This window comes from Procambarus clarkii, chromosome 11, assembly GCF_040958095.1.
Source record: "Procambarus clarkii isolate CNS0578487 chromosome 11, FALCON_Pclarkii_2.0, whole genome shotgun sequence".
In the NCBI taxonomy this organism is placed as follows: domain Eukaryota; kingdom Metazoa; phylum Arthropoda; class Malacostraca; order Decapoda; family Cambaridae; genus Procambarus; species Procambarus clarkii.
In genome coordinates, this window is record NC_091160.1 from 43,669,914 (window position 1) to 43,742,002 (window position 72,089).

Here is a 72,089-nt window from a genome sequence, read left to right on the forward strand (position 1 = left end):
GGTTATAGCTGGGTCAGAGAGCATGATAGCGGTTATAGCTGGGTCAGAGAGAATGATAGCGGTTATAGCTGGGTCAGAGAGCATGATAGCGGTTATAGCTGGGTCAGAGAGCATGATAGCGGTTATAGCTGGGTCAGAGAGCATGATAGCGGTTATAGCTGGGTCAGAGAGCATGATAGCGGTTATAGCTGGGTCAGAGAGCATGATAGCGGTTATAGCTGGGTCAGAGAGAATGATAGCGGTTATAGCTGGGTCAGAGAGCATGATAGCGGTTATAGCTGGGTCAGAGAGAATGATAGCGGTTATAGCTGGGTCAGAGAGAATGATAGCGGTTATAGCTGGGTCAGAGAGCATGATAGCGGTTATAGCTGGGTCAGAGAGAATGATAGCGGTTATAGCTGGGTCAGAGAGCATGATAGCGGTTATAGCTGTGATCTTAAGCAAAGGGATAGGGAAGGGGGGGGGGGACATTTGACAAGCCGTCGGCTTCCTGTCCCTGTCGAGGCGAGTGCTGGTGTGTTAGTGAACAACGGGGAAATTCAGATAACAGAATCGTATATTGGTGGTCATAATATTATTGATGATTTTAACAGTATCCAAAAAGATAATTTTATTGTATACTGTATATATATATAAAAAATAATTTGCTTTATTTTTGTTAGATTAGGCTAGGTTTATTTAAAGAGTATTTTATTTATTATATATATATATATATATATATATATATATATATACTGTATGTATATTTCGGTCTATGTTCTAATATGCTAAAGACTATGAGCTGTATTGGGTTTAGTTAAGTAAGTTTATTTATTTATTTATTTATTTATTTATGTACAAGAAGGTACATTGGGGGTTAAGAGAGTGCATTGTAATTCATTTATTATGCACCCCATACCCATCTTGTGGGCGGTAGTGGTAATGATGAGGATTTTGACATTGTTGTAAAGCCACTAGAACGCATAGCATTTCGGGCAAGTTTAAAATTGATTGTGGTACAGACCCGGGCAAGTGGCCACTCCTCGTGTGCCATCAGCCTCGGTCTTTGCCAGTCTTGTTCTGTGGCCGAATAGACTGGTAACGTCGTGTTATAATTTAATGTTATCCTGGAGGGGTGTTGTATACGCCTTAGCTGAGCGTGGTCGTGGGGGCTTTGTGATGACAGTACGTGTGTAACCCCTGTACCTACGACTGCCCTTTCATTTATTTATTTATTTATATATATACAAGAAGGTACATTGGGATTGTGAGGATACATAGCATAGTAATTACATTCTTGTAAAGCCACTAGTACGCGCAGCGTTTCGGGCAGGTCCTTAATCTAAGAAACTTATAAGTAGGTAAATACTTGCAAAATTTATAAAAAATGATAACAGTTACATAGCATGAAAAAAATAAAAGATGAGAGAAAAATTGTAGGTATATTAAAGCACATAGGTAGTTCAGACTGATTGCAATGACAGCTTGAATGGTAGTTTAACAAAACTTAGCAGGCACAATACAGCATATGGCTAGCACATAAAAGAAGACAGCAATGAACACAATGATAAAGTTATCATCATTAAGTTCATCTTATATTCAATGTCTCTTTATCTTGTATGCCTGAAATGCTGTGTATTAGTGGCTTTAGGCAGAGTATGTACATGCTCTTCCTACACATCCAACATTATTTTTGTTTCTCATTTTGTATGTGTGTACTTTTTCCTAAGTAAACATTATTATTATTAATCTAATACACAGGAGCCGTGATGAGGGTTCGAACTTATGCGTTAGGTGTTCTGTGCTCTAGTAGTCGACTAGAGCGTGCCTGGGAACACCCGGCGCATACGTTCGAACCCTTAACACGGTCCCTGTAGATTTGTTCATCGATATACTGTATCACGATTCTGTGATTTCTCTGTGTATTATTATTTAAATTTTTTTTGTGTGTACATTATGAATTAAATTATTATTACATATTATTATTTTGGATAAAACCCATGCTTATGTATTTGTGTATTTTATGTAAGGATTTACACCAAGTCCTTCGTAGTCTTCTGAGTGTTTTATCAAGGTCTGGGCATGTGGTTAGGACGAGATGTACATCTCAACTCAACGACTAACACAGTTGCTACCCAGGATCCAGCCCTCTTATCCTTCTTGACCTCCTGACCATGTCACCTCTAGAGGTGATATGGTCAGGAGGTGGTCATGGTCAGGACTTTGTCAAGATCTAAGCCTGTGAGAAGACATTACCATTATTATTATTATTATTATTATTATTATTATTAATAGACTTGGATGCAGGCTTTGGGTGTTTTGCATATGACTCATTTTCCAATTGCTAACATTGCCTATATCATTAGGTTGGATTAGTTTAGATAGATTTTAAAATCTGATTGGACAAGTTCCTGAAAAAAGTAGTGGATCAGCTGTATTGTAATGGCTATATGGGCCTGCATGTTTCTACAGGCAACAGCCTTACGAATCATTCAGCCATCACCAAACAAACCTGGTCCCCGATGGCTATTTTGGAGAGTACGGTATAATAACTCGTGAAGCCAACTACGGGTACAGAGTATAAGATAACTTGCCCAGATATTACACCTTGCCCAGAAATTGAACTCAGATGTAGTGTTACAGTATTTACTGCAACTTAATAAAATATAGAAAGTAAATAAAAAAATGCAGATGTAAATATATCCAATATGTATACCGCACATAAATACATAGCAGCCTTTTCATCCAAACATTGATATTTGTAGAAATTAACTGGTTCCTTTCCAATAACTTTTAGCACGTCATATCACAGTTCTGAAGATCAAAGCTATTGAGCATACCCAAATTTTATGGTTAATTTTAATTTTGAGATGCTGCAGTTTTCATTCACTAATATGTTTTTTTTTTCCTTTGAAAATGAGATTTCAAGGCTAGGATGTGGGAAGTATGCTAGAACGATTCTTCGCGGCAGGGGATCGTATTCCAGGGACCATAGGTTAGGACTTGCCCGAAACGCTACGCGTACTAGTGGCTGTACAAGAATGTAACAACTCTTGTATATATCTCAAAAAAAAAAAAAAAAAAAAAAAAGATGTTGCTGAGTGTCTTTACAGGCAGGTAATCTTTATAGTTGTCTTTCATATGACAGGTTGAAATTAAAATCTCACTAAGTGAAATCAGGCCATAGTGTGTGAGTAAAATTGGGGTATGAATGGTAGCATTATTAATATGGCTTCAATCATGTTTTTTTATTTTTATAGATGGACTCAACATTACAAGAAATAGTTGGAGCCTTGGGAAAACTATTGAGGATATTTAAAACCAAATTTTATTTTAATTTTGGGTTAGCAAGATTTTCTTTCACTTAGGTATGGCTCTTCTACCATTGGAAAATAAGTTTTGAGGTCGGGGATGTGAGAAATGTGCTAGATGTGGTTACATTTTTTAGCAGACATGTTTATTTGGTAATTGTCTATTATGTTTTGGGTTGAAATGAAAGTTTTGCTGAGTTAACACATGGGATGTGGGAAATGCATCCTAGAGGCATCTCCGGTTGTAATGAATGTCTCGCCGCAACGAATTGGGGTTGGTTCCATATAGTAGTTCGTTGAATCGAGATTGTACTGTAATGCTGCAATAATATTACATTAATAGAGAGATTTTCTCAATAATAATAATAATATTATTATTATTATTTTTATTATTATTTTATTCATATAATAGTATATTAGACAAGTTAAAAGTAATTACATAATGAGTAAAGTAATTACATATTATATAAAGCCACTAGTTACAGTATTCACAGCATTTTTGACATACTGTAAATACAGTACAGAACTGTGTTGACCTGTGCATGTATTCATGTGATCATTATATACTTATGACAATGTTTATTCTTTCTTTTATTCTAGGCTACAGAGGTTTGAAAAGACTAACGAGATGCTCAGCAACTGCAATTCTCTGTCAGCTGCAAGATTTGCTCTTGCACAGAAGGAGTTCAAGAAGCACACCGCTCTCCTGATTGATATGAAGAAGGATCTCGATAATGTCTTCAAGCGTATTAGAACAATCAAAACAAAATTGTCTAACCAATATCCAGCTGCATTTACTGGTATGAAGTTGTCTAGGGAGAATTTCTAGCATTTTAATTCATTTCAGTTATTTATGGAGTGTGAGTACTATCCTATAGAGTTCATATTAAAGGATATACAGTAGCTTTTTTGTTTATTTATATATATACAAGAAGATACAGTGGGTTGTGCGAGTTCAAATTTTCATGATTAAAGGGTGTATATATACGTTTCACTACATTTATTTTATGTTTGAGATTACCTACTGCATATCTCCCTGTAATGTAACATTTACTGCAAACTGTGTGTTAGCATTAAAACTTGCCCAAAACACTTTTCATGTTACGATGTTAATGTCTTTGCAAGAATGCATCATTTAATCACCAAATGTGTGTACTTTCACAACCTTTTATAACTTCATGTATATACATATACAGTATATATAAATAAAAATGAATAAAAAGGGACTAACATGCATAGCATTTTAGCTCGTGGCTCACATTTTGGGTATGATCTGATGCCTGTCGTTTTATCAATGCTTTTTATTTTTACAGAAATATTATTGTTAGATTAAATAATAATGCATTTTGTTTGGGACAGGAAGTATTTATATATGTATTATATATATATATATTATATACTGTATATATATATATATATATATGTCGTACCTAGTAGCCAGAACGCACTTCTCAGCCTACTATGCAAGGCTCGATTTGCCTAATAAGCCAAGTTTTCCTGAATTAATATATTTTCCCTAATTTTTTTCTAATGAAATGATAAAGCTACCCATTTCATTATGTATCAGGTAATTTTTTTTTATTGCAGTTAAAATTAACGTAGATATATGACCGAACCTAACCAACCCTACCTAACCTAACCTAACCTATCTTTATAGGTTAGGTTAGGTTAGGTAGCCGAAAAAGTTAGGTTAGGTTAGGTTAGGTAGGTTAGGTTGCCGAAAAACAATTAATTCATGAAAACTTGGCTTATTAGGCAAATCGGGCCTTGCATAGTAGGCTGAGAAGTGCGTTCTGGCTACTAGGTACGACATATATATATATATATATATATATATATATATATATATATATATATATATATATATATATATATATATATATATATATATATATATATATAAATATATATATAAATATACATATATATATATATAAAATAAATACACACATCGGCACTTGCTCTGGATCATCAGGCTCTCCCTGGCTCTCTGGACTGATACATCAGATCTTTGGAAGAGTGCCTGAGGTCATCAGGATGGGTACTGTCGATCAGTGCGTATGTTAATGGCCCATATAGAGGTTGAGGGCCTGTGCACAATTAACCCTGCAAAAAAATATATATACTGTACAGTATATTTCTCGGATTTCCCAGGAATATGTTTCCAGATCGTCGAGTACGTACCATGAGTACCATGAGCAAGGAGTATTATCTGGATTTCACATCTTGAGAGAATATGTGTTCACCTAGTTCACCTAGTTGTGTTTGCGGGGGTTGAGCTTTGCTCTTTCGGCCCGCCTCTCAACTGTCAATCAACTGTTTACTATCTACTATTTTTTTTTTTCCACACCACACACACACACACACCCCAGCAAGCAGCCCGTGACAGCTGACTAACTCCCAGGTACCTATTTACTGCTAGGTAACAGGGGCATTCAGGGTGAGAGAAATTTTGCCCATTTGTTTCTGCCTGGTGCGGGAATCGAACCCGCGCCACAGAATTACGAGTCCTGCGCGCTATCCACCAGGCTACCAGGCCCCCAACTTGCCCCCAGCATGTGAATCGGCTGGGTTGTTAGGACAACTAGTAGAAAGTTTAAACTAGAATACTTAAACTATTAGAAAAGTTACACAACAGTTAGTGCATTCGGATCTCAAGCTATTGATTTTGTGTCCTATGCCTGGAGAATGAGACTGCCTCTGTTTACCTAGCAATAAATAGGTACCCGAGAGTCAACAGTGGTAGGTCACATACTGGGAAGGTCAGTTGTTGGCTAAGGAGACCTCGATAAACAATGGAAACCAATAATCACACTGCCAACCATTATAGGTGCCAAGACATTTCATGTTACCATTATCCACTTTTTGTTTCATAATAATAATATTTTAGTCATAATATGCAGGCAAAATACATAAGAAGAGGTATAATTGTAGGTACAGGGGCTGCACATAAAAAGAAGCAAATACTATGCAAAGCAATACAGGAAAATCTATTTTATGAACTTTATAACCTGAGTATCAGCAGCAGAGTCCATTTACACCTAATAATTTATTTTAATTCCCATTGTCTGGGACAGGAGGCCCAAGTTTCTCTAGGCCTCAGACCTTCACTTGGATGCAACCCACAGCAGTTTAACTCTTGGGTACCTATTTTACTGCTAGGTCAACAGGCGCATCAAGTGTAATGAAGCACGCTCAACTACTGGTCCTGAATGCAGAACTAAATCTGGAGCCCTCGACTGTGAGCTAAGGACATAGACCATTGTGGTACAGAACCCATTTATGAACAAAAATATGGAGAAATATGCTTTAAATTTGTGGGAATTGTTTCACTATTTGGGAATTAAGTAAAAGGGAATAATGTTAGTGTTAATGGTTTTTAAATTGTTTATTATTACTATTGGGATTCTAGCTGCCCAGGAAGAAGTTTTCAAGGAAGAGGAGGAGGAAAGGGAATTAAGCAATAAGAATCAAGTGCCAGATACATCGGAGAGCAATGACAAGCGACCATCAGTCTCAGGTGAGAGTGGTCAAAGTGGACATTCCAGCAAATCTGAGCGTGTTGAGGAGATGGAGCAGTCGAGCGACGGAAGTCGTGCAGATAATGAGAGAAGGATGAAAAAAACCGCAAGTAGTTCTTCAGACAGTAGCAGCAGTCCAAAGTTATCAAGTTCATCATCATTTGATAATTGAACTCAGAGCAATATAATTTATTTATCAAAATACTTATATTAAACTAAATAGTTTTATAAGGCTATTTTGTACCTGATCTAGAGTAATAGTATATTACTGTATCAGTAATGTCTGTAACCTTAAGTTAAGTTGTGCATATAATAAAAATTTTCCTCGACATCTGATTTTTTTTTTTCCGTGTAGCACTATTTCTACTGCTAAACTGTGACCATCACACTCGACTCTCTCCATCACCTCTCCTCTCTCTGGCCCACACACATATACAAGACCAATAAATGCTGGAGAGCTGTCTCTTTAAATTATTGGCCTTGGACTAGAACTATTAGAATATCTCTCATCTCTCCTGCCTCCTCTTCTATTCCTGAGAGGTCTGCTTTCCCAGCCTGTTTCTTCTCGATTTGCCACTCCGTAAAAAATACAATGTTTATGCTTAACCAGAAACATCTGAACCCAGGCAACCAACTTAGCCTATCGAAGCCGATGATCAGAAAGTGTCAATATTTTGCTTTTATTGTGTTTACTAGTTTACTAGTTGTGTTTTTGCGGGGTTGAGCTTTGCTCTTTCGGCCCGCCTCTCAACTGTCAATCAACTGTTTACTAACTACTGTTGTTAGTACTGTATGTCACATTTTTAACGGATTGGTGGATTCCATAAAAATTGCAGCATACAGTATTAGGCGAGAGGACGGGTTAAAAGCTCTCCTTGGTCTCCTCGGCATGTACTGGGAATGCTGCAGCTACATCACCCGATCTCTGCCCCCAGCATTCTGCAACTAACTGTAGTCCTCTCATTTCTGTTCAGACAAAATTAATTGTTATTAGTGTTTTTTACTCTTTTTTTTTTTTTTTTTTTTTTTTTTTAAGCTGTCAATTGTGACCATTAATCAGTAATGTCAGTTTCATATAGTTAAACATTTACTAGTTGAATTTTATCCAAATTCATGATCTGGTCCACAATTTGCATCTCTCTCCATTGAGACATTTAATATATAGAGTACAGGGAAGCCATGGTGACAAGGGGAGTGACAGGGAAGCCATGGTGACAAGGAGAGTGACAGTGAAGCCATGGTGACAAGGGGAGGACAGTGAAGCCATGGTGACAAGGAGAGTGACAGTGAAGCCATGGTGACAAGGGGAGGACAGTGAAGCCATGGTGACAAGGAGAGTGACAGTGAAGCCACGGTGACAAGGAGAGTGACAGTGAAGCCATGGTGACAAGGAGAGTGACAGTGAAGCCACGGTGACAAGGAGAGTGACAGTGAAGCCACGGTGACAAGGAGAGTGACAGTGAAGCCATGGTGACAAGGGGAGTGACAGGATGAATCTACCCTTGTTTTGACTGAATTCTCTGTCTTTTTCTGTTACATGCCAAAATTAATGCTAAAAAATAATGTGGACTGAAACATCTCATTAAACTACCACAAATTCATTGCCAATTATAGCTTGACAGCTATTTACTAATTACTAATAGTACAGCTATATACTAATTATAGCTGTACTGGATCAACACATAACACAGATCACCCATCTCAAACAATTGTTTTGATTACAGAAGTAACCATCTATGTTTAATTTCTTTGTACATCAGTATACATATTAGATCTTAGTGATATACATAACTACTTTAAATTAAAGTGCATGTGTGTGGAATAACCAGTGCATAGTTTCAACACTAGGTGTTATGCTTGAATTTCTGAAACATATACTGTATATGCAGACGATGAGTCACAATAACGTGGCTGAAGTATGTTGACCAGACAACACACTAGAAGGTGAAGGGACGACGACGTTTCAATCTGTCCTGGACCATTCTCAAGTCGATCGACGAAACGTTGTCATCCCTTCACCTTCTAGTGTGTGGTCTGGTCAATATACTGTACTGTATATATATATATGGCTGAGACACTTGCTGGATAAACAGAATATGATGCTGAATTATTTCACTTCAATTATTATGAATGAATTCATTTGTTTAAATGAAGTACATGACATGTGAGATAAAAGAGAAAATTGTGCAATTGAAGCCGAGAGGGAGAATAAGTAGGGAAGGAAAGGGACTAGTGGAATAAAGGCTCTAGTTAGAAAAAAATAGACATGTATATACATTGCCAGAGGACTACATAAATGCCTGCTTGCCAACCCCCTACGTTTGAATGTGATGCAAGGGTGTGCTGTGAATTACCATAAATTTTCTGAGGGCCACCACTGCCCATGGGATGGGTATGGGTTCACCACTCCCCATGGAATGGGTATGGGGGTGCTTAAATGAACTGAAATAAACTACAGGAGGAAAGAAATTATATTGTTGACTATTGCAGGTAATCTGAGATGTGAAAGATGATTTTAATGAAAATAATAATTCATTTTGTTGGGGACAGGCAGCCTGTGTATATACAGGTACTGTATATACTGATCCTTCCCAAGATGCAACTCCATAACAGTTGCCTAATTTCTGGATACCTACTGTATTTACTGCTAGGTAAACAGAGGCATTAGGTGAAAGGAAATTTAACATGAATAAAAGCCTTTCAAACCACTTTGCAAGACAAAGGACGAGATGGCCTAATGAAATCATTAAGTTACAATCTTGACTACTAAACAGTTATCTATAACCGTAATAAGACAATCACAAGTTGGATTTCATACGTATAAAATGAGTCAGTCAGAACACACATGGAAGGTGCTGTACAGTTCTAGCCTAATTACGAAACTACTGTATCATTGAAACTACAAACTATAACTATCCGTGTTCGTGTAATCATACTTCCTGTCCTCGTTAGGGCCATTAGTGAGATAGTGGCCCCTCAGGTAAATTAAATCGCAGACAGCTTTGAGCCCCTTATATAATTACCCAAATACACCCAAAACTAATTAGAATTTTGTAACTATGGAAGAAATATAACATATTTGTTTGCTATAATATTGATGCTAAATGTACAGCATTAAAGAAAATTATTTTTATATTTAATAAACAAATTTTTATAATGAAATCGTATGAAAAATACGAGTTTCAAGGGAAGCATTTTGAGATGTCTTTGTGGGTTCTTACAGTTACCCAAAACCATACAAATTAACCACTCAAAATTAGTTGGAATTATGTAAATAAATAAATAAAAATGTTCGTATTTGGGTCCCGGTAGTACAGTCGGGTTTGTTCTCCATGCACAATTGAGAATTTCGGGATAGAATTTCGGGTGGGACAGAAATAATTGGGCTCATTTCCTTTCACCTAATGCAACTGTTCATCTAGCAGTAAATAGGTACCAGGAGTTAGTCAGCTTGTTGTGAGGCTGCATCCTGAGTGGGGTCAGTAATTTGACCTTTGAGTCATATATATATATTATATATATATATATATATATATATATATATATATATATATATATATATATATATATATATATATATATATATATATGACCGAAAAAGTAAGATTAATAATTCTAACACGAATTTTCTCAATCTTTCGTACATTTCTTTTCACTGCTGGTGGTAATTCAAAAATCAATTCTCCAAAATTCATTTTTATTTTAGACTAGAAATAAAAATGAATTTTGGAGAATTGATTTTTGAATTACCACCAGCAGTGAAAAGAAATGTATGAAAGATTGAGAAAATTCGTGGTATAATTATTAATCTTACTTTTTCGGTCATATTTAATAATATATGTCTACAGGAAAGACTGCTACCAAAATATACTTATATATATATATATATATATATATATATATATAAACTGAAAACTCACACCCCAGAAGTGACTCGAATCCATATTGCCAGGAGCACTCTTCTACTGGTGTACAGGACACCTTAACCACCCGACCATCATGACTGGACAAAAGATGATGGTAGCCGAGGCTAATACCCCATCATCCCGCCGGCACTATGATGGTAATCTTGAGCATAGTATTTCATCAAATCACCTCATTCTTTGGGGCATACACGTGAGGAACACAAATGCGAAATTTTGTCCGGTCATGATGGTCGAGTGGTTAAGGTGTACTGTACACCAGTTGCAGAGTGCTCCTAGCAGTATGGGTTTGAGTCACTTCTGGGGTGTGAGTTTTCAGTTGCATATATGCCTGGGGACCATTCAGGCTTGTTCGCATATATATATATATATATATAATATATATATATATATATATATATATATATATATATATATATATATATATATATATATATATATATATATATATATATATATATATATATATATATGTCGTACCTAGTAGCCAGAACGCACTTCTCAGCCTACTATGCAAGGCCCGATTTGCCTAATAAGCCAAGTTTTCCTGAATAAATATATTTTCTCTAATTTTTTTCTTATGAAATGATAAAGCTACCCATTTCATTATGTATGAGGTCAATTTTATTATTATTGTAGTTAAAATTAACGTAGATATATAACCGAACCTAACCAACCCTACCTAACCTAACCTAACCTATCTTTATAGGTTAGGTTGGGTTAGGTAACCGAAAAAGTTAGGTTAGGTTAGGTAGTCAAAAAACAATTAATTCATGAAAACTTGGCTTATTAGGCAAATTTGGCCTTGCATAGTAGGCTGAGAAGTGCGTTCTGACTACTAGGTACGACATATATATATATATATATATATATATATATATATATATATATATATATATATATATATATATATATATATATATATATATATATATATATATTGACAGTTGAGAGGTGGGACCAAAGAGCTTGGGATCAACCCCCGCAAGCACAACTAGGTGAGTACAGGCTGCCTGTCCCCCCCGACACTAAAAAAAAAAAAAATATTGATAATGAATGTTATAACAAGAGAATGTATATTTTTTCTTCACATAATTTTACATCTTGGGAAATTTACGGACTGCTCAAAATTTGTTGAAATGTGGAATTACTTGTTTTTGTTATCGACTTGATAATTTTCTGGCAATAATGGCTTGTGGTAATATTCTCTCAGCAATGAAAGATTCGGTGACGTCACGAGGGCGCGTAGAATTAGTATCCAAAAAGATCCCCAGAAAAAAACCGATGACGTCACGAAGTAAGCATAAAATACAAAAATATACTTTCGTTCCGTTAAGTTAGAATAGTTTAGGCTTGTTTAGGATAAGTTAAATAACACTAGGATAGGTTAAGCTAGTATATGTTAAATTAAGTGGCGTTTAAAAGAGCAGCGATGACGTAGAACGGCCTACTTTATGGCCGGTTTTGAATCGTGTCTAGTCTGGCCCACAGGAACATAAGCGACCATCAGCCCAGCTGATCACTGTCAACACGGGGCGTTGTTGTGGGCTCCAGCGGTCGGCTGGCGAACTCTTCTTCCAAACTGCACCTATTATTAAAAAAGAAGATTTACCAGAATTAACCTGACGGCCACTAGCATTCTGGTGGCCTCATCGAGGACAGGAAGCCGGCGGCTTGTCAAAGGCCCTTTTTATTTGCTTTGAAGATGATTGAACAAACCGTAGAAAAGAGAATGGACGTCTCTAGGCAGTTAGAAAAAGTACGCAGCAGTGGCGGTGAAGCTCAACTTTGATTAATAACTTAATTATTGATAATTGTTCTAAAAGAGCCCCAAGTCTAGGCGGTAATATAAAAAACTAATCCCAGGATATAACCTCATTTTGTCAGTGATGTTACACATATATGCTGTATATATAAACAAATTTGCTTGTTATTTTCGTTAGGTTAAATTTATTTAACTATTATGAGTCACTTCCTCTGTGCTGTGACAAACTGATTGATGATGAAGATTAAGCCACCCAAGAGGTGGCACGGGCATGAATAGCCCGTAAGTGGTGGCCCTTTTGAGCCATTACCAGTATCAAAAGATGATAGGCAATAGGCAAAAGACAGTCTCTGTGGTGCAGTGGTAAGACACTCGCCTGGCGTTCCGCGGGCGCTTTGTCATGGGTTCGTATCCTGGCCGGGGAGGATTTACTGGGCGCAAATCCTTAACTGTAGCCTCTGTTTAACTCAACAGTAAAATGTGTACTTGGATGTAACAACGATTCTTCGCGGCAGGGGATCGTATTCCAGGGACCATAGGATTAAGGACTTGCCCGAAACGCTACGCGTACTAGTGGCTGTACAAGAATGTAACAACTCTTGTATATATCTCAAAAAAAAAAAAAAAAAAAAAAAAAAAAAAAAAAAAAAAAATACTGGAGATCTGTGGAGGTGCGACTGCACCCTGCGTGACGGGAGATGTCTCCCGGACCAAATGGTGACCAAATGGTGGTGACAAACTGATTTATGAGCAAAATATATATATGCACATATTACATTGTAGGCCTATATTTACAGTAATACTATATATTTTTTTTTTTGAGGTATATACAAGAGTTGTTACATTCTTGTACCACTGTTTTAGTGAATTTTTTGTAATTAAATTGAGTTATTCCATACATTGTGTAAATTATAGTGAAACAGCTCAGCATCCATTTGGTCTGTCTTCTTTGTATAATAGGTTAGGTAATGGTTCATTAGGCTTTCATATACACTGAATTACATACTGCTCTAACATATTCCTTATGTTGATATTAAATGCATGTACCCAGTTGTTATGCGTACATATTTCATATCATTTCATCACTGATGTGGCATCATAAGTCAGCTGTTTTGAGGCATAGATGCTTCAGTAATTTGTTTATGTTGGTAAAGTTCCAACTTGGTCCTAACTCAAAATAACAATAAACCTAATATTATTTAACCTAACCAAACTTCTCCAGAAAAGAGTAGTTAGATGGTAGAAATAAGTTGGAAGTAAGGCCGACCCGGGAGCCGGTTCACTGAGCGGACAGCACGCTGGACTTGTGATCCTGTGGTCCTGGGTTCGATCCCAGGCGCCGGCGAGAAACAATGGGCAGAGTTTCTTTCACCCTGATGCCCCTGTTACCTAGCAGTAAAATAAGTACCTGGGTGTTAGTCAGCTGTCACGGGCTGCTTCCTGGGGGTGGAGGCCTGGTCGAGGACCGGGCCGCGGGGACATTAAAGTCCCGAAATCATCTCAAGATAACTTCAAGATAAGGCGACTCCTAAATTATCTACAAAGTGACGAAATGGGTTTTGCCAGCACCAGATTTGGGAATTAGTTGGTTTATGAGGATTACATATCTCTAGAAGTACTGGCATGTACCAATGTCAGTTTTTCTTTTCTTGTATATTATAGTCTTTGTTATGTTTGTATTAAAATACTTAGGACAAATCATTTTTTTAATGGCTACACCAAATTTAATTTGTCAGACATTGTCAATTTGACTAGGTCTTTATTCTTCATACAGGAAATGAGTCAGTTGGGAAATCTTCGGGAAGTCCTATCACGATCAAGTCAAGTGGCAACCAATGTGGGTAGCATCTTGGATTCCTTTGAACATCGACTGGCCCGCCTAGAGACGACTATCCTTCCTCTGTATCAACAGACCGGCAACTTACAACGAAGACAATTAAGTAAGACAGCATTATTGTGTAATGACTGGTGGTTTAATTCTATTAATTGTAGATCCACAAAGCTCAACACATAGCCCTATATTGGTCTAAAAGAAATTCATAAATGTTTATAGAAAGTCCAAATGTTTGATTATCAATTATTATTTTTATTAAATATAATCAGTCTTAACATATTATCTTTGTTTTATAACAGATACAGAGAAGACTTTGCAGGAATTAGACTATGTTATTAGTTTCTACAATGTCGCGGGTCAAGTGGAAGCAGTAATCAAAGAACGACCAAGTAGCATTGGAGTCCCACAGTATTTAGAAGCTATGAACCGTTTAGCAGAGACCTGCAAGTATTTTGAGCAGAATAACCCTCAGAGCGTTGAAATTGAGAATGTGGTAATGTATTTTTCTTCTGTTGCTGTAACAATATAATATAATAATAATGATGATAATAATAAGAATAAGAATAAGAATAAGAATTATAATAATAATAATAATAATAATAATAATAATGGTTATTCCATAGAATGTGTGTCCAAAGAACATAAAAGTAATTTACAATTGTTGGGAGAGGAGTTACACATACTGATGGAGTCACTATTATGCAAAGCATTTCAGGCAAGAATACAGAATACTTTTTCTGTAATATTTCACTGTTTGTAAAGTTGACAGAAATAAGGGCAAAACTGCACTTTACCAAACTGGTGATCTAAGAGGAAGTGGGATTCTAATTACTGGATATAGGGAGGGGATGGAAATTATAAAAATTAAAATTGGTTTACACACATTATTACCATGCTGTTGCTTCCGTTAAATATTTATTTTTGGTTTGGTCCTGAGGTAAGAATGGATTAAGAAAGTTAGAAATCAAATGTAGTCTAAATGCAATAGATGGAGAGCAAAGGAATTATTATGTTTGCTACAAAACAAATAATAATAATACAGTATAGGATAAAAACCCACACATGTGTATTTGTGAAATTTATGTAAAGAATTTACACAGTCTTTCACACTCGCCTGAGTGCTTTGTCAAGATCTGAGTGTGTGATTAGGATGAGACTTGCATCTCAACGTCTAATGAAGCTCCTACCCTGGAGTCCAATCCTCTTTTCCTTCTTGCTCTCCTGACCATGTCACCTCTATTTCCAACTGCCGATGTATGTGTATTTACCTTAATATCTTCTACGGAATTATGGTCATGTGTCCTTTCTGTAACCCTCCTATTGTAATCTGAGAACTGGAGTTATTAATAGAGGTGTTCATCTGGATGCTATCTCTCTTATTTTTTCTCATATCATTCTAATTCATTTAAGCAAAGTGTACTCAATGGTCTTTATCTAAGAGCACATAGGATTTGTGACCCATCTTGCCTAGAAGCCAAACTTAAATGCTGTATAAGAGTTTCTTGGATTTAGGTTATCCCTTATAGTTCATTGAAAAAGCACACAGTAAAGCTAAAGGCATCCTTTACAATGTAATTGAAAGACGCCCCTTGGAATCTTGATATGAAAATAGTTTTGAAATTGCCATATAACCCTCTTTTTAAATAAGCTGACCCATAATGTAGCGGATACAAGACATAAAATTATTTTCAGAAGTAGTTGAACATGTTTACTTTCAACTGATGCCTCTGTTCACCTAGCAGTTAATTAGTATCTGGGATTTAGGTAACTGTTTTGGATTACATCCTGGTAAAGGCCACCAGTAGTAGGCCTAGGGCGGATCTTAACCACTTAACTGCGCAGGGCGCCTTAAGGCACTTCGAGGGCAGGGCATTTTTTTTTAATTAGGCCTTACTGTATTTTAATGTTTTTTAATGTTTCATCACTCATTGTGATTTGAAATGAAAATGGTTGAGTTTGGGAACAATTTGCCATTAACATTAGCTGAATATTTATAAAAACAAAAAAAAATGTCCTTAGCTACATCATGAAATTTTTGCCAGAAACAGGTGTGCGGTGCAGGGGTTAACGAGCCTAAGTATAAGCTTCCTGTCTCCAACAATGGGGAATTAATATTTCTAAAGGATAGTTATTGAATATTTGTAATAAGCCAATTGATTTATCGTATTCTCATTCCATGTTTCAGACTTCCCTTTTTGAAGTTGGGACGGATCAACTTAGTAAGGAGTTTCGAGATGAACTTAAAAAGTACCAGAAACCAGTACTTCCAATGGCAACTTTGGAACTGCTTGAAGAGGAAGGTACAGTAAGCTCTGCATGCTGTACTACTATTATAATGCATGGCAATGTAGTTAGTAATAGTTTTTTGTACTGTAGTACAGGTACTTCAGTTTGCCCGAGGGCACGTTCTTATAGAACCAGACTCCCAGACATGTATCTGAGAAAATATTGAGGCCATACAATGGGATTGAACCTGCATCCCTGGGCTCCCCAGGTACCTTGTCTATATGTGTGTGTAAACTTTATACTCTGTAAATTAATTAAATTTGTGTATTAAATTATGATTTAAATATTTATTCTTTTACCACACTACATTTAGAATAACATTGATGTTGTAAAATAAAATCTCTAGAGCTCGTTGTACAGTTGTCTTAATTCTTGACTCAGAAACCAGGATCCCAGGTTCGATTCCTAAACGGTACAGAAATGGATGCGCATATTTCTTTTCATCTAATGCCTATGTTCACCTAGTAGTAAATAGGTACCCTGAAGTTAAGTAACTGTTGTAGGGTTGCATCCCAGGGAGAGTTAGTGCTGTAGTTTAACCTTAGGGGACTTGAATACAGACTTAAAGTATATATGCACAAACTTCCTGTCCCCAATAAAATATATTAATATATATTTTTTTATCATTACATATACCTAGAAGTAAGTGAAGATACCATCAGTGGAGTAGAATTGGTGCCTCCTGGCGTGAGAGAAGATTTGCGTGCTATTGCAACATGGCTCGACAAACACAACAACACTGACCGACTCACAGTCTATGCAAAACTGCGCTCTGATGCACTTTCACAGAGTTTAAAGGTAGGCTTGCAGACACTATGTAGTATGATCTTAATAAATTTAAATTATATAATTGCTGTAAATGAAGACCTTTATTTCATATACTGTATAATAAAAACATAATTTCTTTTAAGGGTGTTAAAGGTAATTTCTATATTTTCCGGTATACAAGATTTCCCTGTTTTACCAGACTTTCCTCACAAGCGTTGCCAATGTCACTTAAAAGATATACTAAATTACACGATCCTAACATTACCATAGACCCACACATAGGAAATGGGACATCATGTCCCATTTCCACTTGCCACTTTGTGAGCCACTTTGGTTTTTAGTAGACCTTACTTTGACATTGGGGATGTCAACATACGATGTGTTATATAAGAGGACAGGCTGATTTTACAAGTGTATTTTGTGGGAGGGGGAGCAAGTGTGTTTCATCATACATTTATTGAAAGTGATTTTAACTTAGTTTTACAGGGAAAATATATGATTTTGTGCATTTAAATTCAATATATATATATACAATTGATGGTGGATAAAAAAGTGCATCTCATCTATCGACAAATGCGGTATACATGATGGGTTCTCATGTTTGGTCTGGCCAACAACTGGATAGGTGGGTGACTGCAGACAACTCTACCCCTTGGCTAGGTGATATTGATAAGTCCAACAGTCTTTGTGTCCTCAGCAATAGACTACTAGTAACCATAGCAGTATTCCAGAATTTTCCCTAATTTCAGTGAGTATTGTAACCAAATCTTAAATTACTGTATTCTCATTTAGGCTTTGCGAGATTTCCAACGGAGTAGCAGTATTGAACGAGTTGGAGCTACAAGTTCGTTAAATTCTCCAGGGCCCCTTCGTGCTAGGATGGCAAAAATGGATAACACCTCCAAAAGCCGAACACAGAAGATATCTAACAGGTATAAGTCAGTCAGAGGTACAGTATTGGTTTAAATAATTTGTACATACAGTATTAGTATTATTCCACAGAATGAGCTGTCTTTGGAATACAGTACTGTACAATAATTTTTTATGGAGTATTTTGAGGGTGCTGTAGCACAGTGATATATATCTTTGGCTCACATTAGAGGGACCCGGATTCAATCCCTAGGCAGGGCAGAAATGGTTGGGCAAGTTTACTTTCACCTGATGCCTCTGTTCACCTAGCAGTAAATAGGTAGCCGGGAGTTAGGCAGCTGTTGTGGGGCTGCATCCTGGGGAAGGTCAGCAGTTGGCCTAGGAGCTTGATAAGCTAGCAGGATTCCTGTCTCTGACAACGGGAAAGAACAAAGTGAACTATAAAAGTAAGTGTTGTTGGGTATAAATAGGAACCGAATTGTATTGTCATCCTTATGAGAAGTATGGTGTATGGGGTGAGGTGTATGTCAGAGCTGCCTTCTTTGCATGCTGTGCATACAGCAGCAGCCATGCTGCAGACTGAACCTGATACTTATCACTGCTAAAAGTTGTAATTCCCTTCTTTTGAGAATGTTCCACGAGTGTCTCTCTTTGAAGATATAGTCAAGGTTGTTGCTTTGAACCGAGAGTTAAATGTTTGAGATCAGAAAGCTGTATTGTGCTTTGCTTTGCACAGCCACCGGGAAAGTTCCCAGTTGCTGTGCAACCAGTCTCATGCAGGCATTGATTGGTGGGAACACGGAGGCTGGGTGTGTTGCTTCACCTTAGTCCCATGGGATTTATTTGGAGTAACCAAACTTTGGCTACAGTGTTCTGCTTCTCCCTCTTCCAGGCTTGGGAAGCTACATTGTGTGATCCAGGGGCTTTTTGAGATGTTTGTAAGTTTGATGCAGATTTGTCTTCTTGAGAGAGCAGCCAGTGCTGCTGCATTGTTATGTTAGGAGATGAACACTTCTTTGAAGCTAGAGCATGCAGGGGAAGTTGTGACACGCAAACTGCTAGCATGGACAAAAAATTTCCTAATAAATGCAAATACGAGAACAGTGATAAGAGGCAGTTAATTAAACCGCAAAACTTGATACTAGCAGTAATGTACATTGTATATAAATAATCTTCTTCAAGGGATAGTGTGTTATATGAACATGGTTGTGGATGATGACAAGTTACTGGGAAAAATATTACAAAAATTACTTAGGCAAAATTTCCTAGACAAAAGTGAATTTAGCAATAAGTAGCAAATAAATTCCATATAATGGTGTGCAGAATAAGTAAAAGCAGGACAAAGACAGCCATCAAACTAGAATATTCAGCAGATGTATGGTGCCTGTACTGTACCTCCAGTCCTGTAAATTAGGAAAGGTTATGAAGGCATACTATTAAATGGTGCCTGGATGTAAAAATGCAAGAGCTATGATGAAAGGCTGGAAGCATAAAGTATACCATTAACTAGTTAACAGAAATCTACAAATTGGTAAGTAGGAATTTTTGGAATCCACGACACTGAGAACAAAAGGCTGCAGACTGAAGCTAAGAAAACAAAGGTGCCAAAAACACACATACAAATTCTTCTTCACATGCACAGAGCAATTTGGCCTGGTTTTAAGTTCTGGCCAGGGAGGATTGAGTGGGTACCAATCCTTAACTGTTCACCTTCGCTCATCCAGCAATAAATGAGTACCTCCTTGTTAATTGATTGGCGGGTCAATTACTAGGTCAATACCCAGGGCGGTCAATCACCGAGCATCAAACGCCAACAGAGGTAAACCCCAAGGCGACTTGTGGAAGATAACCCCAAGCCCCAAGGACGGTATTTACAGGGCACTCAGGGAAGGGAACCCTAAGCACATGCAGCCCGAGTACCTGTGAATATCACTCCCAGCTCGTACGCCAACATAAGAGCAGTACTGGACTCAAGGTACAGTACAACAAGAAAAAATATGGAGCTGGAGCCACACGACCGAGCCACAATCATATCAGCCAAGAACTGACAGGTGAATAGCCGGCGCGGTGGGTCTGGGGCTCCCCCTTTTCCCTCCTGAGGAGGGGGAAGCTGCGCAGCACATGTGACATCATGCTCATTTGCTCGTTTTCAGTTGAGGAGTTCTGTCCACTCATTAGTCTATTTTCGTCGTTTTAACCAGAATGGGGGTTTGTTTTGAGGCTCTTACCTTTCTGGGTGCCTAGCCTGGTCGATGGCAGATAGAATGCTTCACATCCCATGTGCATTTCTATAGGACATTGCTCCTCATGCCTCTCTGAGGGGGCCAGGTTTTGGCTCGTGGTCCCTGGTAGGCCTAGAACTCCATTCACACTGATGCCAAAGTCTAATGATATCCATATCAGCTCGGATAGCTCTAGGAAGCCTCTGGGTCTCGCCCAGAAAATGGCGTTTCATTACATTCAATGCTAGTTTTTTACATAATTTTCTATAGGGAGCCCCTCTGGCTCCCTGGAGCTATCGGGCTAATATGCGATACATTAGACCAGGGCATGAGTCAATGGAGTTCAGTGATTAATTCCAGATACTCAGGTACAGTAAAAATGGGAACCTTAAACATGATACAGGGTACAAAACAAAATCAAATCTGCCCACAGTAGGAAAGCAACAAGTTAAGGATTTGGGAATAATGATGTCTGATGACCTAATGTTTGGGGAGCATAACCAAGCAAATACTATGTCAGCCAGAAAAATGATGAGATGGATTACGAGAACTTTCAAATCCAGGGATCCCATCACAATGGTTGTACTCTTCAAGTCACTTGTGCTGTCCTGCCTTGAGTGCTGTTCAGTACTCACTTCCACCCCCCCCCCCCTCCCTCTTCAGTGCAGGAGAGATTGCTGAAATAGAGGGAGTACAAAACATATATGGCATACATAGATGCGACAAAGCACCTAAATTATTGGGATCGTCTCAAAGCTCTCCAAATGTACTCACTAGAAAGGAGACAATAGAGATATCAAATAATATACACATGGAAAATACTGGAAGACCAGGTACCAAATCTACACAGTAACATACAACATACTGGAGTGAACGATGTGGAAGAAAATGCGGAATAGAACCTGTGAAGAGCAGGGGTGCCATGGGCACAATCGGAGAACACTGTATAAACATTAGAGGTCCACAGTTGTTCAACATCCTCCCAGCGAGCATAACAAATATTGCCAGAACAACCGTGGAAATTTTCAAGAGAAAACTAAATTGTTTTCTAAAAGAAGTGCCAGACCAACCAGGCTGTGGTGGGTATGTGGGTTTGCGGGCTGCTCCAAGCCACAGCCTGGTGGACCAAGCTCTCGAGGCCAGGCTTGAGGAGTAGAAGAACTCCCAGAACCCTATCAAGCAGGTATATACCAGGGACCATGAGCCAGAACCCGGCCCCCTCAGAGAGGCACAGGGAGCAATGGCCCCTGGAAAACTTCCCCCCTGTGGTTGGGGGTTTTCCTTTTCTGCCAGGCTCCCAGAAAGGTAGGCATAACTAAACAGACCCCACATGGTAAGAAAATTTCAACCGAAAACTGAAAAGAACTCCCTCAAATCCCAAGGAAACAAGCAAACGTCACACCTCACTATCGTGTCACTTGTCCGCGCAGCCCTCCCCTCCCCAGGAGCCCTGCGCAGGCTACCCAGCAACTGCAGTTCGTTGGCTAATGTGGTCGAGGATGGTTGTCAACTCTGGCCTCTGTTTTTTAGCAGTGTTTTGCCTTAGTGGTGTCCTCTGCTGTTCGTGGTGTAGTGGCCAGGTGTACAGTACTTAAATGTACCGGGGCCGCATGCGCTTAGGGCAGCTTTTCCTAGGTGTCGTGTAAGTACTACCCCTGGGTGTCAGGGTTCTCTTCCCTGGTGCTTTCGGGACGCCATTTTTGTAAGGGTTTTAGCGGCTCGGCATTTACCCCGCCCTTGGGGCCAGCTGGGGTTTCATGGCTCTTGTTTGGCCTTGGGTAGGGAGTGGTATTGTTGCTGGTTAGTTTTAGGTAGATAATGCGTCAAGGTGTTGCGCATCCAGCTTACCGATGCAGTGGCTGGTTCCTGTTTCCTCTGGGGACATTGTACTTTTGCAGGGTTTTTCTTTTGATTTTTGTTCTGTTTGCCTGTTGGGTGTCTATTTGGTGTGGCTATAGGATCATTTATAATATATTGGTGGCCCTCTACTAGGCCCCCCGTGATTGTACATGTTGCAGGGTTTTCAGTGTTTTGATCTCCCCGTTGTTAGCTTTGGGTTTAACCGGTTAGCAACACCTTGCCTGGGCTCCCCATAGCAGTCAGCCTATGGGCCCTGGAAAAGCCCGTCGGGGCTCAGTGGACCTATGGATGCATCTTCCGAGTACCATTTCGCCTTGTGCGAGTTTAAAGGTTGCTGTGTGCCCTTGTCTCTGTCACCGCTTTTACTTTCGTTATGCTGCCGGACGGGTCACCAACACCTTTGACCCGGAGTCTTGCGAGATGTGCTCTTTGCTTGTTCTCCAATTTACCCATTCTTATGACATTGATATTTGGGTACAGGCGGCATCCGTGTTGCATGCCGGGTGTAGGTTGCTGCAACGTAACAATATAGGAGTATATTATTGTATGAGTATGGGGCATAACTGGCAAACCCCTCACAGTGTTCAAGAGAGAACTGGATAAGCACCTCCAAAGGATACCTGATCAACCAGGCTGTGACTCATACGTCAGGCTGCGAGCAGCCGCGTCTAACAGCCTGGTTGACCAGTCCGGCAACCAGGAGGCCTGGTCGACGACCGGGCCGCGGGGACACTAAGTCCCGGAAGCACCTCAAGGTAGCCTCAAGGTAAGGTATGTCAATAATATAGGAGTAGTAAAGCCCATCCAAGGAACATTACTTTTTAAACAAGAAATACAACAAAAAATTAGGGAAGCGAGAGGAACTAATGAGAATAGGTTTATCCAGGAGGTAAATCATATACCAAATGATTTATCTACTTCCAGTTCAATGGGGCCCCAGTGTTACGGAACCCTGGTTCAGCGGAAGTGTTTTGTTTTTGTTCGGATCTCCGGAACAGTAGAACACATTCCAGTCAAGTGGGGTCATGTTCAGGCGAGCAGAGTCGCTCCTGGAAGCTTGTGCCGAGAAACGTAAAAAAAATGACAATAAGTTTTCACAAATTTGCACAAAAATTATTGTCATTTGCACTAATTGTGTTGGTAATTACTTAAGTGTAATTACGTAAGTGTAGTTACAGGATGAGAGCTACGCACGTGGTGTCCCATCTTGACTGCACTCTGTCATTCTTTGCCATTAGTTTCAAAGCATATAATGCTTTGAAATTACTCTACTGATGGTTTTGGCCTCCACCACCTACTCATTTAACTTGTCCCAACCATCTACCACTCTGTTATCAAAAATGAAGTGTGCGCGCATGTGTATGTGTACTCACCTAGTTATAATCACCTAGTTATACTCACCTAGTTGTGCTAGCAGGGGAGTTGAGCTTTGGCTCTTTGGTCCCGCCTCTCAACTGTCAATCTACTGGTGTACAGATTCCCGAGCGTCTCGATCCCTCTCATATCTACATTTGAAACTGTGTATGGAGTCAGCCTCCACCACATCACTTCCTAGTGCATTCCATTTACTAACTACTCTGACCCTGAAAAAGTTCTTTCTAATGTCTCTGTGGCTCATTTGGGTACTCAGCTTCCACCTGTGTCCCCTTGTGGGTGTACCACCCGTGTTAAATAACCCATCTTTGTCTACCCTGTCAATTCCTCCTGAGAATTTTGTATATGGTGATCATGTCTTCCTGAGGTCTCCTGTCTTCCAGCGACGTGAGGTGTAGTCCACGCAGCCTTTCCTCATATCTCATGCCTCTTAGTTCTGGGACCAGTCTAGTGGTATACCTCTGAACGTTTTATGAACATGTGCGTGAGCATGTTAGGGTGCGTGCATGTGGGGTACGTGCATGTGCATGTGGGGGTACGTGCATGTGTGTGCATGTGCATGTGGGGGTACGTGCATGTGTGTGCATGTGCATGTGGGGGTGCATGTGTGTGCATGTGCATGTGGGGGTGCATGTGTGTGCATGTGCATGTGGGGGTGCATGTGTGTGCATGTGCATGTGGGGGTGCATGTGTGTGCATGTGGGGGTGCGTGCATGTCCATGTGGGGGTGCATGCGTGTGCATGTGGGGGTGCATGCATGTGCATGTGGGGGGGGGGTGCACGTGCATGTAGGCATGCATGCATGGTAGGTGGTGTATGCTTCTAATGCCTTTTATCACATGCTATTCTCACTGAATACTTTATTGTACTGTATTTCTGTATATCCCTGACTCGTTTGTGTCTGCAAGTTTCCACTTGTTTACTCACATTCTATTGTTACCTCATTCTAAAAAATGCTATCTGTACTGTATAGTGTATTATTTATACAGAATGAAGATCATATCTCCTCTGGTTTAAAATTTTATTTTGTTTTAAATTTAGTTCTTTCAATCTGACTTCATAACTCATTTTTGGTTCCATTCTAGGGGCATATTTCTTAAGTTTCTATTTATGATTCAAGAAGTGCGAGCGCCAAGCATGAGCTACGTATTAATGATCAGATCGTACAAAAGTTGTATACGGTGCCTCCTCAGTTGCATATGTTGTGGGTTTTGTCATGCCCTCTTCAGAATCCTAAATAATTTTGTATACTGTACAGTAATTCCAAATCTCAGATGGGTAATTGTTGAGCAATGCTGTGGCCAGCAGTAAAACTTGTGAAGCTTTTATAATAATGAAGGTTGATATTTCAGGTCTCACCTGCTTTTACTTTAAGATACTGTATAGAGAATTGAGATATTTGCTCATTCTCTGAAGCCAATCCCAACCCTACGGGTCAGGATTGGCTGAAAGTTTTGAACCGCTTCCTTTACATCCAGGTGGAATCACAAGCTACCTGTGTATATATAGCACTATTTCTCGATCGGGATGGCTCTGTGTTGGATGCACTTCATCTCAACTGGAATCATTAGCAGAGGATTGATTTGTTTGCTCAAATCCAGGTGATGTTGCCCATGCTGGTAAAGTTGGAGAGTTTTGTGGCCCAGGATGTTTGGTGCTCCGGGGCATTGGGTCTTCTCTTTCCCTCTGGCTCTTTCACAGCTACTCATGTTTAACATATATACTCTCTTTTCTGGCTGTTTTGAAGCAGGTAATAGTGGAAAAAATAGCAAAATTATATACCTTGAATTTAGCAAAGTCTTTGATATTTCATCATCCACAGCACAGGTAAGTTCCTCGTATATTTTATTAGTTTTTCTTAATTTTAACCATGGTGATTTTTGCCTAAGGAAGTCACCAAGGGGTATTAGTTCAGGAATAAGGCTTTTAGTGAAGATGACAAACAACTTCATCTGCAAGCAATTGCTCACTCCCGTGCCCTCCTGTTTGTCTCGATACACTTAGCGCCTTTCCATATGTGTGTTAGGATGAGAGTGAGGTGGATGCACCAGGTGCCTTATGTTTACACAGCCAGTGCTGTCATCTCGTATGTGGGTTAGGGTGGAGTGACGAGGCTGTCAACAAGTGGTCTGCAGATAGTAGTAGCAGTGCAGCACTTTTTGGTCTTCTTGGATCAAAGTATTGTTTGGAGGAAGTACTTGCTTATCAGTGACTATGAGGGCACAAGGTCTAGCTCATTATTACCTTTCTACTGGCCTTGTTATAACTGTTTTATAATTATATTTCATCATTATAACATTATAATTCAACTTTCCTGATGTTAGAATTGTGTTTTGGTTATAGAGGAATATACCTTCTGATGGCTGTTGCGAGCAGCCACCTCAGTCGGACGTAACCCTCACCTCTCCCACTGGCAAGCTGAGTGTCATACACAGCTGCCGGCAAACCATACTACACTCTAGGTTCTCCTGACAATCCGAGCCTTTGTGGCGTTACCAGAGAACACAATGATTTACAAGACGAGACTGAAAGTGTGATTCCTCGGAGTCTTCAAGCAGACTGCCCTCAAAATCGCAGCTTCCATTGACAGGGCAAGAACATTTGGACCTGTTGAATTCCATGTACCTGTACATGGAAACGAGGCCATTGTGATTGTGGCGATGAAAGTAGACCTTCAGAAGATCCTGGATGTGAAACACCGGGTCCCACTACTAGAGGCAAACCTCTCACCAATTCCTCCCAGACAAATCACGACTGAGAGAATGATTTTCGTCAACAGGCTGAACTGCTGGATTACGAGTGAGGACCCCCCTGACAACATTGTGTGACAAGTCAACTCCGAACATCTTACCCTGAAAGTGATGACAGCTCTACTTATGAAGACCACCGACAACACTCGACATATGATGATGACCCAGACGGCTGAACAGGTCCAAGAAGCAGCAAAGAATGGATTAAAATGCTTTGGAATAACCTCCTCACCGAACCAGATTGCCATGGAGAAGATCTACAATGTGAGACAGTGCTTCAAGTGCTTCAACTATGAGTACTTATCAAACAAGTGCCAAGAACAAATGGTTATGTGCATCTCGTGCTCTAGCACTCATAACTACAAGGACTGCACCACTACCACCAAGAAATGCATGAACTATGGAGAACAGTATGCTGCTGCCACCTATCTGCACAAAAAGGAAGGTGGAACTCAAGAAGCTTAAGGAGAAGGCCACCACGCCACCGACCACCCAAAGGCAAGTTGCTGCGACCATGGTTCTAGGACCTGACCAGTTTCTGAACCTCCCTACAAGAAGCCAACTGCAAACAATGTCCACATGATCTGGATGACCACACAAGCCTCAGCAGCAGGACCCACCAAAACCAGGGATGCCAACAGTCATCCAGAACATCCACATCTAGGTCATCATTGCATGTGCAGACAGAGTTGCAAAACAAGATAAAACAAATCCACAAGGGCCGTGACGAGGATTCGAACCTGCGTCCGGGAGCATCCCAGACACTGCCTTAATCGACTGAAACATGTTCCTCAGAACAGTGAACGGGCTTCTGAAAGCAAATGGCATTGTGCCTGTCCTGTTACCAGTGATAGAACATGGAAATGCAGGCACCCAAAAAGACAAAAAGATGCTCAATAGATGATGACAACTGAGGACACCCTGATGACACTGTCAGTGGTTCACTCCACAGAAAACACAGGAATACTGGCGACACAGGAAGAAAAATACTACGCATCTTCAGACGAACCTATGGACATTGAGCCTCTCTCCGACGAGGTTGAGAATGCCTCTGAGGAAGCATCCTCAATTCACACCACGAGCAGAAACACCACAGAGACTACAACTGCCCATGTTTCCGGGTCATGATGCACCAAGTATTTTGGACCTAACCACATGTCAATGCCTTCATGCCTAACCTTCAAAAATGGCCAGGCAATCATCATCAACGTACCGCGGGATATTGTTGATGAACAGATCCCACCAGACCAATTCCTACATTATCCTGCACCATTGCCTATGGACACCCATATACAGACATGAAGTCAAAACAAGAAACCGAAGAACAAGAAAAAATAGCACCCCGAAGCCCCAAAACAGTAATGCAGTAGTATAATATTAATAAGAACTTCTGATAGCTGCTTGGCTCTCTCTTGGCCCTCCTTGGTGTTTTGTGCGGTTTGAAGGATTCTGCTGCAGCACACCTTTCCTAAAATCCTCGCCCAGTTGTTGGGTTAAGCCCTGGCTCTACTCTCTACAACTATGACACTTCCTCTCCAAACTATACTTCTGTCTGTCCCACTTCCTGCTCGCACTTTATATGTACAATTGATTGATTGGTTGGCTATTCAGGGCTGGTTTGAATAATCTCCAGTGTCTCCTTCCTCCTATAAAGACCCAGAAGAACCACATTGTGTCGAGGCTGTTGTCGTCTTGTTGACCTTTGTTGAGGTCACTGCATCCTTGGATTAGTTGACTTGCTTAGAAAGGAGATTTTCATCTACAGTACCTGTACATTCAAAGCTTTATTTTCTCCATTTGATTTTTGGTATCAAAGTTTGCATAAATATCCAGTATTTTTTAAAATTTATGCTATTACAATAAAGTTAATATTTTTATTATCTGCTAAATATAGCACAGTATTAGTACGTATTAGCAAGAAAACAAATCGTCCCCATGTAATAGAGAACTTGATGCAACAGACGAGATCCGATCTGAATCAGTCGGTTAGAGGGAGCCTTCACTGCTATTATTGTAAACTGTTGAATCTATAAGTTACATTTGAGAGTTTTTGGTGGGTTTCATTGGCCCTTCGTCTTATCCACAAAAAGTAAAACAAATTGATTATATAATTCACATTAACTTTTTCAGAGCAAACCGGATGCTCCAGAAGGCCATCACGGGACACGTGTCATCACGCAGACAAGGTTCTCCTGGAAATACTTCGTACTCCCTGCATGGCACCCTCACCCCTCCGCATGGTAGAGTGCAGTAGACTCCTCATTTGCTATGTATTGCCTGGGTTTACTGGTATATTGCAGTTGGTTTGTGAATGAAGTGGGATGGACATCTGAGTGATGCTTATTTTTACTGTAGGATCATTTTACTCTTATTTGAGATGGTACTGGTTTCTATGTTTGTAATTAATAAGTAGATATACCTGCATATAAAAGGTTTAGTTCCTAGCATTAACAAATCAAAATGCTCTTTGCTTAACCGTTTCACTGCTCCAATTGTAATATGCCATTTTATCCTGTGCTGCATTTGTAATATGCCACTTTCCCCTGTGCAATATGCAATTTTCTCCTGTGCTACATTTGCAATATGCAGTTTTCTCCTGTGCTACATTTGCAATATGCAATTTTCTCCTGTGCTACATTTGCAATATGCAATTTTCTCCTGTGCTACATTTGCAATATGCCACTTTCTCCTGTGCTACATTTGCAATATGCCACTTTCTCCTGTGCTACATTTGCAATATGCAATTTTCTCCTGTGCTACATTTGCAATATGCAATTTTCTCCTGTGCTACATTTGCAATATGCCACTTTCTCCTGTGCTACATTTGCAATATGCCACTTTCTCCTGTGCTACATTTGCAATATGCAATTTTCTCCTGTGCTACATTTGCAATATGCAATTTTCTCCTGTGCTACATTTGCAATATTCTCCTGTGCTGCTGTTGCAAACAGGCATTTCCTCCTGTGCTCAAATTGCAATATACAGTTTTCTCTCATTTGTTAGCTATTTTTAGTCATGCACGCCTTAATGCGGTACTTTTAAGCAGCTGCACAGATTAGAGAGTTAATGCATGGCTGATTCATTGGCTAGTAGTTTGGACAATAACCATCCCAAATTTTCTTGAGCAGTAATGTGCTCAAAAGCTCCCACAAGTAAAGTTTTCTTCGTGCTTCGCTTTTAGATAGCTATACAATACAGTACTGTATTTTTCTTTTAATTTTTTTGGGGTTTGTGTATTTCTTGATGTGTCTGAAGCACTGTGTGTATTAGTGACTTTGTAGTAATGTATCACTTAGTCACTGTTATCTGTAAACAAAAATTCCCCTTGTACAATAAAGCAATTGTGAAAGACGAGATCTTTCTGCTTTAATGCCATGTTGACCTGCATTGTATAGCTTGTTCTCTTCCATAAAACTGGGAAGTTGGATTCTTAGAACACACTCAAAAACCTTAATGATATGTATGGTCACAACTTGTTAAGGATGCAGGATGGACTGAAACATCATAACATCATTCTTTTCATATGTTTGGATTCAGTTATTTGTCGCATTCTTGTTATTGTGACATTCTTTGTTGATGTTATTGTCACTGGTCTATGTTTTTATATCTTGTGAAACAGAGCAATGTCATATCACACACGACTTGATAATGGTCCGGGACGGACCGAAACGTCGTCGTTTCTCCATCTTCTGATATGTGGTTTGACCATCATATCTTCAGCCATGTTATTGTGACTCCTCGTCTGCAGAGCAATGTCCACAGTTTTTAATTTATGTGAGGTGTCACCTATTTCCAGTCTCTTTATCCATATTATGCCAAGTTCCTGTGCTAATGGTATTTTGCACTTCTTTATAAATAATTGAAATCCAGTGATCTGGCCTGAGAGCTGAGTACATGAGTATGTTGTTTATTTCATTTTAGAAAGGTGTGTGGTTTATTCTCATGTGTGACGTATGACTTTGTGTGGGTCGGGTTGATAAAAAAAAAAAAAATGGCTTTTGGGATCTTTGACAGAACAATACATTCATGGTATCCAACACATAGCTAAACAGGGATTCATATTGTTCTTTTAGAATTTTGCCTACGTCTTTATCATTGGTGTCCTTAAGACTCTGTTTTTTATTCTGCTTTGTTCATTAATCTGTACTTGGTTTGGAAGCAGCAATTGTGCAGGGAACCAAAAGTAGAGGCCAGCAATAGGCTTAGATTAAAAAAAAAAACATTAATGCTGGGGTGGTTAACCATGTCGTATATGATATATGTATAGAGGTGGGCATTGGTATGTTTGTATGAGAGTCATTGGTTTATCATTATTGTTTCACTCTATGGAGGATTGAGATAGTGAAGTGGATGCTAGAATGATGGCTTTGCTTCTTGCAGGTCAGCATTCAATTCCTGGTTGTCCAAGTGGTTGGGCACCATTCCTTCTCTTTGACCTATCCCGACTCCTCATCCTTGTATCCCTTCCAAGTGTTATATACATAGCCGTGATGGCTTAATTCCTTCTCGTGATAATTACCTTTACCCTCTCTAATGTAGCATGTCATAGGGTCTAGGATCACCATGGTGGTAGCTTTATGCATGAACCCTTTGTTGGGAATATTACAGTTTGCTTGCATAAAAATTAGATAGCTTCTCTGTATTAGTGGTATTGAAGATCTTTGCAAACCTCTTTATGTACACAGATATGCAAATGTCTTTGCATCAAATCATGAGCTTTAAAAGTGGTAGACATGGTAGAAGATTATCACTTAAGTAAATAATTTATAATCTTAGTGGTTTAATATCTATGTGAATTAGTGAAATTAATTTACAAATAGAGCTGCATCTACAAACCATGCCATAATGTTCACATCATGTGTGATGAGCATTTCAGTTTGTATTTTATTCATAGCGGAATCTATGTTTCAACTCCTATGGCTTGAGGAGGATGTGGAGGCATTGAGTGCCGGGCCTTCGTCTGGTTTGCTTGCCTCGGTGGATAGGGCATTCGCTGCGTTGTTTAAGCTGTTTGCACCGATTCTTGGGGAGGCTGTGTCTCTGTTCTTTGCTTCTCGCCTTGCGTGCTGTTAGGCCGTGCTCGCTCTCTTTGGAATCCGCTTGGGCCCTGGCTCTTAAGTTTTCGTCGCCTTTTTGTCCGTTGCTGTTTGCAGAAGCTACTGTCACGCAGTTTCTGCAGGTGGCCTCATCTAACTGTCGTCCTATGTCAGACGTGTTGGTTTTCTGTGGGGGCCGCTCTCGGGATTCTCGGAAGAGTCTTGTCAGGGCTCATGGTTCTTCCAGTCGGGATGGGCCATTGGTGCCAGTTTCTGAGCTGGCATCGTCTGGTCGGCACAATGCTCGCTCTGCTCGTCAGCCGGCATCTTGCAAGGGGCGTTGGCCCTTTCGCGGGTCGCTCCATTGATGGGGCAATGGGGGAGAGGCTTGCGCTGTTTACTCACCCCTAGTCCCACGATTCGTGGGCATTTCAGGTCGTATCCTCCGGCCTGTAGTGGTGTTGGGTGGGAGGTTCGGGACTGGTGGGGCAGCCTTCCTTCCCTGTACTCCATTGGGTCATCTTGGACTGGGTGCGCTTGGGCATGGTCGAAACGACCCCATTCCTCAGGTGGGTATCCCACCTGTTTCCAGTGCCGAAACGGGACTGTGCAGATCTGCATTTCATACTAGACTTGTCCCGTCTGAACCCCTGGATTCCTTGTCTCTCTTTTTGGATGACCACTCTGTTCCATGTCTGGCTCCTCGCTCCAGGTATAGGTCCAAGGACTGATCCCTGTGGGACTCCACTGGTGACGCCCCGCCACTCTGAGGCCTCACCCCTCATGGTTACTCGCTGTGTCCTGTTGCTTAGGTACTCCCTTATCCAGTGGAGTACCTTCCCTTTCACTCCTGCCTGCATCTCCAGTTTGTGTGTTTGTGTGTGTTTGTGTGTGTGTGTGTGTGTGTGTGTGTGTGTGTGTGTGTGTGTGTGTGTGTGTGTGTGTGTGTGTGTGTGTGTGTGTGTGTGTGTGTGTTTTTGTTTACTTGTGTTTGTGGAGATGGCTCTCCAGCTCTCAGGCATCCCCATCCTCAGTTCCCACTTTGATGGAGCACTAAGGCATTACCTCACAAGAAATTAAAGGTCTAATGGAGAAATAAATCAAGATATCTTCCCCACTATGTCCCACATCATCACTCAACAGCATTATACCATTGATAACACACCTACAGCACTATAATATTAGCAGTATATCCACAACACTATAACACACAATACATCTACAACACCATAATTTTAAAATTGATTGCTTGTATACTGTATTTCACTATTTGATAGCTGCTACATTTTCCTATACAGTGACAACTCCCGGAATAGTGGGTGAAGAAGTCCTCGAAGATAGTGACGTTGAACTTTATTTAAACCAGGTAAATATGTGTATGTGTTTATAATGAATAGATTAATTGTTTAATTAAGGTTTTTGATCAAAAACTGAAGGATGTCTAAGAAAATAATTCCATGTTAGTAGAGAATGTCACAATAACATGACAATAACACCACCGACACATAAGAAATGAAATGAAAGTTACAGTGTTTTGGTCCATCCCAGACCCTTACAGACCCATACTGGACCCAAATCAAGGGCCCATCCCTAGACCCTTGATAAGGGCCAAGGACCCCATATCCAAGAACCAAAACATCATCACTTTCATTTCGCAGACGAGGAGTCACAATAACATAGCTGAAGTATGTTGACCAAACCACACACTAGACAGTGAAAGGACGACGACGTTTCGGTCCGTCCTGGACCATTCTCAAGTTGACAAAACGTCGTCGTCCCTTCACTTTCTAGTGTGTGGTTTGGTCAACACTTTCATTTCATTTCATGTGTGAGAGTTGGATTATCTATTTAATGCCATGATTGTGTTATATAACATTTTTCAAAGAGCATTCTTGCAAACTCTTGTCTGAATGTTGTATGTATTGATGTTAAGTTTGCACTGTATCTCATCATACTATACCATTTTGTGTACTGGGGAACACATTCTGCAGCACAGCCCTCATTATGAGATATTCTAAGGAGTTGCTCCTGTTTAGTAAGCATTTTATCACCTCATCCCCAGTGGGCACAATATCATAGAGTACCATTAACTCAACACTGAATCAACGTTATCAACATTGATTCATCATTGAATTAACATAACTCTTGGATAATGTGCCCACTGGGTCTGTATTACACTTCCTAGATTCATTCTTTGCAAGAAAACATTAGTAAAGTGACCTGTAATGAATTTGACTGATTTTTGGTCAAACTTCTCGGCAGTCATTTATTATCTGTAACTGGCAACTATACAGTTTTCATGGAGGGCTTGCCTTGGTGGTTCGCTGAAGCTACCAACAGAAAACATTTGAGGAGACCTACCAGAAATGACATTTCATTACATTAAATGCTGGTAAGAGCCATCGGGTTTTGCTAGTGTCAGAAATACAGTTGAAAATATTTACATATTGACAGGTTACTGCTCTTCATCGGTTAGCCTTTGCGGAACTCCTCTTGGCTCAACAACTGGTACCAGAAGATAGGGTCACTCGGACATTTGAGCTAATTCTCCGAGACCCGATGGATCAATTGGTTGCTGAGGGAGAGGTATATATATAAATACAGTACAGTATATATATATTTTTTTATATTTTGTTATAAAGAAATTATTATGTATATATATAGTTTTGGTGCATTTATTACTAATATTATGCTCTTTATAACCAAAATATCTTATTTTAAATGTGATAGAGTTTGGCTGGTCAAGCACGCAGGAGTGTCGGTAGAGGAGATCATCAGGCTGTGCTCTCCGTTTTGGCTATGTTACGTCACGTTACAAACATGCAGCCAGAGTACGATCGCCTCCTAACAAACTGCCAGACATCAATACGCTCAAAATTTGCTGCAATCATAAATATGTTACAAGAGACTGTAAGTCGAATATTTTAATTTTGCTTTGGCTTGAAGGTTGCTTGGGATATTTCTAAGAAAAAAAAGTTAGATGACTGTTAAATCTTTGGCTAAATTTGTTTTGCTCTTGACTACTGTAGTTCATTGTCAGTTGAGCTTAATGCAGGTTTTAGTAGGTATGATGTAAGACCCATTTGATACCAATTACTTGCATGAGAAGAGTTTTCAAAGACTATATCAAGAAGATTAATATTTTCACCCTTAAAAAAAAAATTATACAGTACAGCAGTACAGTGATCGCTCACTAACTCGGATCATATGGGGGGGAACCCCATATGATATAAACCCCAAAGTTCTTACAGCACACAGAAAGGTCAAGCATTGCACATAATGGATGACATAACCATCCATCTTGACATAACCTTTTTTATGGATGGCTTCAGTTACAGTGTGTTGAACCCAAGAATCGGCATCCCTGTGGCCTGGTCTGACTAGGCCTCTGGACTTGCAAGGCCTACTGAACACCAGGACCACATTGGTGTGCTCATAAAGTTGAGAGAATCATAAGGATTCAAGTTTAACCTCATAACAAAGTAAAGCCACTCAAAGTACAGTATGGGCAAAGCAAATGACAAAAACCTTTTGCCTGAATATTCAACCCGTTCTCCTAATAGAACGTCGCATTTTGACGCATACTCTACCTAAGGCCAAAAATTGTCATATCAGAAAATGATATCAGCTCGCGAAGTTGACATACTGTCCCGTTTCCTATTTTGGGTCCTCTGGTAGGTTAGGATAAGGGCACCTTGGTACAACAATTTCTTGACATTGTGAAACCTTAGGAAGACGGGCTGGAATATTAGCAGTAAACATACAGTACAGTACTGTATTTGCAATGAAGGCAGTAACTGAAGCACTCTTGTGCTCTTGTATCTGTGGATACACATCACACTAGCTGAATCTACCCACCTGACATGGAGCCTGAGACAATGTGGCTTTCTTTGAGGTTATCTTGGGATGGTTTCGGGGCTTAGCGTCCCTGCGGCCCAGTCTTTGACCAGGCCTCCTTTTTGTTTTACACCCCCAGGAAGCAGCAAGTAGCAGCTGTCTAACTCCCAGGTGCCTAGTTACTGGTAGGTAACGGGTGCATCAGGGTGACAGAAACTCTGTCCATTTGTTTCCGCCTCCACCGGGATTTGAACCCAGAACGTCAGGACTACGAATCTGAAGCACTGTCCACTCGGCTGTCAGGCCCCTAAGAATCTTTTTATTGTGCCTTGATGCAAGGCACAATAGAAATGGGATTAACAAAAATTGTGACAACTGAGGAAGTTTGAGTAACACGCACATAATGCTGCACCGTAGCAACAGAACTGAGGGCATAGTACATCCCTGTACAGCTTTAGGAAAGAGAGAGAATAAATATCCATTCCAAAAGCAGGTAAGAGAGACTTATCCACGGTGAACCAAGGTGATATTATTGGCCTCAATTCCATTGTGATAGGGCTTAAGGGCATCATCCTCATCACCTGGAGTTGATGAAAATGATGTCATCTGGTGGCAGAATGATGAGCCAATAGAAGCTGCCTTAAATGGGCCAATAGGAACTGCCTTGTATGAGCCAATAGGAACTGCCTTGTATGAGCCAATAGGAACTGCCTTGTATGAGCCAATAGGAGCTGCCTTGTATGAGCCAATAGGAGCTGCCTTGTATGAGCCAATAGGAACTGCCTTGTATGAGCCAATAGGAGCTGCCTTGTATGAGCCAATAGGAGCTGCCTTGTATGAGCCAATAGGAACTGCCTTGTATGAGCCAATAGGCCTTCTACAGTTTCCTTTATGCTTATGTTATCCCGTTCAATGGGGCATTCAGGGATTTTTGCCTTTTGCAGCATTGTACTGCCTTGCTCGGAAAGTAGTTTTACATGTTCATTCAGTGCCTGAAGTTTCTATACTGCTTCCCTATCTTAAGGCAGACGCCTTCTTCCGCATGAACATGAGAAAGTGTAATGATGATAATCCCTTGAAATATTTACGTTCTTGTATATTGTTAATAAGGTGTATGTACTGTCATTCATAGTTTAAGCCAAAATTAGTACAACAGTCAATTTAGCACTAGTATTAGGAGATCTTGAATTGTTTTAATACAGTAGTTGGCTTTGTTCTCGACTATCAATCCTGGGGTTCAATTCCCAGGTGGGACAGAAGAGGTTGCCCACATTCCTTTCATCTAATGCCTCTGTTCACATTAACTAAGTACCTGAGAGTTAGGCAACTGTTGTGGGGTTGCCTAACTCATACACACATACACATACATATACATACAGGCTTCATGTCCCCAACAAAATTAATTATTAGACATTAAATTTTTAGATTCTGCAACATAACACTATCACCATATAAAGCTAGCATTTGAGTGAGTTTCTGGCATGCGACATCATAATGCTTAACCGATAATGACTCTTAAAGGCCATATAGATTTACAAATATTTAGGTTACTAAAATAAATGCAGGACCTGTGCTTTAAAGTACTGTAGCTCTAGAGGCATCTTTGAGATATTTGCTGAAGCTACAGGAATACCGGTGTTGTAGGTGTGATTTTAAACTCTTACGTAACAACTTTATACAGGACCCCAGTTGAAATTGCTGAATTCCAAACAATAAACTTGGTAAGTTGTACCTTGTTTAGTCCCGCATTGAAATTGACAACTGCTGGTTTCTTATAGGTTGCCAACATAACCCCCGGGAAGACTACTTACCTTGCACTTTCCGTGTTGGTGCCGAGGATCAACATCCCCGCAGCCCAGTCTCTGACCAGGCCTCCTAGTAGGTGGTCTAGTCAACTAGGCTGTTAGACGCAGCTGCTCGCACCCTGACACATGAATCACAGCCCCTTTGATCAGGTATCGTTTGGATACCCTAATGGCGCGTGTCTACATAGAATACATGTGATGCTGGCCAGAGACCGGGCCATGGGGACATTGATCCTGAGAACCACCTCAAAGTATCTGTCCCTAGTTGTAAGGAAGAATTTCATAAACTTGCTTGTTTATTTTCCTCCCTATCCAGTGTGTGAAAGCTCTGGAGGGCTTCGTGGACAGTGTGAAGAGCGACGGAGAACGTGCCCTGCCTAAAGATGGTACTGTACATGAGGTCACCAGTAACGCGCTCATCTTCACTGAACAGCTGCTGGAATATGCCTACACTTTATCACCGATGCTTCAACGGGACCCAAGTTTAAGCTCGGCTTTATCCAATTTACCTCGAGGAATAGATCAGACACTTGTAGCTAAAGCCCTCCTTGGAGCTTACATTAGTAAGTTTACTTAATTTTTTGTATTTAGGTTTGCCACTAATAATTTATCTTGGCTTTAATCTTTTTCAAAATCCTTTCTTTCAAGAGTCTTTAAATGGACATTACCCTAAAATACTTTTTGTGTGTGTAAAATAAAGCAAAGCTCTTTAGCAACATATTCAGCTTTATTTGAAAGAAATTACTATTTATATTTTTATATCATTTATGTACACACAATAGACAAAAATACTGATTAAGTACTATATTCTAAATAGGCATACAATATATGTGCTGTACAACTAGAGTATATTGCATATAAATCTGTTCCTGGCACAGCTCCGTGGAAGTGTCTTACAACCCACTTCTTTACTGCTATTCTGCCAGTTAATGTCGTCCAGAAATAATCAAATACCGGCAGGAAATGCTAAATTGCAATTTGACAATAATTGCAATCTACCGAGACATGATAACCTCATTGCATAATAGGCAATTGAAAAGATAGCAGAATTTTTCGTGGTTCTAGGTTAACCCATATTATATCCCTATAGATGTATTATAACCATACAGTATTTACATTATTTGTATAAAAACTGACCAGTTAGTAGTGAGCTTAGTTATTTATATCATGAGGTTCCTGTGGATTTGTTTTTTGATATATCATGTTAATTTAATCTCTGTGTATAAAAGTACAGTAATACTGGAGAGCATTTCCAGCGCCACAGTTTTGGTGGGAAAATGTCTTGAAACATTTCGTTCTTAAATCATTGATTCTTCAGTAGTTTGCATCTGAATTTGATGAAATTCTGCATTATTATTTTTATTTATTTTATATAATTATTTATTTTCAGAAAGAGTTTTGGTAAACTTGGGTTTGGCACTGGTGAGTCGTAGTGAAGCATATAGTGACACTACTCTGAAAGCAGTGTTTCGTCTGAACAACTACAACTACATATTGAAGACGCTGCACAGTTCGGAGCTTTTGCATCTGGTGGCACTGATTGAACCACAGTGTGATAAGATGTATAATGATCAGATAATGGAGCAGAAAAGATTATATTCACAGAGGTAAATAAAAGGATTTTTTAGATTAACCCTTAAACTGCGCAAAACTGCATATGAAGTTTTGAGTAACTGACGCAAAAGTGCGCAAGACTGTATATGCAGTTTTGGAGTACTACGCAAGATTTAAACGGCCCACGGATACACGGGGTTCACATCACCTTCCTCAGGGCTCTTGTAAACAGACGCCATTTTTTAAAAAATCATGGGCAACATTCCTGGGTGTGAGAGCCTCAGTACTGAGTGAGCCACCAAGGCTGGCGCACGCAGCATGAGCTCACAGCATTGCTGTTCAGCTTGTGACTACAGCATCGCCTAAAAATGCCAAAAATATATGTAATTGGTATTATTTAGCAATGATAGTATCACAGAAGATCCCTGACTGTGATATAAATAACCAGGATTCTGATAATAGCAAGATTGTTGTGATAATTTGCGCTGTGCTGTGGGAGGAGTAAAGTTGAGGGTGGGAGGGCTGTAGCGTAGTCTGCCAATCTGTGTGGCCACCTGTTGCTGTCTGCACTTACTATACCAGCTTAGTGGTTCGCTACGGTGAACAAAACATGCAGATAAATTAACAGATATATTGCAGATAAATATAATGTTTGTATATACCCGTAGTGAATACTGTAAAAGCAAAAACAGTATGGTGGGAGGAGGATGTGGGCGAGTCAGGTGAGGTGAGGGAGGTAGAGGCAGCCAGTGGCGGGCTGGCTAGTGTGTGGTGGCTACTCCTTGCTGCCTTTTGACTCAGCATACCAACTTAGTGGATCGTTATGGTGAACAAAAATGTAGTTTCTTATATATAATGTGTATATATAGTATAATAACACCAAAAGGAATACTGTATAAATAAATTCTAATTCAGAACATTAATTTACAACAGTTGGAGCCGTGTTCTACACTATCTGGTTAACCATGATGATGTCCCACTGTCAGTCATTCAGGCTGGCAAATTACGTGACAAAGATCGACAGCTTATTAAAGACAAATTTGCGGTAAGTATGTTGTTGGTAGATGTTATCAAAAAAATTATTTAAAAATATACAGTAAATGTGTGGGAGAGAGTTGATCTTTTAAAATTCATTCAGACATAATCAATGATTTATTAAGCTCTTAATTTAATATTGCAGTACAGTACTTTCAGTAATAAATGTCCCAGTAAATCCAGGGCATGTAAATAAAGTGTGGCTTGACATAGTATTTGATAGAGTAAAAAAAGGAACAATTTTCTTTATAGAATAAGAATATTAAGAGAAGGAAATTAATTCATCATTGCTAATATAATGATTAATTAATTAATTACAAACTTGTTGCATAAACTGGAAAAAGTACTGTACATAATACATATATTAATATTAATGTCAATTAAGGGTAATTTGAATACAAAGCGGAAAGGTAGTCAGTCTAGTAATTTTGTCAGTAGGCATCCTACATGGAGGAAATGCCAAAGTTATTATTGCATAAGGCATATTGATTCTTGAGGTTATCTTGAGATGATTTCGGGGCTTTTTAGTGTCCCCGCGGCCCGGTCCTCGACCAGGCCTCCACCCCCCAGGAAGCAGCCCGTGACAGCTGACTAACACCCAGGTACCTATTTTACCGCTAGGTAACAGGGACATAGGGTGAAAGAAACTCTGCCCATTGTTTCTCGCCGGCACCCGGGATTGAACCCGGGACCACAGGATCACAAGTCCAGCGTGCTGTCCGCTCGGCCGACCGGCTCCCATTAACTGATTAAGAATCAGTTTTATCTGTGCAGATGATGAGTCACAATAACATGGCTGAAGATTTGAAGACCAAACCACACACTAGAGGATGAAGAGACGACGACATTTTGGTCCGTCCTGGACCATTATCAAGTCAATTGTGGACCATTATCACAGTCAACTCAATAATGGTCCAGGACGGAACGAAATGTTGTCGTCTCTTCGTCTTCTGGTGTGTGGTTTGGTGTTCAATTTTACCTGAACTTACCTGGGAGCCACCAATCTCTCTAGTGGCCTCAATGGGGACAAGAAGCTGGCAGCTTGTCAAAGGCCCCCATTATTCCTGAGGATTTTTTCCAAATTATAATATAACTCAAGATGATAACATGACATGTTGTATTCTGATCATTATAATTGGTTATCTGAACATTAAACATTCATGTTTATAAAATTGACAGGGTTTCAACAAAGAAATTGAAGAGATGTCGAAAGTTCAGCGTAGTTATTCTCTCCCTGATCGAGAGCTACGAGAAAGCCTGAAGAGAGACAATATGGAGTACATCCTTCCAAAGTACCAGGCATTTTATGACAAGTAAGATGATTACAATTTTGTGTCTTCATATATGTGTGTTGACAAATCATTCGACCTAATAAGTTTTTGTGTGTGGAAGGAAGGTAAGAATATAGGAAACAGGGAAAGACCTTTTACCCACGTGAGACAGCTCACCTTTTACCCACGTGAGACAGCTCCTATACATACTCGACCACATTCACTCATATATACGTCTAGCCTACTTGACATAACCCAGCAATTTCGCGTATGTTATGTTACCTGGTAATTTGTTCCATAGCTCTTCAACTCTCTTCCCAAACAAGTAGTTACCAGGTCTTTTCTGAATTTAAACCTAAGATTGAAATTCACTTGCTCACTTCAAAACTTGGCATAGAAGTGATTACTCACATACTATGGAATCTACATTTTCCAATAATGTGCAAATTATGGGTTGCCTCTAAAGATTTTCTTTTCCTTTCCAGTATTTTCATTTACAATAATATTTCATAAATCATTTAATTATGTCTTTATATTTAAAAGCCTAGAGCTCTTCTAATGGAGCACTTAGAAGACTTGCAACACCCTGCCACACATTGAACATAGTATGTTCAATTGCATCTGTCTTAGCAGTGTTCTCTATGCAGTATAGCTAAAACTTGACTGAGCCAGTGGTCAGTCGTGATCGGTGGGTGGCCAATGGTAGGTGGCCAATGGGCCACCTACCATTGGCGTAGAGCTTCATTTTCACAATGCAGGGCTAGAATGGGTATATATGCATGCTTCTGTTTTTCTACATAAAGCTTTCCACATTTAGCAAAGTACAGATGGCACCATAAATTTCCCTTCACTTTCCTCACTAGAACTGGAGCACACATACAATTATTGTACGAGATGATCAGTTGGAGCAATGTGGGGATTTGAACCAGCGTTCTAGTGAACACCAGACACTTGCTTTAATGCACTCGTCCACAATATGGAAAATAATATATCTAATACAGTCATTTCAAATCTACCAAGTCCTCTAACACAATGGTCTACATCCTTAGCTCACAACTGGGAAATTTGGGTTTGATTACCAAGTGGGACAGAGATGGTTGGGTACACTTTCACTCGATACCTCTGTTCACTTATCAGTAAAATAGATCTTGAGGAGTGAGACAATGGTTGTATTCACCTAGTTGTGTTTGCGGGAGGTTGAGCTTTGCTCTTTCGGCCCGCCTCTCAACTGTCAATCAACTGTTTATTAACTACTTTTTTTTCTCCACACCACACACACACACACACACACACACACACACACACACACACACACACACACACACACGCACACACGCATGCACGCACGCACGCACGCACGCACGCACGCACGCAAATGAAGTATGAAGAAAAAGTGCTTAAATTGGAAGAGGACAATGGAGCTCTTTGGAGTGAGCTTTGCACTCTAAAAGGGAGTATGCTTCAACAAGGTAAGATTATTACTGCATTAACAGACAAGGTAACAAATCAGGAGGAGCAAATCAAGGAACTAGTGAAAGAAAATGAGGCATGGAAAGTGAAGTGTGGTGACTTTGAAGAAATAAACAAGAAAATAGACTCATATGGTGAACAACTCCAAGCAAGCCTAAGGGCTAACATAGAGTTAGGTAAGGATCTCCAACTGGAAACTTCACTGACAACTCATATAGAGGAGGTGAATAAAGAACTAGAAAAGTATAAAGAAGAAATAAAAGCGACATATGCTGAAGTTGTAAAAGAGAAAGAGACTATCAAAGAAGTGTGTTCGGAAGTCAAAACCAGAAATGACCAACAAGAAGCAGAAATTAGGCAAGCAATTAGGAAAGAACTGGTTACCAACAGTAAACTGGTACAAAACACTGCAGATAGAACTAAGTCCATAATCATTTTTGGATGTTTAGAGAAGGAAATTTCATCTAGGGTGGACCGAGCGGCAGAAGAGATGAAAATCATAGAGAAAATAGTAGGTTTAGGAGAAGGCTCAAAGGAAAATGTCAGTGATTTTAGAAGAATAGGAAAATATGAGAAAGAAAAGAACCGCCCCTTAAGGGTGACGTTTAATGGAGTGAAAAACATGATGGAAGTGCTAAGAAATGCCAGGAAACTGCAGAGTGATGAGGTTGGCAAATTTTGGTCAATAAGACAAGACCTCTCCAAGGAAGACAGAGAAAAGCTGAAAATGAACCTAATTGAGGCAAAACGTCTAAATGGGGATAGAAATGAAGAAGACAGAAATTCTTTTTTTTACAAAGTGACAGGGACTGGAAAGCTTGTGAAATGGTACATAAAAACAAAGCAACAAGATCAGTAGTGGAAGGGGGAGTAAAGAGCAAAGGAAAAGGGAACATGTTCCTGAAAATTGTATATACCAACATAGATGGAGTGAGGTAAAAAACTTTGGAGTTGCAAGATATAATCCAGCTTAGGGTCCCAGATATTGTTGCATTATCAGAGACGAAACTTGAAGGAAATATAATAAATGAAGTCATATTCCCAAGAGGCTACTCAGTTTGGAGACGTGACAGGAAAACTAGGAAGGGAGGAGGAGTGGCTGTACTGGTGAAAAAACACCTGAAGGTAAAAGAGTTAATATTTGAAAACCCTCGAGATATTGACATAATGGCATTGCAGTCTGTAATCAGGATGATAAGCTGATAATTGTAAATACCTACAGCCCACCAGCAAGCAACACATGGACAAAGGAAGAACTGGATGACAAACGAGAGGGCCTCATAATGGTCATGAGAGATATTATTGTACAAGCAGATAAAGATAAATCACGACTGTTGATACTGGGGGACTTCAACTTTAGAGCAGTAGACTGGGAGGCCTATGAAGCAAGAACGGAGGACTTTTGGACATGCAGATTTGTGAACCTCATTCTGGAGACATTCTTGTATCAACACATAAAGCAAGCCACAAGAATGAGGGAAGGAGATGTACCGTCAGTACTGGATCTAGTATTCACCAGGAAAGAAGAAGAGATTTTTGACATCCAGTACCTTCCTCCCTTGGGAAAGAGTGATCACGTCCTGTTAGACATTAAATATGCTTTAAGATATCATCTAGAAGAAAATGGGGACATTGAAACAGTTGATAAACTCGATTTAAGGAGAGGCAACTATGGGGAACTTCGAAATTTTTTTAATGAGTGTAATTGGACTGAATTGTTGCTAGGCAGGGAAGTAAATGAAATGTATGCCAAATTTTTAAATCTATACGAGGAAGGCACACAAACATTCATACCAAAACAGAGATGCAGGGCCAGAAAACAGGATTGGTTCGACAGAAATTGTGAGAGGGCAAGAGACCAAAAGACACAAAAATGGAATCAGTATAGGAAGAGGCCAAACCCCCAAACATACCAGCGATACAAAGATGCGAGAAACAACTATACAGCAGTAAGGAGAGAGGCAGAAAGAAATTTTGAAAAAGGGATAGCAGATAAATGTAAAACAGAACCGGGCCTATTCTACAAATTCATAAACAACAAATTGCAGGTAAAGGATAATATCCAGAGGTTGAAAATGGGAAACAGATTCACGGAAAATGAAAAGGAAATGTGTGAAACATTAAATGAAAAGTTCCAAAGTGTGTTTGTACAAAATGAAATCTTCAGAGGACCAGACACAATAAGAATTCCAGAGAACAACATAGAGCGGATAGAGGTGTCTAGAGATGAAGTGGAAAATATGCTAAAGGAGCTCGGGGGGAACAAAGCAGCAGGCCCAGATGGCGTTTCACCATGGGTTCTGAGAGAATGTGCATCTGAGCTCAGCATTCCACTTCACCTGATCTTTCAGGCATCCCTGTGTACAGGAATCGTAGCAGACGTGTGGAAACAGGCTAACATAGTTCCAATCTACAAAAGTGGCAGCAGGGAAGACCCCCTCAATTATAGACCTGTATCATTGACAAGTGTAATAGTGAAAGTATTGGAAAAGCTAATCAAAACTAAATGGGTAGAACACCTGGAGAGAAATGATATAATATCAGACAGACAGTATGGTTTTCGATCTGGAAGATCCTGTGTATCGAATTTACTCAGTTTCTATGATAGAGCCACAGAGATATTACAGGAAAGAGATGGTTGGGTTGACTGCATCTATCTGGACCTAAAAAAGGCTTTCGACAGAGTTCCACATAAGAGGTTGTTCTAGAAACTGGAAAATATTGGAGGGGTGACAGGTAAGCTTCTATCATGGATGAAAAATTTTCTGACTGATAGAAAAATGAGGGCAGTAATAAGAGGCAATGTATCGGAATGGAGAAATGTCACAAGTGGAGTACCACAGGGTTCAGTTCTTGCACCAGTGATGTTTATTGTGTACGTAAATGATCTACCAGTTGGTATACAGAATTATATGAACATGTTTGCTGATGATGCTAAGATAATAGGAAGGATAAGAAATTTAGATGATTGTCATGCCCTTCAAGAAGACCTGGACAAAATAAGTATATGGAGCACCACCTGGCAAATGGAATTTAATGTTAATAAATGTCATGTTATGGAATGTGGAATAGGAGAACATAGACCCCATACAACCTATATATTATGTGAGAAATCTTTAAAGAATTCTGATAAAGAAAGAGATCTAGGGGTGGTTCTAGATAGAAAACTATCACCTGAGGACCACATAAAGAATATTGTGCAAGGAGCCTATGCGATGCTTTCTAACTTCAGAATTGCATTTAAATACATGGATGGCGATATACTAAAGAAATTGTTCATGACTTTTGTTAGGCCAAAGCTAGAATATGTAGTTGTTGTGTGGTGCCCATATCTTAAGAAGCACATCAACAAACTGGAAAAGGTGCAAAGACATGCTACGAAGTGGCTCCCAGAACTGAAGGGCAAGAGCTACGAGGAGAGGTTGGAAGCATTAAACATGCCAAAACTAGAAGACAGAAGAAAAAGAGGTGATATGATCACTACATACAAAATAGTAACAGGAATTGATAAAATCGACAGGGAAGATTTCCTGAGACCTGGCACTTCAAGAACAAGAGGTCATAGATTTAAACTAGCTAAACACAGATGCCGAAGAAATATAAGAAAATTCACCTTCGCAAATAGAGTGGTAGACGGTTGGAACAAGTTAGGTGAGAAGGTGGTGGAGGCCAAGACCGTCAGTAGTTTCAAAGCGTTATATGACAAAGAGTGCTGGGAAGACGGGACACCACGAGCGTAGCTCTCATCCTGTAACTACACTTAGGTAATTACACTTAGGTAATTACACACACACACACACGCAAAACACACACACGCAAAACACACACAAAACACACACACACACGCAAAACACACACACACGCACAAAACACACACACACACAAAACACACACACAAAACACACACAAAACACACACACACACACAAAACACACACACACACAAAACACACACACACACACAAAACACACACACACACAAAACACACACACACACAAAACACACACACACACACAAAACACACACACACACACAAAACACACACACACACAAAACACACACACACACAAAACACACACACACACAAAACACACACACACACAAAACACACACACACACACACACAAAACACACACACACACACAAAACACACACACACACACACACACACACACACACACACACACACACACCCCAAACCAACCAACCAACCAACCAACCACCACCAGGAAGCAGCCCGTGACAGCTGACTAACTCCCAGGTACCTATTTACTGCTAGGTCACAGGGGCATTCAGGGTGAAAGAAACTTTGTCCATTTGTTTCTGCCTCGTGTGGGAATCGAACCCGCGCCACAGAATTACGAGTCCTGCGCGCTATCCACCAGGCTACCAGGCCCCGTGTCCTGGATTGTGGGTTGCATCCTGAGGAAGATCAGCAATGCTTGGCCTAGACCTTGATACAGCTCACAGGCTTCCTATTCCCTGACTATTGCAAACCAAAACCACAAGGTAAATATTATTTTGGGTATAAAAAAATGGCATAAGTAATTAAGTTGCTTTTCTTCTTCCTCAGATACGTCAATGTTGCATTCACAAAGAACATGGAAAAATACATCAAGTACTCCCCGGCAGATGTGTCGAATATGGTGGATAAGTTTTTTGATGTTGCTGCTTAATTTACGTCAGAATATTTCTAAGGAAAATTTAACTAGAATTTTATGATCTATAACTGTGTATAATAACCAACCCACATACAGGAAAAGTAAGAAAAGTGACAACATGTTGGTCTGCCCTGATCCCATATCAAGTCGTATCAGAGACTTGACTTAATAAGGGTTAAGGACAGAGCCTTATTAAATCATGAGTTAATAACTGGCCAAGACAGACCGAAGTGGTGTAATCCTCTCTTCATGTATGGGAGGTTGGGGTCATTAACTTTGTCTATCGTGACTCATTCCATAAAAATATGTGATAACCTGCTATTTATATTTGTCACCTTCATTTATATTTGTCTATAATTTGTATTTGTTGTTGAATTTACAACATATGAGATCTCTCATTTACAAGACGATTTGATAATTATTGAACTAGCATATAAAGTCGTGTTACGTGCCCAGAACATAGGTGTATGCAGACCTAGTTATTTTGAGAGAGTTGCTAACATTGAGTAAAGGTGTCTTGAGCTACACTCTATAGTGTTTTTTGTTTTATATATGCTGAAATATATCAAAATATTTGAGTGTTTGCCATCAGGCAAGAAATGTTTAATAGGGTTACATATATAGTGAGACACTGACAGGGACTTTGATTCTATAGTCTGAAATATCCTTAGGTGGGAATACAGAGTATTACCTCTTTTAGAGCCTCTATGGATATTCATTTGTCTTGTTATAATTCCCGTTGTCGTAGACAGGAAGCCTGCTCTAAGTTGATCGAGGTTCCCCGCTGGACAACTGGTGACCTTACCTAGGAGGCAGCTCACAACAGTTGCCTGACTCCCAGGTATCTATTTTACTGCATGGTGAACAAATACATCAGATGAAAGAAAATATACTCAAGCGTTTCTGTCCAGTCCGGGGACTGAACCCAATTCCATGGTAGTGAGTCAAAGATGCAGATTACTGTGCTATAGAACCCAACTACAGTATTTATGATAATAAATACCGATTACTGTATTAATACATATAAAACATATACCAGTAATTCTTGTGTTAATTCATAAAATGTGTAATACATATAATTGTGCTACAGAACCCATGTAATAATTAATCCTGTACATAAAATAATACATACTGTATGATATTTTTAAAAATGGTCCTATGTTTGATTCGTTGGTATGATGAGATTTTTTGCCATGTTTCCCAATGTGGCTAAGGCCTATGTTCACCTAGCAGTAAATATGTACCTGGAAGTTAGTCAAGTAATGTGGGTTGCATCGAGGGAGTGGTCAGCTGTTGGCTTAGTGCCGGGGCTTAGTGCCTTATTGTCACATCTCAGTATGACACAGGCTTCGGACCCCAATAATGGACAATTATTCTGGTAACACTAATCATGCATGCATACATTCATGTGCTTTATCATTAAGATAGAAAAGACATTAATAAGTTGTCCCCATTAAATCTATTGGTGCATTATGTACTGATGTAAAGTATTTGAGTTTTTATATAAATATATTCTGTATACAGTATTATTTCATGATTTGTTACAATATATGTTATGGAAGTTTTATATATGCATTATAAATTATAAAGTGATAGTAGCATTTATTCACTAATTTCCTAAAAAAACTAGTTCATGCTTACGGCTGGCTTTGCCTTGATCAACTCAATCTGTTTGAACCAATGGGGCCCCCATGCCCATTTGGGACCCCCATGCCCATTTGGGGTCCCCATGCCCATTTGGGGCCCCCATGCCCATTTGGGGCCCCCATGCCCATTTGGGGCCCCACACTAGGCTTTGCACCTCAAGCTTTGAAAAATAAGGAATGGCCTTATAGAAAAGGCTGGAAGATCCTCTTGATCATTCACAAAGGAAAAACAAAATTATGAATATTTCATTATTTCTTTGCAGTTTTTGCTTACTCTTCTTCTAATTAATCTCAGTTGAAAGAGAGAGAGAGAGAGAGAGAGAGAGAGAGAGAGAGAGAGAGAGATGGGGAGGGGGAGGAAGGATGGGAGAGAGAGAGAGGTAAAGATCTGATTAACAAATGTTACTCAATCCTATGCAGTATTGTGACTATAGTTTAATGTGTTCCTTAAGAAAACAAACCTTCACACTGCCCAAACCAAGAGAGATGTCTAAAATGGTAAATAAATGTAAAATTGTATATTATAATTTCACATGCATTCGCTTAGTTGTGCATACAGGAGTTGAGCTTCGCCTCGTTGGTCCCGCCTCTCAACTGTCAATCAACTGGTGTACAGGTTCCTGAGCCTATTGGGCTCTTATCATATCTACATTTGAAACTGTGTGCGGTGTCGGCCTCCACAACATCACTTCCTGAGCAACGCGAGTGACAGGGTTAAAAAAATACAAGATGGCTGCGTGAAATAAATATGGAATTGTGTGTTCCAGTACCAGGTCCATATGGAATACAATGTCACATTGCATGGCTTCCACCCTGCTTGCCAGACTTACTGGTACATTACAGCCTTATGATGCATAGACATTCCATATATTTATATCACATTGCCTTGAATTAATAACATTTGAATGAAGACAATTGCTGCAATAAAGAAATATACATTATTTCCCTTACCAATAAGGCTGTAACACAAAGGGGCCTGACGGCTGAGTGAACAACACTCGGGATTCATATTCCAAAGGGTGTGGGTTCAATTCCCAGAGGCAGAAACAAATGGGCAGAGTTTCCTTCACCCTGATGCCCCTGTTCACCTAGCAGTAAATAGGTACCTGGGAGTTAGTCAGCTGCTACAGGCTGCTTTCTGGGTGTGTGAAAAAAAAATCAGTTGATTGACAGTTGAGAGGTGGGCCCAAAGAGCCAGAGTTTAACCCCCACAAGCACAACTAGGTGAATACAGTCATAGTTTATAATAATTAGGTAGAATTATTATCTGTCTGTCTCTATGAAACTTGAGCAAACTTGTGAAAGAGTCTGCGGAACAGAAAGCAAGATTATTTATAAGAACATTATTTCAAAATATATACTAATAAATATTTATATTGTTTTATTTACAATGCAACATAATAGCACATGTTCCTGAGACCCAATTTTGTGGACCCACCAAAGTGGTACAAAAATGGGCCCCACAATAACCTGATTTACCCGAGAGCCACTAATCCTAAACTGAAGTTGAAATAAGTTTATTGAGGTAAAATACACACAAAGGGATGAGGTAGCTCAAGCTATTCTCACCCCGTTCAGTACATCGTGTTAATACATACATAGACACACATCACAAACAATAAACATATTACCAAACATTCTGAGAGAGAAACATACACATTTCCTCACTAATCCTAGGGGCCTCAACAAGGACAGGAAGCTGGCGGCTTGTCGAAGGTCCCCTCCTCTCTCCATTTGCTTTGACCATTATAATGGCAGGCTCGAAAACAAATTTCTAAGGGTATGTTGCCAATAAGTAAAAAAAAATTGTAAATATTTATTGAGGTCATTATATATTAGTGTCATTGTTGGGACTAGGTTAATTTGGAGGTGGTGTCCTTGTTGAACTTAAAGCACATGGTTTGCTTGTTAAACTTTAGGTAGAAGGTTCATCCCACCCCACTCCTGCTATATAGTAAATGGCTTTACCCTTTCCCCTGATACTTCCCTTCTAAACCCCCCACCCCCAAGGTGGAACTCCTGACCCTCCCCAGGAGGAAGTGTTCAGACCTCATCAGTTGCGAGTCGTGTGTAAACCGCTCAGCCCGTCCTCCAAACAAAGATCCAAAAGTGATTCCATGCACCCGCCAACCCCCCAGCTGTTTATGAATAAAAAACGGTTTACACACGACTCACAACTGCTGACGTTCGAACACTTCCGGAACAAGTGCTTCACTGACGAATTTTGTTCGAATCACAACGCTATAAATGCTTCACCCACGTACTACAAATACAAATAATCACCAACAGGACCTAAACACCTGACCTAACCTATCCTATGCCTATATATATACAATATGCCAATACATTATAATATTAATTTATACTTGAGAAAATTCCCATTTTGAATGAACAGCATGTTAAAATTTATGAATGCGTCTGTGGGGTTGACCTCTGAAGGTAATGGACTTGAGTCGAGGACGGGTTGAAACCGCTTTTCATTCATAAACTAGGGGGTTTGGCGGCTGGATTAACGAGCTTGGATCTTTGTATGTGAGGACGGGCTGCAAGACAGAAGGTCCACTTGAACCCAAGACAGAAGGTCCACTTGAACCCAAGACACAAGGTCCACTTGAACCCAAGAAACAAGGTCCACTTGAACCCAAAACAAAGTTCATTTGAACCCAAGACACGAGGTTCATTTAGTATTGAACCTGACAAAAACTTCACTTTAGCTCAAGTATATCAGTTATTTCACCTACAGCTACACTAACCGCTGACACTCAATTTGTTTAACACATAAAAAAAATATCTCAAATTAAATCATTACGATCAATTTAATCATTTTTGTTAAATTAATTAATGAATTTGGGTAAAAAAAAAAAACAGATATATGCAGTACGACACGTTCAGTTTCGGGATCCGGCAGCAGACGGGGGAGGTTGGGGGTGGGTGAGAGCGCGAGGTCTCAGTGTGGTTGGTGGAGTGGTCGGGGTAACGCGGCTCGTGCACGTGGCCGCCATAAACTAATCTTATAAACTACTTTCTGGCAGTTGGCATCATTGATCGGTGAGTCATTTCGGAGCATTTTGCCTTCTCTGCCGCGTATTTCATTTGTATAAACACGCTGGTTATATTTTCTATGATATTTCTAATATATATATATAGCTTACATACTTATATCAGTATCTATGTATCTCACTATTGATCTATATATCACTCCAAAATTATTGTTTATATATATATATATATATATATATATATATATATATATATATATATATATATATATATATATATATATATATATATTAGTATATTTTGGTAGCAGTCTTTCCTGTAGACATATATTATTAAATATGACCGAAAAAGTAAGATTAATAATTCTAACACGAATTTTCTCAATCTTTCGTACATTACGCTTCACTGTTGGAGGTAAATAAAAAATCACTTCTCCAAAATTCATTTTTATTTCTAGTCTGACGCGACACGGGCGCGTTTCGTAAAACTTATTACATTTTCAAAGACTTCACAAATACACAACTGATTAGAACGTATCTCTGATTTTATATCTACATTTGAGTGAGGTGGGAGGGGTGATGTGGCATTAACACAAGACAGAACAGGAGGGGATATTAATAGGGTACCCTATTAATATCCCCTCCTGTTCTGTCTTGTGTTAATGCCACATCACCCCTCCCACCTCACTCAAATGTAGATATAAAATCAGAGATACGTTCTAATCAGTTGTGTATTTGTGAAGTCTTTGAAAATGTAATAAGTTTTACGAAACGCGCCCGTGTCGCGTCAGACTAGAAATAAAAATGAATTTTGGAGAAGTGATTTTTGATTTACCTCCAACAGTGAAGCGTAATGTACGAAAGATTGAGAAAATTCGTGTTAGAATTATTAATCTTACTTTTTCGGTCATATTTAATAATATATATATATATATATATATATATATATATATATATATATATATATATATATATATATATATATATATATATATATATATATATATAACTGAAACTCACACCCCAGAAGTGACTCGAACCCATACTGCCAGAAGCAGAACCCATACTGCCAGAAGCACAATGCAACTGGTGTGTACAGGACACCTTATCCACTCGACCATCACGACCGGTCAAAAGGAGATGATAGCCGAAGCTATTTAACCCCCCCCCCCCCGCCGGCACTCTGATGGTAATCTTGGGCATAGTATTTTATCAAATCACCTCATTAAGGATAAGGAGTGGATAAGGTGTCCTGTACACACCAGTTGCATTGTGCTTCTATATATATATATATATATATATATATATATATATATATATATATATATATATATATATATATATATATATATATATATATATATATATAATATAGTGTTACTGGAAATAAATGTAGTATTTTGAGTTAAAGTCAAAGCCAGGCTCCTGCTATTGTCTCGATACAATAAGCATACCTGGCCCTGGCCAAGGACGTAGATAATCGGGGGTCCCGGGTTCGGTTCCCGGCCGGGGAAGAGAAATGGTTGGACATCTTTCCTTTCATCTAATGCATCTGTTGCCTCGGCACAGTAGCTCGTAAACAGGTACCAGGGAGTTAGCCAACTATTGTGGGTTGGAATATACCCACAACATAGTATATTGTGGAATATACTCTCAAAAGTATATTCCAAGGGCTCCAATCCTAAATGGGCTATATCCTTGCATTTACAAATCCCCCGGGATTACCCAGTCCGGGATTGGAGGCAGGAAATGGCCAGTTTGGTGTTAAAAAACAGTACAAGATTAAATACAGAGCAGCGGGGGGCTCTTGAGTCAACATAATTAAAGAACACGTTCACGTCAGTCAGCGTTTCCTGTTGGAGGGTAGAGGCGTGATAAGTCTTTCCGGTTCCTGAGGACTTTTACGGGCTCGCCATAGCCCGTGCTACATGGACACTTTGTTTCTGAGTAGCTAAATCTGAAACATCAACAACAACCTGCGGATTTGTCGTGGAGTGTTGAATGATGCCGGGGTAGTTAGGTTGAGATTAGACTGCTGCTCACTGAGGTAGTTAGGTTGAGATTAGACTGCTGCTCACTGAGGTAGTTAGGTTGAGATTAGACTGCTGCTCACTGAGGTAGTTAGGTTGAGATTAGGAGTAGACTGCTGCTCACTGAGGTAGTTAGGTTGAGATTAGACTGCTGCTCACTGAGGTAGTTAGGTTGAGATTAGACCGCTGCTCACTGAGGTAGTTAGGTTGAGATTAGGAGTAGACTGCTGCTCACTGAGGTAGTTAGGTTGAGATTAGACTGCTGCTCACTGAGGTAGTTAGGTTGAGATTAGACTGCTGCTCACTGAGGTAGTTAGGTTGAGATTAGACTGCTGCTCACTGAGGTAATTAGGTTGAGATTAGACTGCTGCTCACTGAGGTAATTAGGTTGAGATTAGACTGCTGCTCACTGAGGTAGTTAGGTTGAGATTAGACTGCTGCTCACTGAGGTAGTTAGGTTGAGATTAGACTGCTGCTCACTGAGGTAGTTAGGTTGAGATTAGACTGCTGCTCACTGAGGTAGTTAGGTTGAGATTAGACTGCTGCTCACTGAGGTAGTTAGGTTGAGATTAGACTGCTGCTCACTGAGGTAGTTAGGTTGAGATTAGACTGCTGCTCACTGAGGTAGTTAGGTTGAGATTAGACTGCTGCTCACTGAGGTAGTTAGGTTGAGATTAGACTGCTGCTCACTGAGGTAGTTAGGTTGAGATTAGACTGCTGCTCACTGAGGTAGTTAGGTTGAGATTAGACTGCTGCTCACTGAGGTAGTTAGGTTGAGATTAGACTGCTGCTCACTGAGGTAGTTAGGTTGAGATTAGACTGCTGCTCACTGAGGTAATTAGGTTGAGATTAGACTGCTGCTCACTGAGGTAGTTAGGTTGAGATTAGACTGCTGCTCACTGAGGTAGTTAGGTTGAGATTAGACTGCTGCTCACTGAGGTAGTTAGGTTGAGATTAGACTGCTGCTCACTGAGGTAGTTAGGTTGAGATTAGACTGCTGCTCACTGAGGTAGTTAGGTTGAGATTAGACTGCTGCTCACTGAGGTAGTTAGGTTGAGATTAGACTGCTGCTCACTGAGGTAGTTAGGTTGAGATTAGACTGCTGCTCACTGAGGTAGTTAGGTTGAGATTAGACTGCTGCTCACTGAGGTAGTTAGGTTGAGATTAGACTGCTGCTCACTGAGGTAGTTAGGTTGAGATTAGACTGCTGCTCACTGAGGTAGTTAGGTTGAGATTAGACTGCTGCTCACTGAGGTAGTTAGGTTGAGATTAGACTGCTGCTCACTGAGGTAGTTAGGTTGAGATTAGACTGCTGCTCACTGAGGTAGTTAGGTTGAGATTAGACTGCTGCTCACTGAGGTAGTTAGGTTGAGATTAGACTGCTGCTCACTGAGGTAGTTAGGTTGAGATTAGACTGCTGCTCACTGAGGTAGTTAGGTTGAGGTTAGACTGCTGTTCACTGAGGTAGTTAGGTTGAGATTAGACTGCTGTTCACTGAGGTAGTTAGGTTGAGATTAGGAGTAGACTGCTGCTCACTGAGGTAGTTAGGTTGAGATTAGACTGCTGTTCACTGAGGTAGTTAGGTTGAGATTAGGAGTAGACTGCTGCTCACTGAGGTAGTTAGGTTGAGATTAGACTGCTGTTCACTGAGGTAGTTAGGTTGAGATTAGACTGCTGTTCACTGAGGTAGTTAGGTTGAGATTAGGAGTAGACTGCTGCTCACTGAGGTAGTTAGGTTGAGATTAGGAGTAGACTGCTGTTCACTGAGGAAGTTAGGTTGAGATTAGGAGTAGACTGCTGCTCACTGAGGTAGTTAGGTTGAGATTAGACTGCTGCTCACTGAGGTAGTTAGGTTGAGATTAGGAGTAGACTGCTGCTCACTGAGGTAGTTAGGTTGAGATTAGGAGTAGACTGCTGCTCACTGAGGTAGTTAGGTTGAGATTAGACTGCTGTTCACTGAGGTAGTTAGGTTGAGATTAGGAGTAGACTGCTGCTCACTGAGGTAGTTAGGTTGAGATTAGGAGTAGACTGCTGTTCACTGAGGTAGTTAGGTTGAGATTAGGAGTAGACTGCTGTTCACTGAGGTAGTTAGGTTGAGATTAGACTGCTGCTCACTGAGGTAGTTAGGTTGAGATTAGGAGTAGACTGCTGCTCACTGAGGTAGTTAGGTTGAGATTAGGAGTTGACTGCTGCTCACTGAGGTAGTTAGGTTGAGATTAGACTGCTGCTCACTGAGGTAGTTAGGTTGAGATTAGACTGCTGCTCACTGAGGTAGTTAGGTTGAGATTAGACTGCTGCTCACTGAGGTAGTTAGGTTGAGATTAGGAGTAGACTGCTGTTCACTGAGGTAGTTAGGTTGAGATTAGACTGCTGCTCACTGAGGTAGTTAGGTTGAGATTAGGAGTAGACTGCTGCTCACTGAGGTAGTTAGGTTGAGATTAGGAGTAGACTGCTGCTCACTGAGGTAGTTAGGTTGAGATTAGGAGTTGACTGCTGCTCACTGAGGTAGTTAGGTTGAGATTAGACTGCTGCTCACTGAGGTAGTTAGGTTGAGATTAGGAGTAGACTGCTGCTCACTGAGGTAGTTAGGTTGAGATTAGGTGTTGACTGTTGCTCACTGAGGTAGTTAGGTTGAGATTAGGAGTTGACTGCTGCTCACTGAGGTAGTTAGGTTGAGATTAGACTGCTGCTCACTGAGGTAGTTAGGTTGAGATTAGGAGTTGACTGCTGCTCACTGAGGTAGTTAGGTTGAGATTAGGAGTTGACTGCTGCTCACTGAGGTAGTTAGGTTGAGATTAGGAGTTGACTGCTGCTCACTGAGGTAGTTAGGTTGAGATTAAGTGTTGACTACAGCCATCTCCATTGCCGGCTTCTCTGCTACATTGTCGGAATAGCGATGATTTCGCTTCATGCAGGTCAACGTTCGATCCCCCGATGGCCCAAGTGGTTGGGCGCCACTCCTTCCCTCCGTTCTATCCCAGCTCCTCGGCCTCCTATCCCTTCCAATTACTATGTAATCGACCTGAGTGGGGTTTTTTTCTTCCTGCTAATCACTTTTCCGTTTGTACCTTTGCCTCACCTTTGCTATGTTGAGACCGGCGGGAAGGTGTTTCTGGGGCCAGATTCATGAAAGCACTTACGCAAGCACTTACGAAGTGTTCATCTTTCCTCAATCTTTGTCGGCTTTGGTTACATTTATTAAACAGTTTACAAGCATGAAAACTTGCCACTCAACTGTTGTTACTGTTATAAACAGCCTCCTGGTGCTTCGGCGCTCATTAACTGTTTAATAAGTGTAAACAAAGCCGCCAAAGATTGAGAAAAAGATGTACAGGTTCGTAAGTGCTTTCGTGAATCTGGCCCCTGGTCTTAAGGTCACCACACAGCTGAAAGAAATATTTGAGTAGTTTGGCAGTACTTTGCAAGATTGTTGGCCGTCTTTAAGTGGCGCGCATTTTTTGGTTCAGTTCCTAACCTGGGGCCAGATTCACGAAAGCACTTACGAACCTGTACATCTTTTCTCAATGTTTGGCGGCTTTGTTTACAATTATTAAACAGTTAATGAGTTCTGAAGCACCAGGAGGCTGTTTATAACAATAATAACAGTTGATTGGCAAGTTTTCATGCTTGTAAACTGTTTAATAAATGTAACCAAAGCCGTCAAAGATTGAGGAAAGATGTACACGTTCGTAAGTGCTTGCGTAAGTGCTTTCGCGAATCTGGCCCCTGAAGGCTGGGGTGTAGATCGTCTGGTATCAGCAGACATTTTTGTCCTAGCTGTCAGCATTTTTAACCGCAACATAAAAAACACAATTGACTTGAGAATGGTCCAGGACGGACCGAAACGTCGTCGTCCCTTCACCTTCTAGTGTGTGGTCTGGTCAACAATCTTCAGCCACGTTATTGTGACTCATCGCCTGCATAAAAAAAAACATATATTTAGTTATTTTTTTGTGTTTGGGTGGACAGTTAGAGCGACGGTCTCGCTTCCTGCAGGTCGGCGTTCAATCCCCCGACCGTCCAAGTGGTTGGGCACCATTCCTTCCCCCCGTCCCATCCAAATTCTTATCCTGAACCGGGATTCACGAAGCAGTTACGCAAGCACTTACGAACCTGTCCATCTTTTCTCCATCTTTGGCGGCTTTGTTTACACATCTTAAACAGTTAATGAGCTCCGAAGCACCAGGAGACTGTTTATAACAATACCAACAGTTGATTGGCAAGTTTTCATGCTTGTAAACTGTTTAATAAATGTAACCAAAGGCGTCGAAGATTGAGGAAAGATGTACACGTTCGTAAGTGATTGCGTAACTGCTTCGTGAATCTGGCCCCTGATCCCTTCCCAGTGCTATATAGTCGTAATGGCTTGGTGCCTTCCCCTCATAGTTCTCTTCCCATTAATTTTATTATGAAAAACATAGGCCTAGGCTATAGATTTTCTGTATTAATATTATATAAATCTATATATTAAATATAGATTTTCTATAATTTCAATATAGATAGAAAGGCGTGGTCCAAATCACCTTACGATGATTTCGGGGCTCAACGTCCCCGCGGCCCGGTCCTCTCCCAGGCCTGCTCGTTGCTGGTCTGGTCAACCAGGCTGTTGGACGCGGCTGCTCGCAGCCTGACGCATGAATCATAACCTAGTTGATCCAAAATCAGTCTGTTATGGTTTCACTTACAACCTCCTTCCCCCCCCCCCCCCCTCACAGAGGGCACAATGTTAAAAGTAACATTCAACGTTCAGTTACAGTCAATGACGTTGATTGGACGTTCAAATAACGTTACTATTGGATACTATGACCTCTAAGGTAGAAATAGCCTAAGCTACTCTATCCCTCTGAGATGTATTTCTTTCTTGTCTCAATAAACATTCTTGAACTTGGCCACTAGGGCCGGGGAGGACTATAGGAGGATATCCTAGGGTGCAGGCGATGAGTCACAATAACGTGGCTGAAGTAGTTTGGTCAGACCACACACTAGAAGGTGAAGGGACGACGACGTTTCGGTCCGTCCTGGACCATTCTCAAGTCGATAGTGTCAGGTCAGTGAAGTGATTCTCAAGTCAGATATCCTAGGGTGCTATACTCTCCCCCAGGCTCGGTGTGTTAGGCTAGAGTGAATAACTCTATCCTGGAGTGAATAACGTAACATAAGCTCTTAAAGTATTTCGTGAGGTTCGTTCTAACTCTATTTACATGAGGTGGCGAGAAAGTTTGAAAGCAGCATTGAAAAAATGTTTCTAAAAGTGCATCGTTATCATTCCTAAAATATTAATTATATGCGAAGTATATTAAACCACAACTTCCCTCCTACCCACGTACCCTTATATATAATTTGTAATTATTGTGTTGTGGGACAAGCAGCCAGTTTATATATACAGTACATGTTAGCCTTATATCAAGTTACCTCTTTCCCTAGGCTCAAATTACTGACCCTTCCCAGGCTGCAATTTTTTTAAATTTAAATTATGCCCCGAGGGGCGAGTTTATTGGGCAGCGCCACTCATCCTGTGAGTGGACACACCGCCATAGTGACAGTATTGGGCAGCGCCACTCATCCTGTGAGTGGACACACCGCCATAGTGACAGTATTGGGCAGCGCCACTCATCCTGTGAGTGGACACACCGCCATAGTGACAGTATTGGGCAGCGCCACTCATCCTGTGAGTGGACACACCGCCATAGTGACAGTATTGGGCAGCGCCACTCATCCTGTGAGTGGACACACCACAATAGTGACAGTATTGGGCAGCGCCACTCATCCTGTGAGTGGACACACCGCCATAGTGACAGTATTGGGCAGCGTCACTCATCCTGTGAGTGGACACACCGCCATAGTGACAGTATTGGGCAGCGCCACTCATCCTGTGAGTGGACACACCGCCATAGTGACAGTATTGGGCAGCGCCACTCATCCTGTGAGTGGACACACCGCCATAGTGACAGTATTGGGCAGCGTCACTCATCCTGTGAGTGGACACACCGCCATAGTGACAGTATTGGGCAGCGCCACTCATCCTGTGAGTGGACACACCACCATAGTGACAGTATTGGGCAGCGCCACTCATCCTGGGAGTGGACACACCGCCATAGTGACAGTATTGGGCAGCGCCACTCATCCTGTGAGTGGACACACCACCATAGTGACAGTATTGGGCAGCGCCACTCATCCTGTGAGTGGACACACCGCCATAGTGACAGTATTGGGCAGCGTCACTCATCCTGTGAGTGGACACACCGCCATAGTGACAGTATTGGGCAGCGCCACTCATCCTGTGAGTGGACACACCACCATAGTGACAGTATTGGGCAGCGTCACTCATCCTGTGAGTGGACACACCGCCATAGTGACAGTATTGGGCAGCGTCACTCATCCTGTGAGTGGACACACCGCCATAGTGACAGTATTGGGCAGCGTCACTCATCCTGTGAGTGGACACATCACCATAGTGACAGTATTGGGCAGCGTCACTCATCCTGTGAGTGGACACATCACCATAGTGACAGTATTGGGCAGCGTCACTCATCCTGTGAGTGGACACACCGCCATAGTGACAGTATTGGGCAGCGTCACTCATCCTGTGAGTGGACACACCACCATAGTGACAGTATTGGGCAGCGTCACTCATCCTGTGAGTGGACACACCACCATAGTGACAGTATTGGGCAGCGTCACTCATCCTGTGAGTGGACACACCGCCATAGTGACAGTATTGGGCAGCGTCACTCATCCTGTGAGTGGACACACCGCCATAGTGACAGTATTGGGCAGCGTCACTCATCCTGTGAGTGGACACATCACCATAGTGACAGTATTGGGCAGCGTCACTCATCCTGTGAGTGGACACATCACCATAGTGACAGTATTGGGCAGCGTCACTCATCCTGTGAGTGGACACACCGCCATAGTGACAGTATTGGGCAGCGTCACTCATCCTGTGAGTGGACACATCGCAATAGAAGCATGTACAACACTCCCCAATAGGAAGAAAACCCGCTCTCTACAACAAGTTGACTAACTCCTGGGTACCTATTTACTGCTAGGTACCAGGAGCATTATGTACTAGCAAATGAGCCCAACTCTTTCCGTGCCCAACCCGTCCTCGACTCAAGTCCATTTCATCCAGCGGTCGACCCCACAGACGCATTCATAAATTTTAACATGCTGTTCATTCAAAACGGGAATTTTCTTAAGTATAAATTAATATTATAATATATTAGCATATTGTGTATATATAGGCATAGGTTAGGTTAGGTGTTTAGGTTCTGTTGGCGATTATTTGTATTTGTAGTACGTGGGTGAAGCATTTACAGCGTTGTGGTTCGAACACCAGTCGTCAGTGAAGCACTTGTTCCGGAAGTGTTCGGACGTCATCAGTTGTGATTCGTGTGTAAACTGTTTTTCATTCATAAACAGCTGGGAGGGTTGGCGGGTGGATGGAATCACTTTTGGGTCTTTGACGCAGCCCGTCCTCGACTCAAGTCCATTACATCCCAGCCCGTCCTCCAAACAAAGACCTAGAAGTGATTCCATCCACCCGCCAACCCCCCAGCTGTTTATGAATGAAAAACGGTTTACACACGACTCACAACTGATGACGTTCGAACACTTCCGGAACAAGTGCTTCACTGACGACTGGTGTTCGTCATGGACTTGAGTCGAGGACGGGTTGCCAAAGCGTTATCATTTGACTCACTCTCAAGGAAGTAATTACACGCATCTAATCAGCTTATCACTCGTCGGAGACCCTGATAATGGTAGTTACTGTGATGCAACAGTGTCATACAGCTGTTATCAGTAAGATAATTGTGTTTGTGGAGTCCTGTTGTCTTCTGACTCAAGACTGTGACTCCTCCCAAACGACGGAGCCGGTGGCTGAGTGGACAGAACACTGGGCGCGTGATGCGGTGGTCCCGGGTTCGATCCCGAGCGCCGGCGAGAAATAATAGCCAGAAGTATCTTTCACCCCTGATGCCCCCCTGTTACCTAGCAGTAAATAGGTACCTGGGAGTTAGTCAGCTGTCACGGGCTGCTTCCTGGGGGTGGAGGCCTGGTCGAGGGACACTAAGCCCCGAAATCATCTCAAGATAACATATGTGATGAGAGTATTAATAAATATGATAAAGGCCCAGTGTTGGAATATCTGATAAAAGCCTCGACCCCTATATCGCAGCTGGACGCCATATTGCTTTGAGATTTAATAAAGAGAAAAATTAAGACAAGATTTACACAAGTTTTGGGTCAAAACAATTCCATGTTAAGTTTTAGCTTACCTATTATAATTGAAATGTTTGATACATTTAAAATATTTAATATTTTCTTATATTGGCTAATTCTGATCCCCCTTGTGTGTTTTAAACCCATTATAAAAGTATCATATTCAGATTATAATTATAATATACCTTTACATGTGTGAGGAAGCTTAAATGGTCCTTAAGACAATAAGTCACCGGTAACCTAGGTTCAAATCCTGGGACCAGATTCACGAAACAGTTACGCAAACACTTACGAACCTGTACATCTTTTCTCAATCTTTGGCGGATTTGTTTACAATTATTAAACAGTTAATGAGCTCGGAAGCACCAGGAGGCTGTTTATAACAATAACAACAATTGATTGGCAAGTTTTCATGCTTACAAATTGTTTAATAAATGTTACCAAAGCCGTCAAAGATTGAGGAAAGATGTACACGTTCGTAAGTACTTGCGTAGCTACTTCGTGAATCTGGTCCCTGGTTCGTAAGTGCTTGCGTAACTGCTTCGTGAATTTGACCCCTGGTCGGGTCATAGTTCTTTAATACCTTTACATATAATCAGTTTATTTCAAAAGGCCTTAGAGTATTCAGACTGATCACTCAAATACTATATATCCTACAGCCCGTCCTCTTAAACAGAGGCCAAAGTCAATTCCATGCACCCGCCAAACTCCCTGTTTATAAATTAAAAACGGTTTACACACACCCCGTCCTCAGATAAAGTCCATTCCATCCAGCGGTCGACCCCAAAGACGCATTCATCAATTCTAACATGCTGTTCATTCAAAATAGGAATTTTCTCATATAAATTTTTGTATGGATTAACACACAGTGCACTGTTAGGTTAGGTGTTTAGGTTCTGTTACCGGTTATTTGTATTACGTGGGGTGAAGTATTTACAGCGTTGTGGTTCGAACACAAGTCTTACGGGGTCACCATAGCCCGTGCTACATGGACATTTCGTTCTGAGTAGCTAAGTCTACAACCCGTCCTCGACTCAAGTCCATTACATCCAGCGGTCGACCCCACAGACGCATTCATAAATTTTAATATGCTGTTCATTCAAAACGGGAATTTTCTTAAGTATAAATTAATATTATAATATATTGGCATATTGTGTATATATAGGCATAGGATAGGTTAGGTGTTTAGGTTCTGTTGGTGATTATTTGTATTTGTAGTACGTGGGTGAAGCATTTATAGCGAAGTGATTCGAACAAAATTCGTCAGTGAAATACTTGTTCCGGATATGTTCGAACGTCAGCAGTTGTGAGTCGTGTGTAAACCGCTTTTCATTCATAAACAGCTGGGGGGGTTGGCGGGTGCATGGAATCACTTTTGGATCTTTGTTTGGAGGACGGGCTGAAGTCTAAAACAACAACAACGAACAAAATTCGTCAGTGAAGCACTTGTTCCGGAAGTGTTCGGACGTGATCAGTTGAGTCGTGTGTAAACCGTTTATCATTCATAAACAGGGGGGTTGGCGGGTGGATGGAATGGTCTTTTGGCTTTGTTTATGAGGATGGGCTGTTACACACATCGTAACTGATGACATTCGAATACATATGATTTGTATAATGTACTTGTAGTATATACGATGTACTTATAATTAATACAACAGAATAAAATAACTAGACCGATTTATAAGCGAAAGATCATGGCAAGTATTTTATTAATGTAGAGGCCTATGTCAACTGGCCCTCGATAAAGAGGACAGGATGCTTGATACATATATTGTCTACACCCCGTCTATTCAATTAAACTATTGCTAGGTTATCTTGAGATGATTTCGAGACTTTAGTGTCCCCGCGGCCCGGTCCTAGACCAGGCCTCCACCCCCAGGAAGCAGCCCGTGACAGCTGACTAACTCCCAGGTACCTATTTACTGCTAGGTCGGAATAAGCTACACAGTGAATACTCAGTAACGACACTTGTGCATTCGGGTCGAAAAAAACGCAAAAACTAATAGACAACGTTTGAAAGTAACGTACTCTTGCCAAGTGACGTCACTCACCGGCGTGCTAGGATATACTATCTTAGGCTTACGAATATATATTTCAGTTCCCTCTAGAAAATTAAAATTATTAATACTACAAAATGTGAATATTGTTAGTTAGAAAAGTTTATATATGTGTGTGCTTTCGACTACATAGTTGTTGTTAGGATTTTTACCTGAATTTACCTCGACGTGGACAGGAAGCCGGCGGCTTGACAAAGGTCCAACTATCTCTATGTTTTCTGTCAAGGTACAAAATTAATTTCCGTAGAACGTTGCAGTTTTTTTAGACCATTTTGTATCATATTTAGACCATTTTGGGGACACAAACTACCGCTCACAGGAAGAGTATGGGGGGGGGACACAAACTACCGCTCACAGGGAGAGTATGATGGGGGGGGGACACAAACTACCGCTCACAGGGAGAGTATGATGGGGGGGGGACACAAACTACCGCTCACAGGGAGAGTATGATGGGGGGGGGACACAAACTACCGCTCACAGGGAGAGTATGATGGGGGGGGGGACACAAACTACCGCTCACAGGAAGAGTATGGTGGGGGGGGGACACAAACTACCGCTCACAGGGAGAGTATGGTGGGGGGGACACAAACTACCGCTCACAGGAAGAGTATGGGGGGGGGACACAAACTACCGCTCACAGGAAGAGTATGGGGGGGGGGGACACAAACTACCGCTCACAGGAAGAGTATGGGGGGGGGGACACAAACTACCGCTCACAGGAAGAGTATGGGGGGGGGGACACAAACTACCGCTCACAGGGAGAGTATGATGGGGGGAGGGGACACAAACTACCGCTCACAGGGAGAGTATGATGGGGGGGGGGACACAAACTACCGCTCACAGGGAGAGTATGATGGGGGGGGGGACACAAACTACCGCTCACAGGGAGAGTATGATGGGGGGGGGACACAAACTACCGCTCACAGGGAGAGTATGATGGGGGGGGGGAAACACAAACTACCGCTCACAGGAAGAGTATGATGGGAGGGGGGACACAAACTACCGCTCACAGGAAGAGTATGATGGGGGGGACACAAACTACCGCTCACAGGGAGAGTATGATGGGGGGGGGACACAAACTACCGCTCACAGGGAGAGTATGATGGGGGGGACACAAACTACCGCTCACAGGGAGAGTATGATGGGGGGGGGACACAAACTACCGCTCACAGGGAGAGTATGATGGGGGGGGGGACACAAACTACCGCTCACAGGGAGAGTATGATGGGGGGGGGGACACAAACTACCGCTCACAGGGAGAGTATGATGGGGGGGGGGACACAAACTACCGCTCACAGGGAGAGTATGATGGGGGGGGACACAAACTACCGCTCACAGGGAGAGTATGGGGGGGGACACAAACTACCGCTCACAGGGAGAGTATGATGGGGGGGGGACACAAACTACCGCTCACAGGGAGAGTATGATGGGGGGGACACAAACTACCGCTCACAGGAAGAGTATGATGGGGGGGGGGGACACAAACTACCGCTCACAGGGAGAGTATGATGGGGGGGACACAAACTACCGCTCACAGGGAGAGTATGATGGGGGGGACACAAACTACCGCTCACAGGAAGAGTATGATGGGGGGGGGGGACACAAACTACCGCTCACAGGGAGAGTATGATGGGGGGGGGCACAAACTACCGCTCACAGGGAGAGTATGATGGGGGGGGGACACAAACTACCGCTCACAGGGAGAGTATGATGGGGGGGGGACACAAACTACCGCTCACAGGAAGAGTATGATGGGGGGGGGGACACAAACTACCGCTCACAGGGAGAGTATGATGGGGGGGGACACAAACTACCGCTCACAGGGAGAGTATGATGGGGGGGGGGACACAAACTACCGCTCACAGAAAGAGTATGATGGGGGGGGACACAAACTACCGCTCACAGGAAGAGTATGGGGGGGGGACACAAACTACCGCTCACAGGGAGAGTATGATGGGGGGGGGACACAAACTACCGCTCACAGGGAGAGTATGATGGGGGGGACACAAACTACCGCTCACAGGAAGAGTATGGGGGGGGGACACAAACTACCGCTCACAGGGAGAGTATGATGGGGGGGGACACAAACTACCGCTCACAGGAAGAGTATGATGGGGGGGGGACACAAACTACCGCTCACAGGAAGAGTATGGGGGGGGGGGACACAAACTACCGCTCACAGGGAGAGTATGATGGGGGGGGGACACAAACTACCGCTCACAGGAAGAGTATGATGGGGGGGGACACAAACTACCGCTCACAGGGAGAGTATGATGGGGGGGGGGGACACAAACTACCGCTCACAGGGAGAGTATGATGGGGTGGGGACACAAACTACCGCTCACAGGGAGAGTATGGGGGGGGGCAAAAACTACCGCTCACAGGAAGAGTATGGGGGGGGGGACAAAAACTACCGCTCACAGGGAGAGTATGATGGGGGGGACACAAACTACCGCTCACAGGGAGAGTATGATGGGGGGGACACAAACTACCGCTCACAGGGAGAGTATGGGGGGGGACACAAACTACCGCTCACAGGAAGAGTATGGGGGGGGACACAAACTACCGCTCACAGGGAGAGTATGGGGGGGGACACAAACTACCGCTCACAGGAAGAGTATGATGGGGGGGGACACAAACTACCGCTCACAGGGAGAGTATGATGGGGGGGACACAAACTACCGCTCACAGGGAGAGTATGATGGGGGGGGACACAAACTACCGCTCACAGGGAGAGTATGATGGGGGGGGGACACAAACTACCACTCACAGGGAGAGTATGATGGGGGGGACACAAACTACCGCTCACAGGGAGAGTATGATGGGGGGGGGACACAAACTACCGCTCACAGGGAGAGTATGATGGGGGGGACACAAACTACCGCTCACAGGAAGAGTATGGGGGGACACAAACTACCGCTCACAGGGAGAGTATGGGGGGGGGACACAAACTACCGCTCACAGGGAGAGTATGATGGGGGGGCACAAACTACCGCTCACAGGGAGAGTATGATGGGGGGGGACACAAACTACCGCTCACAGGGAGAGTATGATGGGGGGGACACAAACTACCGCTCACAGGGAGAGTATGATGGGGGGGGGGACACAAACTACCGCTCACAGGGAGAGTATGATGGGGGGGGGGACACAAACTACCGCTCACAGGGAGAGTATGATGGGGGGGAGACAAACTACCGCTCACAGGGAGAGTATGATGGGGGGGACACAAACTACCGCTCACAGGGAGAGTATGATGGGGGGGGGGACACAAACTACCGCTCACAGGGAGAGTATGATGGGGGGGGGACACAAACTACCGCTCACAGGGAGAGTATGATGGGGGGGGACACAAACTACCGCTCACAGGGAGAGTATGATGGGGGGGGACAAACTACCGCTCACAGGGAGTATGATGGGGGGGGGACACAAACTACCACTCACAGGAAGAGTATGATGGGGGGGGGACACAAACTACCACTCACAGGGAGAGTATGATGGGGGGGGGGACACAAACTACCGCTCACAGGGAGAGTATGATGGGGGGGGACACAAACTACCGCTCACAGGGAGAGTATGATGGGGGGGGACAAACTACCGCTCACAGGGAGTATGATGGGGGGGGGACAAACTACCGCTCACAGGAAGAGTATGATGGGGGGGACACAAACTACCACTCACAGGGAGAGTATGATGGGGGGGGACACAAACTACCGCTCACAGGAAGAGTATGGGGGGGGGGACACAAACTACCACTCACAGGAAGAGTATGATGGAGGGGGGACACAAACTACCGCTCACAGGAAGAGTATGGGGGGGGACACAAACTACCGCTCACAGGAAGAGTATGATGGGGGGGGGGACACAAACTACCACTCACAGGAAGAGTATGGGGGGGGGGACACAAACTACCGCTCACAGGAAGAGTATGATGGGGGAGGACACAAACTACCACTCACAGGGAGAGTATGATGGGGGGGACACAAACTACCGCTCACAGGGAGAGTATGATGGGGGGGGACACAAACTACCACTCACAGGGAGAGTATGATGGGGGGGACACAAACTACCGCTCACAGGGAGAGTATGATGGGGGGGGGACACAAACTACCACTCACAGGGAGAGTATGATGGGGGGGACACAAACTACCGCTCACAGGAAGAGTATGATGGGGGGGGGACACAAACTACCACTCACAGGGAGAGTATGATGGGGGGGACACAAACTACCGCTCACAGGGAGAGTATGATGGGGGGGGACACAAACTACCACTCACAGGGAGAGTATGATGGGGGGGACACAAACTACCGCTCACAGGGAGAGTATGATGGGGGGGGACAAACTACCGCTCACAGGAAGAGTATGATGGGGGGGACACAAACTACCGCTCACAGGAAGAGTATGATGGGGGGGGGGACACAAACTACCACTCACAGGGAGAGTATGATGGGGGGGACACAAACTACCGCTCACAGGGAGAGTATGATGGGGGGGGACACAAACTACCGCTCACAGGGAGAGTATGATGGGGGGGACACAAACTACCGCTCACAGGGAGAGTATGATGGGGGGGGGACACAAACTACCGCTCACAGGGAGAGTATGATGGGGGGGACACAAACTACCGCTCACAGGGAGAGTATGATGGGGGGGACACAAACTACCGCTCACAGGGAGAGTATGATGGGGGGGGACACAAACTACCACTCACAGGGAGAGTATGATGGGGGGGACACAAACTACCGCTCACAGGGAGAGTATGATGGGGGGGACACAAACTACCGCTCACAGGGAGAGTATGATGGGGGGGGGGACAAACTACCGCTCACAGGAAGAGTATGATGGGGGGGGGACACAAACTACCACTCACAGGGAGAGTATGATGGGGGGGGGGACACAAACTACCACTCACAGGGAGAGTATGATGGGGGGGGGACACAAACTACCACTCACAGGAAGAGTATGATGGGGGGGGACACAAACTACCGCTCACAGGGAGAGTATGATGGGGGGGGGGACACAAACTACCACTCACAGGGAGAGTATGATGGGGGGGGGGACAAACTACCGCTCACAGGAAGAGTATGATGGGGGGGACACAAACTACCGCTCACAGGGAGAGTATGATGGGGGGGGGACAAACTACCGCTCACAGGAAGAGTATGATGGGGGGACACAAACTACCGCTCACAGGAAGAGTATGATGGGGGGGGGGACACAAACTACCGCTCACAGGAAGAGTATGATGGGGGGGGACACAAACTACCGCTCATAGGAAGAGTATGATGGGGGGGGGACACAAACTACCGCTCACAGGAAGAGTATGATGGGGGGGGGACAAACTACCGCTCACAGGAAGAGTATGGGGGGGACAAACTACCGCTCACAGGAAGAGTATGGGGGGGACAAACTACCGCTCACAGGGAGAGTATGATGGGGGGGGGGACACAAACTACCGCTCACAGGGAGAGTATGATGGGGGGGGGACACAAACTACCGCTCACAGGAAGAGTATGGGGGGGACACAAACTACCGCTCACAGGAAGAGTATGATGGGGGGGACAAACTACCGCTCACAGGAAGAGTATGGGGGGGGGACACAAACTACCGCTCACAGGGAGAGTATGGGGGGGGACACAAACTACCGCTCACAGGAAGAGTATGGGGGGGGGACGCAAACTACCGCTCACAGGAAGAGTATGGGGGGGGGACACAAACTACCGCTCACAGGGAGAGTATGGGGGGGGGACACAAACTACCGCTCACAGGAAGAGTATGGGGGGGGGACACAAACTACCGCTCACAGGAAGAGTATGGGGGGGGACACAAACTACCGCTCACAGGGAGAGTATGATGGGGGGGGACACAAACTACCGCTCACAGGGAGAGTATGGGGGGGGGGACACAAACTACCGCTCACAGGGAGAGTATGATGGGGGGGGACACAAACTACCGCTCACAGGGAGAGTATGGGGGGGGACACAAACTACCGCTCACAGGGAGAGTATGATGGGGGGGGGACACAAACTACCGCTCACAGGGAGAGTATGGGGGGGGACACAAACTACCGCTCACAGGGAGAGTATGATGGGGGGGGGACACAAACTACCGCTCACAGGGAGAGTATGGGGGGGACACAAACTACCGCTCACAGGGAGAGTATGGTGGACACAAACTACCGCTCACAGGGAGAGTATGGTGGACACAAACTACCGCTCACAGGGAGAGTATGGTGGACACAAACTACCGCTCACAGGGAGAGTATGGTGGACACAAACTACCGCTCACAGGGAGAGTATGGTGGACACAAACTACCGCTCACAGGGAGAGTATGGTGGACACAAACTACCGCTCACAGGGAGAGTATGGTGGACACAAACTACCGCTCACAGGGAGAGTATGGTGGACACAAACTACCGCTCACAGGGAGAGTATGGTGGACACAAACTACCGCTCACGCTCACAGGGCGAGACTGGGGATTACTCCCTGTAACCAACACTAAATCCCTCATACTGGTCCGGTGTTATACTTTAACTCCATCATGTCTTACTGTAGGCGTGCGTGTATTTTTGTGTATACTGTATTTATACAAGTTCCTGTTGCATGTATTTTCAGTGCCCCCTAACCACGAGAAATAATCAAATTTATTCGGGCTTAAGCGCCATGTCGTGATTCAAAAAACATGAAACCAAATCTTATATATAAATTCTTTGGTTTTTCTCTTGGGAACAAGAGTCGTCTGAGAGACATTGGTGAATGGCACATTGTTTTTAGATATAGGTTAATCAAGTCCTATCACATGAGCGCATTATACACGTTTTATTAGGATATAAAGTAATTGGAGCTCCGATAGGCTTTTGTTCATGTGTTTATATAGCTTTCTGGAGTCCTAATTTGGCTGATCCAGATGTGAATAGAATTTAAAGTCGCACAATTGCTCAAGGTGATTTTTGTTAGTTTAGTCACGAATGACAATTATTTAGTCATTTAATTTACATATATCGTTGGTGTTGAGGTAATTGATATGTAAGATTTGGATCTTTTGGAATTGTTTCATGTTTGAAGTTTTTTTTCTTCGAAAACAGTCCGTCATCATCAACAAAGGCCACACGCTCGTTAATCCAGCCGCCAAACCCCGTTTATGAATGAAAAACTCGTTACACGCAGAACTTAAACACACGAATCACAGCTGATGACTTTAGAATTTTTCTCAGTGCTTCGCTCACGTCAACTGTCCGAATCTTATTCCCACGTGTTGCCAACACAACCCAAGACAACCTAACTTACGCTTAACTATACATCAAATTCTAATATATAATTCAAATTTATATATAACCCCGATTTTGAATGCACAGTAGATTAAAACTGATGACTGCGTCTTTGGACTTAAGGTCTACCAACCTCTGGAGGGTTATTAAGGCCTATCAATCTCTGGAGGGTTATTAAGGCCACCACAACACCTTACTGACCAACCAGCAAGTATACTCAAGCCCTGAACATAGTCCAGGACTAAGGTAAACTCAATGTAGACCAGACCACACACTAGAAGGTGAAGGGACGACGACGTTTCGTCGACTTGAGAATGGTCCAGGACGGACCGAAACGTCGTCGTCCCTTCACCTTCTAGTGTGTGGTCTGGTCAACATTCTTCAGCCACGTTATTGTGACTCATCGCCTGCAAACTCAATGTATATGCACAGCGAAGCATGTTGTTATAGATTCAGCTACTCGGAACAAGTTCTAAGTAGCACGGGCTATGGTGAGCCCGTAGTGAACTTACCTGACACAGGAGCGGTGCTCATTCACAGCGAAGCAAGCTACATCACTTTATATATCCCTGCGTCTTTCTGGTCGACCACAGCATTCACCAGAACAGCCTGGAGGACACACTGGTCGATGGAAGTGTTCTTGGTCGAAAGGCGCTTGACCACATCATTGATTTTCTGGGAGAATGTGAAAACGAGTTGTGTCGTTAACCGCTTGATTTTCGTTATGCATATTTG

General features: G+C 41.9%; 3 protein-coding genes across 9 annotated transcripts in view; all 3 read left to right on the forward strand.

Moving 5' to 3' along the window:
- The window catches only part of LOC123758432 (kxDL motif-containing protein CG10681), a 7,572-nt gene extending 432 nt beyond the window's left edge, over positions 1-7,140 (forward strand). Inside the window, exons 2-3 of the mRNA XM_045742846.2 lie at positions 3,891-4,090; positions 6,703-7,140. Coding sequence (XP_045598802.1) covers positions 3,891-4,090; positions 6,703-6,983 — 481 coding nt within the window. The 3' untranslated portion in view covers positions 6,984-7,140. The remainder of the gene's footprint in view (positions 1-3,890; positions 4,091-6,702) is intronic.
- A 5,115-nt stretch (positions 7,141-12,255) lies between these two features.
- Exo70 (exocyst complex component 7) lies at positions 12,256-50,150 on the forward strand. 2 transcript variants are annotated; one of them, XM_045742844.2, is made up of 15 exons: positions 12,256-12,493; positions 14,274-14,439; positions 14,633-14,826; positions 16,519-16,633; positions 17,260-17,417; positions 18,180-18,319; positions 28,594-28,703; positions 32,798-32,865; positions 33,954-34,085; positions 34,230-34,409; positions 37,458-37,704; positions 38,532-38,748; positions 39,629-39,740; positions 40,910-41,043; positions 47,045-50,150. In XM_045742844.2, exons 1-15 carry the CDS (start codon positions 12,440-12,442, stop codon positions 47,145-47,147), a joined length of 2,130 nt encoding a protein of 709 aa, XP_045598800.1. In that variant the 5' UTR covers positions 12,256-12,439; the 3' UTR covers positions 47,148-50,150. The 2 variants fall into 2 exon arrangements, with proteins under 2 accessions (XP_045598800.1, XP_045598801.1); XM_045742845.2 differs by having other exon boundaries at positions 12,262-12,493; positions 28,594-28,649; positions 47,045-47,280.
- A 1,555-nt stretch (positions 50,151-51,705) lies between these two features.
- The window catches only part of LOC123758430 (shootin-1), an 87,516-nt gene continuing 67,132 nt past the window's right edge, over positions 51,706-72,089 (forward strand). For 4 of the 6 annotated variants that reach the window (XM_045742838.2, XM_045742842.2, XM_045742841.2 and 1 more), the window contains exon 1: positions 51,706-51,826. The gene's annotated coding sequence lies outside the window, so the exon portion shown is untranslated. The remainder of the gene's footprint in view (positions 51,827-72,089) is intronic. The other 2 variants (XM_045742839.2, XM_069322735.1) reach the window with 1 other exon arrangement.

What these genes read in the sequence shown, in the direction of transcription:
- Exo70 (XM_045742844.2), top strand. Translation starts at nt 12,440, where the DNA reads ATGATTGAACAAACCGTAGAAAAGAGAATGGACGTCTCTAGGCAGTTA. An exon ending in TCTCTAGGCAGTTAGAAAAA is followed by an intron (nt 12,494 to 14,273) that starts GTACGCAGCAGT and finishes TTCTTCATACAG; the next exon opens with GAAATGAGTCAGTTGGGAAA. An exon ending in CCTCCTTGGAGCTTACATTA is followed by an intron (nt 37,705 to 38,531) that starts GTAAGTTTACTT and finishes ATTTATTTTCAG; the next exon opens with AAAGAGTTTTGGTAAACTTG.